This window comes from Vicia villosa, unplaced genomic scaffold (genome assembly GCF_029867415.1).
Source record: "Vicia villosa cultivar HV-30 ecotype Madison, WI unplaced genomic scaffold, Vvil1.0 ctg.000175F_1_1, whole genome shotgun sequence".
Taxonomy (NCBI): domain Eukaryota; kingdom Viridiplantae; phylum Streptophyta; class Magnoliopsida; order Fabales; family Fabaceae; genus Vicia; species Vicia villosa.
Window position 1 is genome coordinate 315,176 of NW_026705050.1, and position 72,089 is coordinate 387,264.

A 72,089-nucleotide genomic window follows, 5' to 3' on the forward strand; every position below is an offset into this window, starting at 1 on the left:
GATTATGCTAATTATTATATATAACTAATAAATATAACGACAATAAATTGTTGTTTTTATATAATGTTAACAAAATTTTAAAAGATATAGGAACAAAATATTACTTTAACTTCAAATTTGCATTTTAAAATAAAATCCAGATATTAAAAAAGATAAAGTTAACCACCCACACATCAAATCGATGAGGGTACTGGGTCACTGGTTTATTGGTCAAACCACTGTATCGCTAGTCGAATCGCATGATTAAATCGGGTTAAACTGGATAATTCGGTTAAATAGACTGGTCGTTATAACAAAATTATATAGGTATAAAATCTGTCGAATCAATGATTCAGTCTCTACAAAATATAACTAGCACTTAAATTTTTTGAAAACATCATATTATAAAAAAATTCACAAGTTCATAATTTAAATTCAAATTTTACACATAAGTATCACACACAATAAAATAGTACATAATTATAAAATATAATTGCAAACAAAAATTTAATCACAACATAATCTAATTGAATAATTTATAACAAAATAATTACATAGTCTACTAAATTTAATCTCAATAAAAGAAAAATTGTTTCAATGTTGGGACTTCCTTCTTCAATATCAAAATCATCGGTAACAAAATCAACCGCATGTCCGCATCTGCAACAATTTTTTTTTTATTTCATATTTTATATTTTAATTTATAATTAAAGTTTTAATTTTTTTAAATATAAAAAAAATGCATTTAAACTGCCGGTTCACAGAAAACCGTCGGTTTTCCGATTTTAGCGGTTTACACCAATTTTAACCAGTTCACACCGATTCAATAATATTCCCGATCCAGCTATTGAACCAGACCGGTTCCCGATTCAACCAGTCCAACCGGCCGGTCCGGTCCAGTTTTTAAAATACTGTATAAGAGATCAAACTTTCTTAATTAAAGTAACAAGATTTTGATTTGAATTGGGTAGGGTAGGGTCTCATTAACTAAAATTTAACTCAGAATTCGAACCGCTAGACCACACACGCACACATTATTATTATTATTATTATTATTATTATTATTATTATTATTATTATTATTATTATTATTATTATTATTATTATTATTATTATTATTATTATTTATTCCATTTTCTTTTAGGGTGTGTTTGTTTGAGAGATTAAAATTATAATCTAAGGAATGTTAATCCTAGAATTTTATTCCCATCAATTTGTTTGATAAATAGTTAAGGTTTCTTGGAATAATTTTGAATTTTAGTTTATTTATTATTTTAAAATTTTAAAAATAAAAAATAATGGGTTGAAATAGTATGGAAGTGGGTAGTTATAGTTAGTTATTTTTTATTTCCATGGGAATAAAAGATTCTCACCCTTTGATATGGGAATAAATATTTACAATTTCATGAGTAACTTTTATTCCTGGGTATTAATTATTCCAAGACATTTTTTTTCTTTTTCATCTACCAAACAAAGGAATAATTATTTCCAGCCTCAGATTCCCAAGAATTATTTCTCTAACACCGAAACAAACACACCCTTAATTTTATTTAAGAGTTTAAAGGTAGTGCGATGTCACTGGTCAGTGCATCACACCCCTTATAAAGAAATATCTTATTTGTGATTTAAAGAAAAAATTAAACTTCTACAAAAATTAAGGTTATGATTGTAAAAATATTATAAATTATGGATGTATTTTCATTAAATCATTTATTTATGTTAACTTAACAACAATAAGATATGTTAAACTATAGTGCTAAGTATTCCTACGTCGGTGTGTGGGTGACCCGGATTCAATAAGAGAAAATTGCAATTTTTATCATTTTATTTTACACTCATACTAGTCCGAACTTTTAAATTTATTTATATGTAAGAATTAAAGAATAAATTTAATTTAAACTGAAAAAAATTCAATATCCTATGTTCTAACCATGTGTTTATTTGTATAATGTATATGTCCTGAGACTGATTTTTTAAATTATTCATATGTAAATAATTTAAGATTAAATTTAATTTAATATATTTAAACTGGAAATAAATTCAATATTTTGCGTTCTAACCATGTGTTTGTTTTAAGATGTGTTTATTTTATTTGATGGTGAAGCATCATCATTTAAATATGTGATATGCATTTTTGTAAGTATTTGTATTTAATGATGAATTATCATCAAAATGTTTATGAATTTTTAATTTTGAGTATGTTATATAAAAATATTTATATAATTTAAAATTATTATTTTAAAAGTATTTAAACAAAAACAAATAGGACTCTTTTAGGCTTTAATAATAACAAAAATTACTTAGAAGTTATAACTAGATTATTATGTAGATATTATGCGCAAAAAGAAAGTAAACAAGGCCCTTTGTTATAATGATTTAATTTGTAACAAAACATTTTTTTAAACCATATTTGGTGAGATATTAAATTTATTTGTCAATTTTCATTTAAAACATAACATTCATTTTTTAAATAAAAAAAAAAAAACAAACCATAGAATAAATAGAAACAAAGGAATTAACGGTATAGCATGAGATGGGATGCTATTGGTTTCACCTGTTAAGGAATGGATGATGATTTTTTTAAAAATTTATAATTATGCGGGCCTGATGGGCTATCCACGACCCATATGGGCTAGCCCTAATGGGTAGCGGACTTTTCAAGGCTGGGCTAAAAAAGCCCTGAAAAATATGGGCTCTAATTTTAAGGCCCAAGCCCTATGATTTTTCGGGTCTGGCGGGCCGGCCCATATGGGCTAGCCCATTTTGACAGCTCTATTGTGAACATCGAAAGAGAATAGAAAAAGCAGTCTCATAATTTATCATTTTTATATAATAATTATTTTTTTAACCTGTATAAAAAGTTTAAAACGAATTATAATAAAAAACGGAGATAGTATGTGATAAAAAATCATTCAGAACCATATTGAGCAGAAATAGATTTTGCTAAGGAAAGAAACGTAAGTTTTTGACGACATTCTAATTGATGAATTTTAATTGGTTAAAATTTTAAGAGAATTCTATTTTTTTAAAAAGAAAAGTTCTTTAAATAAGAATTTTGAAGGTAACACTTTAAAACGAACTTAATACGCATAGAGAAAGATTAAGTACTCTAAGTTTGACATGGATCATTTTTCTAATCTCTTAGACATATAATTAAATTGTTTATATGTTCATCTAATTTTGGTTCTTACCCCTCATATTTTATATATATATATATATATATATATATATATATATATATATATATATATATATATATATATATATATATATATATATATATATATATATATATATATATATTTTGTTAATCTTTTTAATATTCTTATTTTTAAATATAAAATTCAAATTACAAACCATAACGTATAAAGTAGAAAAGTTAAATAAATTTAATGAATAAGCTTCACCATATAGATTAGATTACAAACGAAAAATACTAAAATATAACAATAAAAAAAAAAAACAATTTGTCTATCTTTAAATTATATCTCCATTTGATTTTCCATCAAGTTAACTTCAAAATTGCAATTCTTTAGTTTCAACTACCAAGAGCAGTGGGCATTGAATATCGACACAAAGGACAAGTATTGCTAGTTTGTAACCACTTGACGATACATTGTTCATGAAACACATGATTACAAGGCATGGTGCATACTTTTGATGTGTCATGAATATGATCAAATTCATCCATACATATAGTACAACATAATATGTCTCTCAATTTTGTAACATTCAAATCACATGTTGTTTTCATTGTCTTGATGGCTTCTTTTGAAGCTGGAACCATTCCAACTTCTTGTATGGATTCATCATAATATTCTTCTTCAATTTCCATCTCTAGTTCATCACCAATATCATCTTTATGAATCTCCATCTCCAAGCTCAAATTGAACACTTTTGGTTGTGAATTGTGATATAAAGGTGTTTCAATCAAGTTATTACTTTCTTCATCAACCATGTCAATATTGTATAGTTCTTGAACCTCGTGTATTATATTATTTATTAAGTCATCAAGCATATTAGAGGTTAAAAAGAAAAGTTTGGAAAAATGTGTTCGAAGGTAATCTTGACTTTCTTGACTAAATAAATTCTTGAAAACTATGGTTAGAGGGTTGAATGTTTCACATTGTATGTGACTTAAATTATCAAAGTGGTGAATATGAACCTTGATTTCTAAGAGATCTCTAAGATTTGGATGCCTGTGATTCCTATAACTTTCATGTTGGAGTTCCATGATAATTTAATTAGATTATTCCTATGTTTAGTGAAAGTGTTGTAGGTATTTATAATTCAAGTAGATGTTTATTTAATTTAGGAAGAGATTTAAAAAATCAATAAAATATTATCTTCAAAAGATTATGCTAATTATTATATATAACTAATCAAATATAACGACAATAAATTGTTGTTTTTATATAATAACAAAATTTTAAAAGATATAGGAACAAAATATTACTTTAACTTCAAATTTACATTTTAAAATAAAATCCAGATATTAAAAAAGATAAAGTTAACCAACCACACATCAAATCGATGAGGGTACTGGGTCACTGGTTTATTGGTCAAACCACTGTATCGCTAGTCGAATCGCATGATTAAATCGGGTTAAACTGGATAATTCGGTTAAATAGACTGGTCGTTATAACAAAATTATATAGGTATAAAATCTGTCGAACCAATGATTCAGTCTCTACAAAATATAACTAGCACTTAAATTTTTTGAAAACAACATATTATAAAAAAATTCACAAGTTCATAATTTAAATTCAAATTTTACACATAAGTATCACACACAATAAAATAGTACATAATTATAAAATATAATTGCAAACAAAAATTTAATCACAACATAATCTAATTGAATAATTTATAACAAAATAATTACATAGTCTACTAAATTTAATCTCAATAAAAGAAAAATTGTTTCAATGTTGGGACTTCCTTCTTCAATATCAAAATCATCGGTAACAAAATCAACCGCATGTCCGCATCTGCAACAATTTTTTTTTTATTTCATATTTTATATTTTAATTTATAATTAAAGTTTTAATTTTTTTAAATATAAAAAAAATGCATTTAAACTGCCGGTTCACAGAAAACCGTCGGTTTTCCGATTTTAGCGGTTTACACCAATTTTAACCAGTTCACACCGATTCAATAATATTCCCGATCCAGCTATTGAACCAGACCGGTTCCCGATTCAACCAGTCCAACCGGCCGGTCCGGTCCAGTTTTTAAAATACTGTATAAGAGATCAAACTTTCTTAATTAAAGTAACAAGATTTTGATTTGAATTGGGTAGGGTAGGGTCTCATTAACTAAAATTTAACTCAGAATTCGAACCGCTAGACCACACACGCACACATTATTATTATTATTATTATTATTATTATTATTATTATTATTATTATTATTATTATTATTATTATTATTATTATTATTATTATTATTATTTATTCCATTTTCTTTTAGGGTGTGTTTGTTTGAGAGATTAAAATTATAATCTAAGGAATGTTAATCCTAGAATTTTATTCCCATCAATTTGTTTGATAAATAGTTAAGGTTTCTTGGAATAATTTTGAATTTTAGTTTATTTATTATTTTAAAATTTTAAAAATAAAAAATAATGGGTTGAAATAGTATGGAAGTGGGTAGTTATAGTTAGTTATTTTTTATTTCCATGGGAATAAAAGATTCTCACCCTTTGATATGGGAATAAATATTTACAATTTCATGAGTAACTTTTATTCCTGGGTATTAATTATTCCAAGACATTTTTTTTCTTTTTCATCTACCAAACAAAGGAATAATTATTTCCAGCCTCAGATTCCCAAGAATTATTTCTCTAACACCGAAACAAACACACCCTTAATTTTATTTAAGAGTTTAAAGGTAGTGCGATGTCACTGGTCAGTGCATCACACCCCTTATAAAGAAATATCTTATTTGTGATTTAAAGAAAAAATTAAACTTCTACAAAAATTAAGGTTATGATTGTAAAAATATTATAAATTATGGATGTATTTTCATTAAATCATTTATTTATGTTAACTTAACAACAATAAGATATGTTAAACTATAGTGCTAAGTATTCCTACGTCGGTGTGTGGGTGACCCGGATTCAATAAGAGAAAATTGCAATTTTTATCATTTTATTTTACACTCATACTAGTCCGAACTTTTAAATTTATTTATATGTAAGAATTAAAGAATAAATTTAATTTAAACTGAAAAAAATTCAATATCCTATGTTCTAACCATGTGTTTATTTGTATAATGTATATGTCCTGAGACTGATTTTTTAAATTATTCATATGTAAATAATTTAAGATTAAATTTAATTTAATATATTTAAACTGGAAATAAATTCAATATTTTGCGTTCTAACCATGTGTTTGTTTTAAGATGTGTTTATTTTATTTGATGGTGAAGCATCATCATTTAAATATGTGATATGCATTTTTGTAAGTATTTGTATTTAATGATGAATTATCATCAAAATGTTTATGAATTTTTAATTTTGAGTATGTTATATAAAAATATTTATATAATTTAAAATTATTATTTTAAAAGTATTTAAACAAAAACAAATAGGACTCTTTTAGGCTTTAATAATAACAAAAATTACTTAGAAGTTATAACTAGATTATTATGTAGATATTATGCGCAAAAAGAAAGTAAACAAGGCCCTTTGTTATAATGATTTAATTTGTAACAAAACATTTTTTTAAACCATATTTGGTGAGATATTAAATTTATTTGTCAATTTTCATTTAAAACATAACATTCATTTTTTAAATAAAAAAAAAAAAACAAACCATAGAATAAATAGAAACAAAGGAATTAACGGTATAGCATGAGATGGGATGCTATTGGTTTCACCTGTTAAGGAATGGATGATGATTATAATACTACACCACAACTGCAACTACAAGAAGTCGTTGTAGTATAGTGGTAAGTATTCCCGCCTGTCACGCGGGTGACCCGGGTTCGATCCCCGGCAACGGCGCTTTTTTATTTTTTTTCCATCATTTCGTTTTACAACCATACTGGGCCGGATTTTTAATTATTCTGGACTCAATTTACTGTCTCCTTTCATTTGATACAAATAAACCACAACATTAAACAAAATTATACCCCTGCATGTTCTTTATATATTAATGATAAATATGTTTCTACCTTTTTCGTATATTTTAAATTTGTAATTATCAAATCATTTATAAATCCAACGAACTATTATAAATTTATGGGTTTTCTAATAGATTAAAAGAAACTCATTTTATCTTTATATTTTTTAAAATATGTTTTATGAAAATTTCTAAAAACTTTTACAAAAGTAAGCGTTTATCATGCATATTACGCAACTTAAACACTAGGCAGTAATAAGTATACATCAAGTGATCAAACCATAGGTTAGTTGAATCTCTATTTTAAAAAAAATTACAGATTCTTTATATTATGTGATTCAATACAAAATAATTTATTCTACTTATTCTTATTCAACACATTTTACTATTGAAGTAAAGTGCAGTCATATATTTATTTAAAATACAATTATTTATAAATAAATTTGACATAATAACTTTTATATAATATTTATATATTGACAACTTTACTTACCTCATTATTTTTACAGATAATTCAATATTAATATTACAACACGAATTGAAATATTGTTATAAGAGAGAGGGTTTGAAACAATTGATTTATTTGTGTAACCTTGTCTCCTAATTTGAAAAACTAAAATATTGAAAAAAAAATCTATGACATCTTTACTTTCTAAAAACATTTTTCATTTTTTATTTTTTAAATTTTATGTTCGTTGTTAACGATTATTAGGGTGGAAGTAGGTCAAATCAAATAACAGAAAAGCTAGCATAAATAGATTTAAGTCATATTCAAACATTTCACCGCTAGACCACACACGCACCCAAAAAAATAAAAAAAAGTTTTGTGATAAGCATATTTAGTGAAAAGGCTAAGCCACATACCAACAAAAAAAACTTTTTAGTCTATAAAGTCAGTCTATTTAAATAAATATGAATAATTTTATTATTATATGGTGTTTGTATTTTAAATTAAAATACGAAAATAAAGTTTAGTTGTCTAGAAGGACTTATGAAAATAAGCAAAAAAAACAAACTTTTTGTACAATGTCATAAGTTATTTTCATAAGTTCTCTCAAACAAATAATATCACAAAATATATGCTAATAAGTAAACTTGAATAAGTCAATGCAAATAAGTATTTAGTCTAAATAATCTTTTAATTTGTTAGTCTATTTTAACACTAGTTGAATTGCTTATTTGAAAATAGTGAAATAAAACAGGTTTTTATGTAGGCTAATAGGTCAACCATGTAGACCTTCGAAAATGCTAAGCTCAAACCTAAATACAAGCATTTGATAGTCCAAGGCCAGACTTTGAAATTTTTAATAGGTGAAACTCAGACATGACAAAGTCTAACTCGGCTCAACCTATTTCCACCTCTAACTATGATATAAGACTGTCTATAACATATAGAAGAGAAAAAGACAACATGTGACTAATGCATTTTTAAAAGTAAAAAATATATATTTTTTGTTATAATAAATAATAAAATAATTTATTGTTATTTAAAAATATTTTTCTAAAATGTCAACTTAAAATAATAATTTAAATTATCTATCAAAGTGTCAACTTAGAATAATAATGTTTTATTTACCATGTAAATTCTTGCATTCATTTAATAATTATATTTTTAATAGTATAATTACTTCATTTGTTTCATGTAAAGATACACCAATTCTCTTTGAGAAATATAAGATATCACTCTATGTTCTTGTCTCCTTATTCTCTTAGTTTGATTTAAATATTCGAGTTTTTTCAACATGTTATCAGCACGATCGTTTCTATCGAAAGTTATTACTACACTAGAAGGTTAGATATGGAACAGGTCAAAGACATTTGTATTTCGAACAGTGGAACTACCCACACGATCCTCAGAGATTACAACACGTAACATGATTAATCTTCCAACGAGCTATTGTAAAAGCAGGACCCTTTCGTCTAAAAACACATAAATATGCATCAAAACTTCTCCTAAATCAAGGTGAGTACCTCTGCTAAAAAATCCAAGACCTTCGTCACTATAGAAGCTACCACAATGAAGGATACCAAGGTTGTGAAGGAATACATTGAGCAAAGAATTGAAGATATCAAGCCCTCTGAAGCAAGCACGACTTCATTAGTTGTGAGGCCATAGAAGACTTAAGTGGCAACAAAAAGGAGGAAGTCAAGGTAAAGTAAATAGGAAGAAGAAGTTTACTTTGATTTAGACGATGAGGGTGAGCAGGATTATAATTGGGGAAACTTTCTTAAGGCCAAACGTTGGAGATTTGATCTGTAGTTTTTTTTAATCTGACTGTAATCTCCTTTTGTTGGAATGAAAGTTTAAACTTTTTTTCATTAGCATGCATACCCAAAGTTCTTCTTACTGAACTTTTAAAAAAAATGCACAAAACAACAAAACATGTATGGGAATAAAATAATTCTTTAGTATATATGATAAAAAATCGATATTAACTACTTTGGGTTAGGGATGTCAACTTGCCTCTGTTAGCGGGGATCCCCGTGGAGATTCCCCATTTGGGGCCCCAAAGACGGAGAATTTTTCCCCCACGGGGACGGGGATGGGGAACAAAGTCTCCCCGAAGACACTTCGGGGACGGGGGTGGCGTAAATATCCCCCGCCCCGTAGAGTCCCCGCCCCGCCTAAACTAGCATAATGTCCTGAATTTATGTATAATTTTAAATTATTATGCAAGTTTATTTTTCATTTCATATGATTAATCTTATACAAAAATTAAAAATATATATATTGTTTGTAAAAGAGTGAGATCTAAATGATTATTTCAATTTTTTTGTTTGAAATTTTGGTGGTCATGACACTCAATATTATAGATTAAATATGGTTAAAAACAATATATTTATCATAAAGGAATAATTTCTAAATTTTGTTTTGGTTAGTTTTTAAAGCTTTTACTATTTATTTGATTTAAAATAATATAAAAAAAATCATGTTTATGGATCTCCGCATGAACCGCGGGGATCCGCGGGGACGGGGATGGGGGAGAAAATTCCCCCGTAGCGGGGACCCGAAGCGGGGATGGGGAATAAATTTGAGGGCGGGGATTGTGATGGGAATCTATCCCCCGCCCCCGCCCCGCCCCATTGACATCCCTACTCTGGGTTCCATCAAATAATGAACAATTAGCATAGATTCAATTTCTCGTATAGTCAAACTAATTCTGATACAATAGAGCACATAGATTAAATGAGAGCTTTAATTGTAGAAACTTTAGGAGAGATATAGAAATGTAATCTTTGTCTAAAGAAGTTTGAGACATAAAATATTGTGCTTTTTTAGTGATAGACTCAATTGATGACCAATAAATTTGACTAGCTTTAGTCATAATAGATGTAATACCAAGAGAAGTTTAAACACGATTTTTAATTTACCATAATTTAAATATCTAATCGCAATAAATGTATCGGAGTTTAAAAAATGTAAAAAAAAAATCAAAGACTAAGATGTTTCGGAGGTTGCATAACATCATGAGCTATATAGGAGCTTCTTGATATGGTTATTTTTGATCATTTTCTGATACTGATTCTCCATTCAGAAATAAGCACAATCTTGGATAAACACCATGATTAGATTCTTTTTTATAAAATCAAATCTTTCAATTGTAAGAGGCTTGGTAAAGATATCAGCCCATTAATGATTAGTATCAATGAATTGAATCTATATTATACCCTTCTGAACATAGTCTATAATAAAGTGATGTTTGATTTCAATGTGCTTACTTCTAGAATGTTGAACATGATTTTTTGTTAAACATATGACAGCAGTGTTATTGTAGAAAATAGGAATACTGCTACCCAAATTTAATAATCTTCTAGCTCATATTTCATCCACAGTAGTTGTGTATAACATTTAGTAGCTGAGATGTATTTTGCCAACCGTGCCAGATAAAAAGGAGTGTGTCTTTGCCTGCGGGCAGAGTGTATTGGACCAATGCGTATTGGACCAAGAAGTGGATTGGGCCAATTGGGATGATTGGACTAGTCCAGAACATATATATTTTTGCATTGGTTGATCTGAATTCCAGGGAAAATTTTTAATTCTCCCATCATGCTCATCCTAAACTCAGCCTGCATTGTTTCAGAAAGTTGCTTGCAAATAGAGGAATTAGTATAACAAAAAATTATGTCAGAAACTCTAGAGTCTTTGTGAATAATGTAGTATCAAACTGACCTTTTTTTAAAACCATTTTCTATTAGAAAATTACTCAATCTCTTATACCAAGCTATTGGAGCTTGTTTGAGTCCATACAATGACTTCTTAAGTTTGAAGATAAAGTCTGGGTGGACAGAATCCTCAAACCCGGGAGGCTATTTGGCATACACTTCTTCAGGAATAGCTCCATTTAAGAAAGCACTCTTAACATCTATTTGATATAAAACAATATCATGATTAATAACATAAGATAGGAGAAGTGTGATTGCCTCTAACTTTGCAATTGGTGCAAAGGTTTCAGAGAAATTTATACCTTCTTGCTGATTGTAACTTTGAGCTACAAGTCTAGATTTATTCCTTACCACTTCTCCTGGCTCATTCAGTTTATTTCTAAACACTTATTTTGTTCCAATAATGTTTTTTTGATTTGGTCTATGGACCATATCCCAAACATCATTTCTCTGAAATTGATTTAACTTTTTTTTCATAGATATAATTGACTCATCATTTGACAGGACTTCATCAACAAAATTCGGCTCAATCAAGGAGATAAACCTTATCATGGAATTTTCATTTCTGAAGGCATATCTATTTTTCAAAGGATCATATTTATTTCTAATTATTAGCTCTTCTGAATGAGAAATTTTTTATTGAAAGACTTCTTAGGAGGAGTTGAAGCTTATGAACCATCTAGGGTTTCTTTTAAATTTGCATCCTCTCATGAACTTCAGGAGTTGGGTTAGTTTCTTGTTCACCAGCAGCGGAGCTAGCAACTTTTAAGCTCCTAGCTTTTGAAGGTTCAACTTCGGGATATTCTTCAGAAACTTGTATATCTGCAAAATTTTCAACAAGCTCTAGCATTTCATAGTCAGCCTCTTTGTCATCAAATTTGACATGTATAGACTCTTCGACCATTTTGGTTTCAGAGTTATACACTATGCATGCTTTATAGCGTTCAGAATACTATAAAAATATACCCTTTTGAACCTTAGCATCAAATTTCTTCAGATAAACTTTATTATTCAAAATGTTACATGTACATCCAAACTGATGAAAATAAGATATGCTTGGTTTTCTTACTTTAAATAACTCCTATGATGTTTTGTTCAGAATTGGTCTTATATATATTTTATAATGAACATAACAAGAAGTATTATTAACTTTTGCTCACAAGTACTTTGGAAGATGTTTCTCATGGATCTAGCCACTTCTTGCAAAAATATGTTCTTTCTTTCTTGAATCTCATTTTTTCGTGGAGTTTTAGGATAAGAGAACTCGTGGATAATTCCATGTTTTTCATAAAATAATTCAAATGGATCATTCTCAAATTCACCGCCATGATCCCTTCTAACTTTTAATATTTGTAATTCCTTTTCAGATTATACTAGTGTGCAAAAGATGTTGAATACTTTATATGATTCATATTTAGATCTAAGGAATTTAACCCATGTCCATATGCTATAGTCATCAATAATGGTCGATCCATATTTCTCCCTATTGATTAAAGTAGTTCCAACATGACAAAATAAATCAATGTGAAGTCATTCTAAAGGTCTAGAGGTGGAATCAATGTTTTTAGATTTGAAAGAAGTTTTATTATTCTTTCCCACTTGAGATGCTCCACGGGGAAAATCTGAATGATAATCAAGATATGGAAGCCTTTAACAAGTTTTTGCTTGTAAAGTTTAGAGATTAACCTCTAGTACATATGACCTAACCTTCTGTGCCAGACCCATTTTTCATCATTCACTGACATCAGGCAAACTACCTTTTGATCATCCAATTCTGAAAGATCAATTTTATAAACATTTTCATTCCTCTTACCTTTGAATAGAATGGATTTGTCAGATTTATTGATGATTGAACATATGTTTTTATTGAACAAGACATCATAACCACTGTCACACAATTGGCGGATGTTTAGCAAGTTATGTTTGAGTCCATATGCTAACCAAACATTATTGACAGAGATTAGGGAGTTACCAATAGTACACATACCAATGATCTCCCCTTTCCGTCCTCCTTCAAACACAAAACTTCCTTCCTATTTTTTTAGTTATGGTTTGGAACATATGCTTTTTTCCTATCATATGTCGTGAGCAGCCACTGTCCAGGTACCAAGATTGTTGCTTTGTTACTCCTTTTAAGTATATACGTAGTAGGAGTGGCAAAGCGGGCTGCCCGCTCCGTCCCGCCATATGTCCGCCAAAAAAAGAGCGGGGCGGGAAAACTTGCCAAGTTTAAACGGGCCTAAGAACCTAGCCCGCCTATTTTCTACTCTCTTTCGTCCTATTTATAACAAAAACTTTACTTTTGAGATTCATTGAAAAGTGATATATTTGATCCATATATTGTCTTGATACATTAGTTACTCAATATATCTAAAAATCAAATTTTTTCTTATTAATAAGACCAGAGGGACTATTTATTTTTTTCTTTTATTTTTTAATAGATTAATAGACTTTTTTTAACATTTTAATTAGATTTTTCACATAGTTTTTAAAACAATATTTTATAAACCATCTTTTTAACAAATTATACTTAAAAAATATTGCATATATTCACAAATAAATGTATAAAATAAAACCATCAATAATTGAAATTACTAAAATTAACTAAAATAGAGCGAATTTTGATGGAGCGGCGGGCTATGGCGGGCGACAGGATTTGGCGGACGGCGGACTCAAAATTCTAACTAAGCCGCCCTTTTTTGGCAGGTGCGCGGGCCGGCTAGGCGGGCTACAACCCATTTTGCCACCACTAATATGTAGTAAACACAATCTCCTATTTAGTTACCCATATTCATATGGGTCTTTTAATGTTGCTTTTGACAGTCTTCCTTTTATTTTGAGTTTTTGCCTAATTAAAAGGTCTAGGCTTATTCCAAACTTTTGCTTATAAATTTTTTGTCTTTGATAAGTTTTGGCTTTTGTTTTTGAACCCTTCGAACAGAACCTTTGGTTCAAAAGTCATAGGTTCTTCTTTCTTTAGAACCTTTGACTAGGAGTTTTTGGGTTTTGGTTTCTTCTGAACCCTTGACTGTTGGATCTTAGAAACTAACTTCTTCGGAACCTTTGACTTTAAGGTCCTAGGTACTGATTTTTTCAGATCCTTTGGTTCAATTATCTTAGGTTTTGATTAGGTCAGATTCCCACCCTTATCAGAAGCATGCACAAAATAAGTTTCCAATAATATTTAAGCATTGCTTGAAGAAGAGGCATTTGAGGGCTTCTTTAGAAGTTGAACTTTGGGGCATTCTCCATTATAACCAAGACCTTATCCATACCTGTTGTAATAAAGCTTTAAAGATCCATTTCATGCTTATTTAATGTTTTACCAAAAAGTTTTATTTAAAAGAGCATTATGATCTTTTTTTCAAGAGATTCAAATTTATATTGAGATATTTTTAATTCCTCTTTCAAAAGATCATGATCTATCTTTAAAATTCTCACGTGTCTCACTTTATCTTTGCAACGACTCATGAGGTCTTGAATGACATTAATAAGATTAAAACAAGATAAGTTATAAAATACATCATCTTCATCTTCTGATTCTGAACCACAATATGAATCAAATGATGTGATAGCCATTAGTGCTAGATTTATTTCGCCTTCATCTTTGCCTATATTGTTTTTATTATCAAGTTCATCCCATGTTTCCAAGAAACTCTTCTTGAATTTACTTATGAAGTTGTCCTTCTGGAAGCTTCCTTTGTTTGATTTGTCCTTCTGCAAATCAAGACATTCGACTCTAAAATGACGAAGCTTCTTGTAGTTGAAGCCGTTTTTATGATCATCATCTTTGTCTCTTGAACTATAGCCTCTGAAACCACGACTTTTACCATAGAATCTCTTGTTCCTTTTAGCCAACTGTTGAAACTTTTTTATGACAAAGGTCATTTCCTCATCATCAAAGTCACCATCAGAAAATTCTTCAATAGAAGCTTCTTATGATTTCCAAGCTTTTAAGGATCCGACAACTTTATCACCATATTTCTCAACAAGTGATTTTAAAGCCAGTGTTTAGACATCTTCACAAGCTCATCTCCATTTAGTTCCATTTCATGGCTCTGAAGGTTGCTTATCAGACTTTGAAGACTCACAGTATTCAGGTCTTTGACCACCTGAATATATGTGACTTTAAATCTGAATCTCACAGGAAGACTCCTCGAGATTTTCTTTACATGGTCAGATATAGTGTAACTTTTGTTCAGCACTTGAATGTCTGATACAAGAACTTGAAACATAGAGAGCATGCTTTCATTATCTTCATCATCCTTCATTTTGAACAATTCAGAGTGTTGTACAAAAAGGTTGGCCTTTGCCTCTTTAAATTAAAGATTCCCTTCATAAGTATAACACAAGAAATCAAAGATAGTCTTAACAGTAGACTTATCAATGATTTTAATGTACTCATAGTGAGGTAGAGATTTAATCAAAATCCCTTTAACTCTATGATGTTTCCTCTAGAGTTTCTTTTGAGCTGTTGTGAGAGTTTTTCCGTCAGCCACTATTCCAACACTATTGACCTCAATGTCAATATCATCCTCAAGGATATCCCATAACTCATCATCAAGACCAATAATGTAGGTCTACATCTTACTTTTCCACCATTCAAACTGAGTGGAATCACCATTGAATGTAGGTGGTCTAGCATAATAGTGACTCTTTTCAAGAGCATTATAATAAAATGGTATACCAGTAATATTACTATCAAACTCACTCATCTAGTATACTTTTCTCTTCAGGATCTTTTTATGTGCCACTCTTGAGTGTTTAGCACAAATTGTGCTCTGATACTAACTGAAGATAAGAAAAATATACAAGAAGGGAGGTTGAATTGTGAGTGTGTGGTGAAATCTTTTGCTTATAGTATAACAACTTCAAAAATTGATTGTTAAGATCAAAATATGATTGTAGAGCGGATAACACAAGAAAAGTGCATAAACAATAAGTAAACACACACAAAAATTATACGGATTCATGTACAACTGAGATAAATTATAGGTTTAAACAAATTCTTTAGAATTCTATTAAAAACTAATGTGATAAAAAGTTAGAGTAAAAAAAAATTATTGTAGTTATTCTCTCTTTACGATATTACAAATCGTGGACGGCAGGATTCGAACCTGCGCGGGCAAAGCCCACATGATTTCTAGTCATGCCCGATAACCACTCCGGCACGTCCACCAATTTGCTTTACATTCAGAAAATAATAAATATCACGTAGCTTATTCGAAATCTGTTCTTCAACTCACTGATAAAAAGTTGTAATCAAAACCTTTCACAAAACACTGCAGCGAAAGAAAGAAGAAGAAGCAACTAATCAACCAAATAGGTTCTCCTTTTTCTTTCCCTTTACCGTTTTATTTAATTTCCTATCCGTATATTTTTATTCTAAACAAGTTGAATGCATGTTAAACAATCCTCAAAATCCATTGTATGTTTCTATCGATTGATGAAAATTTGAAACAATTTTTGAATTTTTTACCAAACCCTAAATGCAGGTTTTTCTACTGTAACTTGGGTGTAGTTATTGTCATGTCTGATATTAACAAAGGTTCCAAGAGAAACCTTCCATCATGGATGAATTCCAAAGATAATGATGATGATGAAAATTCTGGAAAGAAACCGGTTTTGGATAGTGAAAGTGGTGAGAAATCCAGTGAAATTGAGATTTCCAAGAAGAAGGCCAAACTTCAATCTTCTGCTTCTTGTTCGGAATCTATAGGCTTTGACAAGCTTCTGGTACATTATTAAGGATTATTAGTGTTTGTTTTTTTTTTTGTGTGTATTTTTGGTTGTGATTGTGTTGTTGTTGACTGAGCTTATTTTATTAACTCGTTGAACTGGTTTATGGATGGACAGGAAGGTGTAGTTTTTGTGCTGTCGGGGTTTGTGAATCCCGAGCGTGGGATTTTGAGGTCGCGTGCTATGGAAATGGGAGCAGAGTTTAAGCCTGACTGGAACTCTAATTGCACCCTTTTGGTTTGTGCGTTTCCAAATACTCCTAAGTTTCGACAAGTTGAAGCTGATTGTGGAACTATTGTGTCAAAGGTTTTTCTTTGTTCCTTTCTTTTTACTCTTTACATGTGAATGGTCTTTCAAAATACTACTTATCTTTTGGGAAGGATAGCTGTGGAAAGAAAGAACTCCTCGAGAATGTATCACTATGTGTTATACTCTTTAGGAATCTATTTTTAATTATTTGATATTCTCGCTGCTTTTGGTACGGATAAGTACATTGTTCTATGTGTTGTTTTACTAATGTCTCATGGCCAGAATTTTTAGACAGTTTATCAACAAATAAGATCTCTGGTGTTGATCCTTTGTTAACAATCCCATAGATTTAAATTGAAACTTCTGTCTTCAATCTTGAACCTTCTAATAGCCAAGAAGGTACTAGGTCATCTCAATGTATAATGTCATTTTTCTTTGAGTATGGAATAATGCTCTGTGTGCAATTCAGCGTCAATTGCTGTAGCTCGTAGCCGTAGTGTCCATAATTTGCAATGGTATTTAGAGGTTGGTACTCGAGACATAGGATAGTGATTTATGAAGCAAATTAAGGATGTTTTACCTTGGCTGACATTTGGATGTTAAGCTTCTTACTCGAGGAAAGGATACCGCCCAATAGATTTCCTTGCTCTCTGTTGTGTCAACATGAATGTGATTCTTATATAAGGTGCTAATCCAAGCATTTCACTAAGGAGAATCCTATTTGTTGTATAATCCAGACCATGACATTTTTTTAACTAATATTGGAGTATTAATTTGTCAAAATTATTGGGTATCAAGCTTACTACTCTTTAGATTTTGATGGGGAAATTCGAGTAATGTTATGCTGATTTTGGTTGTATCATTGTCTATATATTTTATTAACAAAAATTAACTTGATGTATCCTTTATTTTGTTTTTGGGTGTGTGATAGGATTGGATACAAGAATGTTACACCCAGAGGAAACTCGTCGAAATTGATAGTTATCTTATGCATGCCGGGAAACCATGGCGTAAAGGAAGTAGATCACACGAAGTCAATGAAGGTGACATAACTGTATATTCACTAATAAATTGATAGGACCTTTAACCAAAGTTCTTTTGGTATTAAATAAATGCTTTACTGATTGCTACATGCATCTTATATATAAAATGAGATTTGAGCTCAAAATATGGTAATAAAGATTGCACGGAGCTGTGGACCTTTGTGACTTGCATCTTAGATCTCACATTTCATAGTCATCTCTCCTCTCTCTCTCTTTTTTTTTTTCTGGAAAAGTAAATCCTAAAAAGTAAAAATTACTTGCTTCTGAAGCAGAATCCCTATTTTAACAAGAGAAAACTCCATTATCTGCAAGTTATATTGATAATATACATGCTTAATTATTTCTGAAGTTTCTTAAAAAAGACATCTGTGTTTTTAAAGCTTTATTTACAACTATCTTTTCACCGAAAGACATATATTAGTGCGAAATTGTAATGGCAAATCTGTATAACCTGATGACATATGCATGTTTGCAAACCTCCTACGCAAGTCCCACACCATTGTCTCCGTCCAGCTTCACATCTGATATTTCCTTCTTGTGATTTTATGGGTGACTGCAGAACATAAACCATCTCACAGACCACCAAGGCACGTTGATAGAGAGGCTTCAAAGGCAAGTACTTCTATAAAATCGAAGGTAAAAGTGGCAAACTGTTTTATAATTTTACATACTTGGTTTGAGAATAATGGAACCAAATAATATTTATTTTATCCGTTAAAATTATATTTGCTACTTTTTTGTTTATTACATATTCCAGGGAAAAGACATTGATGGCGCTAGGAAATGCTTTGAGCCTTCTGAAGTAAAGAAGTGGGCTCTTGATGATTTGAATAAAACAATTCAGTGGTTGGAGAGTCAAGAAGAAAAGGTTATGATCTTCCATTTCCTGTATAATAACTGTTTCTGTTACTTTAAGTAAACATTCTGAACTTGCATTGAATCAAACTAAAAGATAAAAAACAGGTAGGCACTGGGCAGCGGATTCAAAGTCGTTTGTTAGAAAACATAGTATTTAAGTGCTCATTCTTACAGTGATAAATACTCAGAAGTTGGGCCTATCTGTTGTTCTAACTTAATTGTGTTCAAGGTCGTTAGTTATATCCTATGTGAAACTAAATTCTTAAGTGATCCTTTCAGCCAGATCCAAGTGAGATAACAAAAATAGCTGCAGAAGGGATTCTGACTTGCTTGCAAGATGCAATATGTTCTCTCGAGGAAAAACAGGTAATGCACATAATTAAAACTGGTTTTTAGTTTTTTTGTTTACCTTTGGGGTTGCTAATATAAGTAAAATTTCCCTTGTATAGAGACACTTTAAATTCTGTGAGAAAAATGATTAATGAGATTATTGGACTAATAATAGATAATAGATGCAGGGCACGGATTTATATTATTATTTAAATACATTCATTATTATTTGAGAATTCATTGCAATTTGCGTATCTTTGTTGGCAAGGTATGAGATGAATTACACAGGAAACATAACAAATCGTAAGCATGTCAGAGTTTCTCTTACATGAATTCCAATAGTACTTGGTATTTTCTATTTCCTAATCATGAATGGACGAACAATGTATAATGCCTACAATCTATGTACCAAATGATGCTGACTAATTATAATGCCCAAGTATCCATGTATCTAATGATACCGGATAGATTTACTTGAATTAGAATTGGTTAATCATTTGACCGAGTCATTCCACTGAATGACACTTGTTTACATTGAAAATATCCTTTCAAAGTCATTAATAATTTGCATCTAGACTTGTTGAAGTGCTTAACACAGATGTCTGAATTCTGTGCCATTTCGGTATTCTTACTTTTAGTTTCAATGTGGTGCTGTTATATCAAAGATTAAATGAAATGCAGAATTTTGGAGCTGATCGTGTTTGTTTTGTTAACTTTAACCAGGACATTGGGAGAGGAACTGAAGACTGGAAGTTCTTACCTCGAGTTGTTGAGGAGCTTGCGAAATTGGATGCCATGGGAAACATTAGGACTTCAATGTCAAAGGAAGATGTCCACAAACAAGCACTGGACTGTAAACGTATTTACGAGGAGGAACTAAATAGGTTAGATCATGAATCGACAAAGAAATCCAAGATAAATGAACAACAAAGAAGCAAAAAGGGAAAAACAAATGCCGCATCTTCTAATGCAGCTGACTATGATAGTGATGATACAATCGAGATGACAGAACAAGAAATAGACCTTGCATATAAGACTTTATCCTCTAACATGTGTCACATGTGAATGTTTGATTGAACTTGTTTCTTCTTTAGGGATGAAAAGTAGATAGTTTGGTTATTAGAATTTTTTGTTTCTTTTTCTATACCAATATACTGCAGAAAAGGCTCAAGCCTGTTACCTGCCTCTGTTTAGACTTTAGAGTTAACTTCTTCACATCTCAAGTCTGTTTTGCTGCTTCAGTATATACTATATTGTACTGCTTTTCACTACAGACTCCATCTTAGATAGAGCTTGGTCACAAGTTTCACTCATTCTTAATCTTCTCTTTAATTATTAGTTTGTTAGTTTGTCTGATACATTGTTCATATGTGATCCATTGTTTGCTGTGTGATCATGGATTGTGCTATTTGTGCATGACATATCTATGTGCATCATGATCATTGCATCAAATAATTAATTTTATCTGCACTAAACCAATTTTTCATGAGCATTACATTTTTTTGTTTGTGTTACTTAAAACCATATTTTTAATTTAAAACTTTAAGTCATCTTGCATTAAAATAATCTTGGCATTTAAATCTATTTTTAAAAAACTGAGTTTTGAGTTGTTTATTTGAATCAAAGAAAATATTGATTTGAATCAAAGATGGAAATGAGCAGATGATTCAAATCACAATATTGGTTGAATCAAATTACAGTTTGACAATTCTCAAACTCTTCACCTTTGTTAACATGATTCAAATCACCAAAAAGTGTGATTCAAATCATCGTGCATGACATGTCTATGTGCATCATGATCATTGCATCAAATAGTTTTCATCTATATTAAAATAATTTTTCATGAGCATTGATTTTTTTTCATTAAAACCATACTTTTCATTTGAAATTTTAAGTCATTTTGCATTAAAAATAATTTTGGCATTTAAATCTTTTAAAAAATATATGAGTTTTGAGTTGTTTATTTGAATCAAAGAAAATATTGATTTTAATCAAAGAAGGAAATGAGCATATGATTCAAATAAGAATATTGGTTGAATTGAATTACAATTTGACAATTCTCAAATGTTTCACATTTGTTAACATGATTCAAATTACCAAAAATTCTTATTCAAATCAAGTAGAGTTGTTGATGAATTTTGTATAACTGAGACCTGAACACCTAGGATCCACCTAATCAAACACATTCTTGAAAGCTTCGTTGACAACGTCATCAAGTCCTTTCTCCAAAACTACTAGCTTCTCCTTGCAGGCCTCTCACTCTTCAGCTCGATGAGCCATCTCTTTCTGAAGAGAACCTTCAATTGAGATAACTTGAGAGGTCAATGCCACCACAAAAGCCTTCACGTTCTCAATGGCCTTTTCCTTAGCTTCCAATGATGCTTGAGATCTGGTCACCTTGGTAGCCAAAGAATAAGGAATGCCATGAATGTCCACCTTATTTTGAAGGTTAAATAATCTTTCCATTTCTTTATTAAGACTGGATAACTGCTTTTAGAGTTGGATACGCTCATGGATGGTCACACCATATTTACCCTTTTAGGAGTCTCACTCTTTGAAAGAATTGACTAGGGCCAAAACTTTTCCTTGTTTCGCAGTCGCCAAGGACATTAGGGACGCACTACAGAATATATAGAAGGCAACCTCAGATATCAATTTCATCTTCTCCATGTCATGAAGCTTCTAGAGGTAAGCAAGATCCTGCTCAAGTATACAGGCATGCGGTACGGGGTACCGTGGACTGATGAACAGTATAAAATGTATGAAGAGTGTAACACTCTTCTAACCCACAAGGAACATTCGCCATATAATACAAATTAACATTAAAAAAATCACCAACAAGGGTGTCACATCGTCATATAAACATCACAATAATAGTCTTGCTCCGTAACACGGGTTGCATCAATTTCATTTCAAAACTATATCTCATTCATCATCATAAATCAAAGCATATTATCTCGCAGCGGAATCCACAACTTTAAACATCTTTAAAATAGTCTTCATAAAACATCAATTTAAACTTCATGATTCATGAGTTATAACTGAAAACATCAACCTCAAAATGTAAATGAAACTCAAATAATCAAAGTGAACATGATAGTTCTAAACACAGCGACTCATCTTCGATGTTACGTATCAGAGCAAGACTCTCTTCAATCTAAACAACGTTAAAAGGACGCCATGAAGTTATCCTCAACTTCAACGGACTATTCCTGATTACCTGCGTGTTACTCGCGTGGAGGCAACATTCAAACAGAAAGGGTGAGTATTTCATAATCATTATGTAAGACATAAGGAATATATATAGTAGTCGAATACATATAATCAACCAAACATATATCGATATAACATATTCATCATATACGCATACTTACCAACACCTGCACATCATCACATATTCACCATATCACCATATAATTCAATCACAATTATCAATTAGATACACCACATCACAAATAATTAATATCATCAAATCATACATCATCACAATAATGCAATGTAACAACAATGAACCCATGCATGTGGTACCAATTCCTCATCGCGACTCCGTCATCGTCCTCCAAAGATCCCCACCATAGGATCGATTTTCGCTTGAAACCGAAACTCAACACAAACACACTTAATCCACACAATGGGATTAAGGCCAACACTGGACCAAAGGCCCTACAACATCACTGGACTTTCGTCCTACAATTATGCTATGAATGCATGATGCCTAACTTCACAAAATCAACGACCACGACTAGTCAAAATAGCATCATCATTCATGTATTCATCAACGTTATGTCATCATTCAAACACACCAAATCACAAGCATCTTGTTCAACATAACACATCAATCACCAAATAATCATGTTATCCATCAACGCAACAACATTCACCAAAATCTAGTACGGAAACACAAGATTTCACAAAGTCAATTTTCACACAAAATGCCCCCTAAACCTACCCAACGTGCAAAGTAAATTCCAGAAAATTCCCAGAAATTATATTAAAATATAAGTTACCATATTCTGAAATCAATTTTCAAAAATAATAATTTTCATTTTCAAGGACCGCGCTAAGCACGACCATACCGCGCTAAGCGGGCTACCTACTGTAATCAGACACATTTTATTTCATAGAGCGCGCTAAGTGGGCTCCACCGTGCTAAGCAGGCTCTACAATTCTAAAGAAAATTCCCGCGCGACCTACATCAAACTAGACCCAATCCTTTGCCCAAAAACTGATTTTAATCAATAATTTTTTACGATTTAAGGTCTATAATCCTAGTTCTTACATGTATTAATCATATTCAACATAAAAACACAATTATTCATTATATTCCCAAACATCTTCATCAACCCTAAACCTTCTAAATCATGTTAATGGGGGATTTAACTCTACCTCATGGGATTAATTATCAATACAACCATCATCGTCATATAACATATTATTCACACAATCAAACAAACAATCATCATGGATTCATCAATTTCATCAAGATCACCACAAACCCCTAACATACAATTATCATTCCCTTAAATCAAACATAATAACCACGATAACCCCCTTACCTTAGATTATTGGCTAGTTTGACCTTCTCTTCGAATTCTACGTTGATCTTCTTTTCCTCTCTTGCCCTAGCTTTCTCTTCTTTTCACGTTTTCTCCAATTCTACGACTAATGAATTTCTCTCCTTTTTCTCTTTTTACCTAGTTAGTCTTAGGACTCTTATTATGAACTTCCTATTCTGCCCTTACTGACTACTCCTCATTACCTCTTATTTTATTTTATTCAAATAATAATGCTAATTAGAAAATATATTATTATTCTAATTAACACCTCAACTCTGCTACCACACACACATTAACAGAAGCATCACACGTCACACATATTCATCGATAAATCACTGTGACTCATTTAATCACATTCAAAAACATCAAATAATCAAATAAATAATTAAATCAAAATATCGAGGTGTTACAAAGAGCGAGAAAGTTTTAATGCCAAATAAAGTAGATATGGTAGGGACATGGTCACACAACCCAAATCATTTGTCTAGGCTTTCTTCTTGGTCGAGCTTCTAATTTGGCCTTTTTATGTTGTTGTCTTCAATAAAAGCCAAAATTCAGCCCTCACACCCCTTATCTGGCTTTTGGGATGAAGGTTGGTCCTAACAAGATAAGGCCAATGAAGATTGAGCTACAAGGTTGGCCCCAACATCCTCTATAAGCCTTTCCAAAAACACCTCTATGCATATAGGAGTATGATTAGGAGAAAAGTGATAGCTACACTGACTCCTGACCGAGCTTTCTTCTTCAGGAAAATATTCTTTATTGAAGCCATGTTATCCACAAAGATAAAAACAAATTAAATTAACACTCGTTAATTAAAGAATACAAAAGCAAGTATACTTAAAGAAGAGTTTTATCTCCTCACCAAAGTGTTATTTCCTCTCGCAAGCATCAAATGCATATACTATTACAAAGGGTGTCAATAACCTTCCTCTTTAGCATAGATGGCCATACATATGAAGGTCTAATCCTTTCTTAGATATTTTATTTATTAGCTTATTTGTGTGTTTTATTAATTATTTTTTTATTTAATTATTATGTGGTATTACTAATTAATTGAAATATCTAATTATATGCATAGTTGTGTTTTATGGTTTCATTAGGTTATTAGTAGTATACTATGTATTGGGCCTAATTAATAATTGGATGGGTGGGTAATAACATAACTAAGCCCATTAAGAGAAATATAGTAAGAAGAGGAAAACTAGGGTTTTAGAGATAACACAATTTGGGGAAAAGAAGAGAAGAGAAGAGAGGAGAAAGAACAAGAGGAGAGGAATTGTAGATTTCTTGAAGTTAGAAGGAGAAATTCAAGAGGTAAGGGTTTGAATCCAAGTTCTTATAGGTTTATATGATTGGGTAATGTTGTGTATGCTTTCTATTCTTCCATTTCATGAATTTAGAAAATGATAGGGTTTATGTGAAATCAATTGGATTTTGTGGTTTGTTCATGTTCAATGTGTTGTATGGATGACCCATGGTTAGGAACATGTTTAGGAACCTTGTATATGTGCAAAACTCGTTTTCAATTGATGTAGGGATTGTGTATGGGTTAATGGATATTGTATGAGGGGATTAGGGAAGAAAAATGGTGAAATCTGAGTTTTCACGCAGCCTGGGTCGACCTATGCAGAACCTGAGTTGACCTAAACAGTCCAGAATGCCAAAAATCTATTTTTCCTTCTGTTAGGTCGACCTAGAGGAGTTTTGAGTCGACCTAACTGAGTTGCGTCGACCTAGAGGTTCAATTTTGAGCAGATTTTGTAAAGACCATAACTTTTGATCCGTAACTCCGTTTTATGTGCCGTTCGAAGCGTCGGGAAGCTAATGAGATTTTCTACATGATAGAGTAGGGTTGATTGGCATTTGTTTAATTTAATTACGATGTTAATTGAAAATAACATGTAGTTATATGTGTATGTTATGGATGAATCTTGTATGATCAATGTTCATGGATGCCTTATGAGATGTTAATGTCATGAATTATATGATTGATTGCTAAATGCTAATTGATGTGTAATATTGGATTGAAATTCATGTTGTGTGATGTTGTGCAAAGTTGTAAAGATGTGATTGTGTAGTTTAAGAGATAGAGAGATCGTCTTAAATGCATGAGTCTTGTTTTGTTGCACACGTACACAAGCATGAGTCTTTGAAAGTGGCAATGTTGGGTAATCTCGCGAAGGTTATTTACTTGTCCCAAACCTAACGAGTATGGGGTTTGAAAGCTTAACGAGTATGGGGCTTTGAGGTGGTTATCTTGTCCGTAGAGAGTGGCAATCGGCATGACCGAAAATGATAACGGAGGGATCCACATGTATATTGCATAGAGTCACACTTGAGTCGCACGTGTCGGTGTGAAATGTTATTATGTGTGATTATGTGATATGAATGTGTGGATGTGAATTTGATTGATATGCATATATGTGGAATGATGAATCATTTGATATGAATTAGAGAATGTGATGAGAATGAGATATATGTGATTAATACATATTTGATGTGAAATGTGGAGTGTATATATATATATATATATATATATATATATATATATATATATATATATATATATATATATATATATATATATATATATATATATATATATATATATATATATGAGTGATATATGTGTATATGTAAATCATCAATGTATGAGGTTGTGAATTAATTGTGATGCTTAATTTTATTGAACATGTTAACTTTATATTGGAGATAAATGCATGTTTTGAGAGGAGTAAAGAATTGTGAAATGTATGCTTATTTTTGTTGCATTTCCCATTATTATAATTTCTATTTAGAATTTGAATTCTCACCCTTCTGTTTGAATGTTACCCTTGGTTGGTAATGTGCAGGTTCAGAAGAGTAGTTGCTTGATTCGTGGCTTAGCCGAAGAGCTCCGAGGTTTCGTTTGATTAGGTAGAGAGTCATATGCTCTGATCTTGTAACACTTAGGGGTTTTCTTAGACTTATGTTCATGTTTGAATATTTCTACTTCTTATGTTTGTTGAATATTGGATGAATGTGATAACATTTGGTTATGTTGATTTAAAGGCCGTTGTAGCCTAGAATTGTATGTTCGAGTAACAAGGATATTGTTGTTATTTGAACTTGGTAGATGGATATAGTATGGGATATATTCATTGAAATCTTTAATAGCAATTTTAATTGCTTTCCGCAAGCGTTTATGCATAATGTATGAGAACATGAAATTTCATTTGTGTTACAATATGATATTTGCGTATTATGGATGTTGTATGTATGTTATTCTGGGATTTTCATTTGATGGAAATCAACATGTGGCGCCCTTTTTCCTTTATGCATGCGTACTCTGTTTGAATGTGTGATATATTTGGGGTTAGAAAAGGGGTGTTACAGAAGCCATGTTATCCACAAAGATAAAAACAAAGTAAATTAACATTCGTTAATTAAAGAATACAAAAGCAAGTATACTTAAAGAAGAGTTTTATCTCCTCATCAAAGTGTTATTTCCTCTCGCAAGCATCAAATGCATATACTATTACAAAGGGTGTCAATAACCTTCCTCTTTAGCATAGATGGCCATACATATGAAGGTCTAATCCTTTCTTCATAGCCATGTCTCTTCTAGAAGGTCGTCAAGTCTTCTTTTATTAACACGTCCTATGGGGTCAAAAAGTCTAGAAGAATGGTATGAGTATGGGATTCCCGACTAAAGTGGTTCTAGATCCAATACCTTCAAAACCTATTTGTGCATCTAGCTGACTCAGAGTTAGGAAAGCTAGTTGTAGGAAGTTTTCCTTTAAGAACCCGACACAAACATAATGGGCCTCCAAAGTTTGAGGGCTCGCAGGGGGGAAATGATCCATAATGTTATCCTAATTCTCAGCATAAACGTCAAATTGTTTGACATCTCGTTGCACCAAGATTAATCCTTAACCTTAAAGGTAGTCATGAAAGGCACATGCCATAGAAAAATGATGAAAGGAAAGATTCAAAGACGGCTTCTGATTCCGAAATTCACACTAAGATTGGAGGGCATGATCTTCAAGTAATTCAACACCCATTCCTTAAATTCGTTGAAGGGCAATCTAAAATTTAGCTGTGTGAACATACACTATTAAAAAGGGATGAAACACATGTAAAAACAACTACATATCCTTTTGTCGAAATCAATACAAAGAACCAACCAATCAAAGGGATGACCTACTTCTATGAGAGCACCTTACACTCTGGCCATATTGTCAAAGAGAGAGATAATCCCCAATAATTCAAGATATACTCAATGATATCAATTTGCACAAGTCTGTTATATAAGGTTGCCACACTCCCGAGATAGAGTATTTCCTCGGCCTTTGAGTATTGGATAATTCCATCTTATGAGCGTTGTTTGGTTATGAGGTTTAATATGTTCTTCGATTTCAATCTCGTTGGGATCCCGACCGTGTGAATTTCTAAAAGACCTAATAAAGTATTAAGTCTCAGCTTATCTCAAACGATGATCTTTGCATCTAATAAAAGCTAGAGAGATAGGGAAAATTACCAATTATCCAATGGGAAACAGAGGCAGTGTTATTTGTTTGGTCACCATTAGCGGATTTCCTAGCACTTTCATAAGAAAAACATGATAAGACTCATATGAGGAGGTTTTATCAAAAGAGAATCCATCATAAGCATCATCACGCTTAGAACTATCATATACAACTATTATATTTGGGTTTAGGTTGATTATTCACTAAGGAAGTAATATTGGGTTATTTGGGCTTTCTACCCCGACATATGATAAAGAGTCACCGCCATTAGAGCTACTTGCCAAACTCATAGGTTGATTATCTATATTGGCCATGACTCATATAAGGAAATGAAAATAATGAAAGAAAATTTAAAGGTTAGAAATGCTACCTTGAGGGAAGGTGAGGTAAATAAACGATGTCAAGCAAAGGCAGTGAAAATTTGATGATGAATCAGAAGACACACTACTCTAAAAGAAAAAGAAAACACTGTAATCAAAGGTAACCAGAAGTTCAGGAAAGGAAAGGTTGATTTCACACAGTCAAAACATGTTTTAATTCTTTACGAGAGCAAAAATTAATCCATAAAGCCAAAACGATATATATATATATAAGCAAAAATGGGGGTAAATCAATCGACAATCTAAATTAAAAGGAAATGGAGAAAAAAAGGCAACATTCATATCTTACGTTGGAAAATGCAACGACACTTGAGTACCCTATAATGGGTCATGCCATAACCTACGAACTTAGAGCCACGTGTATGAAAGTCCTACGAAACATCTAAATGATGGGAAATGCATTTAAAACATCTGTTCCCCATTCCACTTATGAACGGCTCCTTGAACTTTTCCATTATACTAAGGCAATCAACCCGACATTCTAAGGCGACACCAATTTTGAAAGACTTTCCATTCGACACGTCACGTGAAGTCTTTGGGATAACTGTTCTGGGCCGACCATAAGCTCAATGTATAAGAGAACCATTTTCCATCTCCAATGGGCTAAGCCCAGGACATAAAATGTCCACACACCTTTTCATACTCCACTCTATCCCTTTTTCAGACTCAAATGTTTACTTGATAACTGTAGTGCTAACTTTGCAAGTCCACCCAGTATAACCGCTCTAGATACTTGCACCACCACGTATGGAGTCCACCCGCACCACCATGTCAAGAGTCCACTGCCTCAATTCATTCACAACTCTCGTTCCACGACGGAACAAATTCGACCCTAATGAATAAAATATTTTACAATTTATAGAAAAATTCTAAAAATGATAAATCACACCGCACTTATACTTAACCGTGTTGTTATTGCTTAATACCCTGTTTTGTGAAATTTCCAAAATGTTTGACTTGCCTCAACATACTGTTTAAAACACTCATTTGACTATTTGAAGCTTGATACCGTTGTGTAGGCACACCACTATTGACTATCAATTGTAACTTTCTATGATTTTCTTCAGTTTTCAAGTGCCATACCTCTCTTTGCCTAGCCATTATAGCTTTCATAGTAAAATACAACGAAATTTATTTAGTTAGAATGATTTCGACTGGATTTGATCTTTTTCACAAATCTGCATAATCTTTATATTAAAAACCTACAAAATGAAAATAAATTAACAGTACAAGTACTTAAAAACATCAAAATTAAATATTAAAAACCTAGTGTGATGATCCTCGTCACCAAACACAAACTATTTTCTCATTCACCCAATCCAATATTATAATTTCAACATATTTTAAAAAAATTAGATATTTCGCACACACATCTCTATAAAAGAATTAATGAATATTTCATGTTTTCATCATACAATCAAATATTTGTGTAACCATTGATTTATTTGTTTCACGAAATCGATTTAATTTTATACCTCACATTTTTTATAATGGAGTATCGACATAGTTGATGTAAGAAGTATCTTTGCAATACAATTTATAAGTGAAGTATTGCAATGAATGACTATTACACATAACATATATTTCAAGTCTTTTAACAAATTGGGACACATTTCTAGAACTCAAATAATATTATTATCTTTTTCAATTGAACATATAATCTTTGCATCATTAATAAAACTTACTTTTTCAAGTTGAGATAATCTATATTTGTTGGGTCTTACATGTGAATGAATTATTAATACAAGGGCTCCCATACAAATAAATCTATCAAAGTATTAACATATTAACTTTTTTTATTTTATTTACTCATTGTAGATTCCTCGCTTGGTGCTATTGAGAAGAGAAGTAGGGTTGCACGCTGCAGTGTCTCTCCCTACCTTCACTTCACAACAAAAACGAACGCCATCCAGAATCTCAATCCACTTCAAAATCACTCTCACAATCACAACAACAACAACCACAATCACAAAACCCCCTTCGTTAACTCGTTTCGCTCTCTCGCTACTCGCTCTTCCCAACTCACCCTGCGCCGCCGACCACAACAATGGGTGCTACTCTTCCTCCCAAAGAGGCCAACCTCTTCAAACTCATCGTGGTAACCTTTCTTTCTCTTCTTCGCTCGATCCAACTTTGCTTTCTTCTTCGCTCCCTTATAAACCCTAGATTTTGTTCACTTTTTTCTACTTGCTTTACTTGCTCGTAATTGCTCATAATCCACTGTAAATACTTCGTAGAAATAGAAGAAATTAAATCAATCGGTATATGCAGTGTTAATTTAATAATTCATGCTGTTTGCGTTACTTTGACTTTGTACGGTTTTCACTGAGATTATTGATGAACTTGTTTTATTTAATTAATTTTATCAATTTATGAATTTATCAATGTGTTTGTAGATTACCTGAAATAGGAATTTGCTTCTGCAATTGAATATATCAAGATAATGATTTTTTTTTTGAAATTAGAAACCTATGTAGCAGACACCTCTGAAATAAGGTGTGTCTGTCCGAAATCGACTCCGCTGTAGTGATTACGTTTAATTTATTCATTTTTTCAAATTAATATCTGTGTCGACGTGTCAGTGTTGGTGTTGTGTTTGCGGTGTCCGTGCTTCATAGTTAGAAAGGAATGAAACGAAACAAAGATACTACTTGGCTTTGAATGAGACAGGCAAAAAAAGATGCTTCTCTGTCTCATTTGAAGAATGTGTTTAGTCTCTTAAGATAAACAGATTTAACTCTAGGATTATCTCTGCTTTCTTTCTAGTAGTCATGTTAGATGTTGGGTTTTGGTTTTATTTGTATGTGAAAAGAAAGCAAATGTGTGCTTATAATTATATGTAATCAAGTTTGGTAATCCTGGTTGTTGGTAATTTATGAGTAAGTGAAATGGTTTTTTTAACTAATCTGGGAGTGGGAAATTTTACTGTTAATTGGTGCTTAAATTTCTTTGTTATGTTGCTGCAGAAATCCTATGAAACCAAACAATACAAAAAGGGTCTCAAAGCAGCCGATGCTATTTTGAAAAAATATCCAGATCATGGAGGTATACTTTATTGATAATTGCTATTGCATGCTTAGCTTTAACTTTCTCATCTTGAATAGTTTTATTTATTATATGTTTGAGAAACACAAAACACCTATGACCTATGGTTTTTTTTTCTTAACATAAGTTCTTCTCTTTCCATCTCTTAATTATTATGTTTCTTTGGGCACTTTTCTTATTATTTGTCTGTTCCCCCTTCTGGTTGATAGAAACTTTATCGATGAAGGGTTTGACATTAAATTGCATGGATCGTAAATCTGAAGCATATGAACTGGTTCGCCAAGGATTGAAGGTATGCTGCTTTTGGTTTTGTACGACCTATCAATCTTTCAACATTTTATTTATCTGATGCTCCATGCCTAATTTTTGCTCTGCTGCAGAATGACCTTAAGAGTCATGTTTGCTGGCATGTTTATGGTCTTCTCTATCGGTCGGACAGAGAATACAGGGAAGCAATCAAGTGCTATCGAAATGCACTGAGAATAGATCCTGACAATATTGAAATCTTACGTGATCTATCTCTCTTACAGGTAACACATCAAATTATTTTGCTTCTATTTACTAACAAATGTTTCGCAATGACATTTTACCATCACATTAATAATACCACACACTTCATGGATTCTTCTAAGATGTACTTATTTCTTACGAGTGATGTGATTTTATTTACTTCTCATCCACAGGCTCAAATGCGAGATTTATCTGGCTTTGTTGAGACGCGACAACAACTTCTGACTCTCAAGTCAAATCATCGCATGAACTGGATTGGCTTTGCTGTTTCACATCATTTGAACTCTAAGTATGTTACTAGTTTACATATAATTTAATGGCTTTTTTTTTTCTAGTGATGATTGCTTGAGCCACCTTTATATTAAATGGTAGCCATGAACCATATTTTGTTTGCCAAAATTTCTGTTGTTTAATTGATTCTTTTGAGATGATATATTATGAGATTATTTACAAGTTTTTTATTGATACATATTACACATTGGGTAGTAAGGGACCTAAGATAAGGGAAATATGGGATAGAAAAGATCAACCCAAAATATCAATTACACCTTCGTCACCTCTCCTTTCTTTATATTGCAATGGGACCCACAGAGATGTTATTTGAATTTTTCAGTACAAATGGCTGTTGACTGAAGAGTGTTAGATGTATAACTATTCACAGGGCTTCACTATTATGAATTCAACTTTAGGGAGAGTTGGTTCATGACATTCTCATATTTACGATTCATGGTGTCTACTATGTTTGGTATATATATCTATAATAAAATTGTTAATCAAATAGCAATTTGGCAAGCCAATTTCCTACTTTATGAATCACAAGATTCATGACATTTTTAAACATAGCATATAATGCATTTTCTACACTTCGTTAACTTGTTTAAAATGTGAAATCGTAACATTCGAAACCAAATAACTCATCATGCACCCAAAGGCTAAAATATTAGACTCTAAAGTTGATTAGGATTGTTATGCAGTCTAACTAGTGTAGTCGTTGAAAATTTAAATATATTAAAGTTTTCTAAAAAGTTATATGAAGAATTATCTACCTCAAATTATTTAAGATTTATTTTATTTTAATGATGGATCATTAAGCATAACAATTTTCAGGTAGTAATTATATCACACCAGTCTCATATTCTACCCGTTGCAAACATGTTATTATATGCAAGGTTTATTGAGATAATGATCAATATTAGAGCTTTCTTTTGTTATTTTTCATGTTTATAAGGTTAATGACAGTTAGGGCACACATTTTCCAACTGAACGGAACATTTACACAAATTTTATGTTAGTCATATTTATATAGACCAAATATGTAACTTACACATTGTTATTTGTGATTGTAATATGAACATTAGTAATTTGAAACATTTTAATTGTTATACCCTATGATCCATTATTCAAATAAAACAAATCTTAGATAATTTCTGGTAGATACCTTCTTTCAGAAATTTAGTTAACTTTATATATTAAAAATTCAAAGATTTTATAGTTTTGTTCTACAGATAACAACTGGATACTATAGTGGTCAAACTAAGGGGAAAAACTATTTTCTAATGCATTTTTTTTCGGCTTTTCTGTTCCATTTTTTATATACAGAAATGGTGAATAGAAAGGTGCAAGTGCCTCTTTTTTTTTTTCATTCTATCCTGCCAGTATCCTGGCCTTGGTATCATCGATGCTGCTGTTGAAATGGCATTTTTTGAAAATTTTATTTGGTTATTTGTGTTACTGAACTTCAATTCAAATATGAAACAGTGCGTCAAAAGCTATTGAAATTCTGGAAGCATATGAAGGGACATTAGAAGATGATTATCCTCCAGAAAATGAACGGATTGAGCATGGTGAAATGCTTTTATATAAGGTTTTTCCTCTGGCTATTGTCTTCAGTTTTTTCTTGTTGATTGCATAATGCCTATTTTACATTTTTTTTATTGTTCCATGTAACATTTGTCACAATTAGATTTTGCTATAACATTACAGAATTTTGAATTGCCTTTTATCATTTGTGAGATTTAGTAAATGCTGGTGATAGCCTTATGCACCGTGGTCACTATAAAATGAACCTTTCTCAGCTGACTCTAGTCTAGTTATTTTTGTTTTAATGTTATCATTCTGCTGTTTCTTGTGCATGTTTAGGGATTATGGATATGAAGTCTTTCACATTGTTCAAATTTCAGCATTAAATATTACCCTGATTTTCTGCATAAAACATCTTTGTCCAGGTCTCGTTGTTGGAGGAATGTGGATTTTTTGAGAGAGCTTTTGAGGAGTTGCAGAAGAAGGAGACAAAGATTGTACGAGTTTTATTTACTGAAATAATTTGAGAATGAACTTTGAAAGGCATGATTTTGTTACTTTTTTCGGATTATATCTTTTCAGATTGATAAGCTTGGATATAAAGAACAAGAGGTTTCACTGTTAGTCAAGCTTGGTCGCTTAGAAGAAGGCGAGAAATTGTACCAGACATTGCTTTCCATGAATCCAGACAATTATAGGTGAACTTTCTGGCTACTATTTATAGGTTTGCATGTCTAGATATATTTCTTCTTTATGTTCTTCCACTGTTATTGTTTCCTTTTTGCATTAGTCAAACATGTAATATGATAACTTTATCTCAAATGCATTAACTTTTTATGTTGTTCATGTATATGATTTTGTCTTTGATAATGCTCATATACATGTATATGATTTTGTCTTTGATAATGCTCATTTGTGGAAGCAAATCAACAGACAAAAGTTTCACGTTTCATTTTGCTATTCAGCTGCTTTAAACATCTCTGAAGTGTTTTGGGTTATAGTGTCATTTAAATAATATGATGCAAAATAATTGTATGATAATTCCTTTCCTGTTGGTCTGTATTTTTTCTGTCCGTTGTCTTACTGATTCATAGAATGACAAGTAATTATCTGTGCTTCATGTTGATACTCAGGTATTATGAAGGCCTTCAACAATGCGTAGGATTATATTCCGCAGATGGCCATTTTTCTCCTGATGAAATAGATCGATTAGATACCTTGTACAAAACACTTGGGCAGCAATTTAAGTGGTCATCTGCTGTTAAGGTAGTGCGGTCAATTCTTGTATTGCATTACATATACTTTTAGTTTAATAAATAGTCTGCCTTAATCATCATGCATAACAATCATCACTTTAGTAATTCAGCGCCTTTCCTAATTATTTGGAATGAAATAAATCTGTTATTATTATTTTTGTCAGAGAATACCACTAGATTTTCTTCAAGGTGATAGGTTTCGAGAAGCAGCTGATAGTTATATTAGACCTCTTCTAACTAAGGTATACACAAAGCCTCTTTGGTATTATGTTCTGCTCAGTTACCTAGCTTCAAAATTAAACTGTGATTTTGTTCCGTTTCTAGGGAGTTCCATCTCTTTTCTCGGATCTTTCTTCTTTATACAATCACCCTGGGAAGGTTAGTTTTATTATAAATTTGTATTTAAATATTTTGGCTTGTCTTATTATTGCATTGTATATTTTGGTGGTAGAAAATACTGTTTCTGATTTTGTGTATTCTGATTTTTTCCCCAGGCAGACATTTTGGAACAAATTATTCTTGAGTTAGAGAATTCTATTAGGGCAACTGGTCAATACCCTGGGAGGTAACACAATTAAGAATTATAATTACGGTGTTCATGTGTGGTTCAAGGGAAAGCTGCATGCTTTTTCTCTCTTTTTTTTCACGAGATCAAATTTAGTGCTTATGTTAATATATCATGTGAGACGTCTCTCTGAATTCATTATCCCCTCACAAATTTTAATTTCAATTTTTTATGCAAAATCAATAGTGTGTTTTACTTTGGAAGGATTAGCCGAGTTTTGCATTAATGATATTATGTTTTTTTTATACTTAAATTCCCCTAGGTTGCATTAATGATATTATGTTTTTTTATACTTAAATTCCCCTAGGTTGGCTTGCTGACTACTACAAATCAGAAATGTTAATTACTGAGCTATTAAACATCAGCGAAGAACATTGATAAGTGCATCATCTAAATTATTTTAAAGAATATTTGAAAATATTTCAAATTCTAATTATAAGATATAACGAACATATTGCGCGGATATGGGCTGAGTTAGTTCTTTAGTACTCATACCTGCGCTGCGCTCATCCATAGATTTGTGAGTAGTTCCTCAGTGCAGGTCCCTGACCCATTTAATAGGTAAAACCCGATTTATTTTGGATAAATATTTGTGGGCACCCGTTGAGTTTGGCTTCAATTCTGTCTCTATTAGCCATCCCTCCCAGGATGGGAAAAATTATGCATGAGTTATGTACATTTATATACCCATGGTCATGGGTTGGACAAACTAAGGTGCCGAAGTAGCTATTTTTGTAAATGACTATCTGAATTATGCTTGTTTAGTTACCGAAAAATGAAACTGGAAAAGTGGTTTTACATGCCATTAATATAATGTAGACTTCGTTCCCAATAAATGCACTTTCTGAAAATCTCATAGCCACACTCTTAAATGAAACAACAACAGTTCTGACCCTATAGTTTTTGGTGAAAGAAATTTTTTCAGAAAAAAGAAATAAATAATGCAAGTCTAGGGGGAGAAATAGTCAAATTGGCTAAAAAATAAAAAGTTGCTATAAGTCTACACGGAGGAATAAGAGCCCATGAAAATACTATCCGGTTGCAATACTATAGCCAAGACCTATAGTTGATAATGAAATTTAGATGCTGTTGCACTTCTATCTTGTGCTGGATCACTAACCATCAACTATCTTGTATACAGAGTAGAAAAAGAGCCCCCATCAACTTTTATGTGGACTTTGTTCTTGTTGGCTCAGGTTTTTGACTATTTTTGGGGATTTTTTAAAATACTTTTTGTTTGGGTTCCTACATTTTCTTTTTGTTTTTCTTATTCAGTAAAATTTTATTGGTGCAGCATTATGACAGGCGGGGTCAATATGAAATCGCACTTTCTAAAATCAATGAGGCTATAGAACATACACCTACTGTCATTGATCTATATTCTGCCAAGGTTTATTTATACCTAGCTTTCTAATTATTTCAGAAATATTTCCTTCCTACATATCATCCTGCTATAATTGTCTGTTTGTGTATATATATGTATATCTTTATATTCCAGTCAACAAAATATTTTAATTAAAGGACACTTTTCTCTATGGTTTTCTTAATTATCTTTGGCAAGTGTAAATAGCTTAAGTAATTTATAGAGACCTGCTACACTAGGAAGTGCAGTTACTGTGAAATATTACATTTTGATATGCATTTCTTTTATTTTCTTTTCTTTGGGCTAAACTTTTTAGACAAGTTAGCATTTACTAAAAATAGCAAACACAAATATGAAAAAAATATCATGTCTGATCCAACAAATCAATTTGCAAGTATTGAAAATGAACTTTACATTAGAAAGCTATTTGATTCTGTTTTTGTTAAATATGATATCTAATATATCATAGAAACTACTCTGATGCCATGTAATGAATGCGCCAAGAGTCTGAGCTTTTTTAAGCTTAAACAGTGGTTTTAAGGTTGAATAAAGTTGTACAGGTTTATTAAAGACTACTTTGTTGTATTTTTATGAACAAGAAAAGGGTGGCAGGTTGAATGATTACATTAGAGTATGTTTCATATCAAAGAGTGAAAATGAGTTGATGCAGTTGACATTAGTGATGATGGTAATTTGCTCTGACAGTAAAGCATACTGAAAAACTGTTGAATAATCATTGCATGTTTTTTAATACAGAGTCGGATACTGAAGCATGCTGGTGATTTGGCTGCTGCTGCTGCATTGGCAGATGAAGCTAGATGTATGGATCTTGGCGATCGTTATGTTAATAGTGATTGTGTGAAGCGCATGCTGCAGGCTGATCAGGTTTTTCTATCTATCTCATTGAATTTCATTCTAGCTTCAGTTTTATAACTCGGGTTGCTTTTTCTGTTTGCCTATTTTTGACATTTTTATTGTCTATCCCTTGATATCTAGATGGTTTTGGCCGAAAAAACTGCTGTGCTATTCACAAAAGATGGGGATCAACACAACAACCTCCATGACATGCAGTGCATGTGGTATGTCTTTAATGATGTATAGCATTCTGTATGCCTTTGTAATGTTAGGGTTTCATTATGTGTAACTCTGATTGTATCATCTATCTTTGGAAGGTATGAGCTTGCCTCTGCTGAAAGCCATTTCCGCCAAGGGGATCTTGGACTGTCTCTCAAAAAATTCTTAGCAGTGGAGAAGCATTATGCAGATATTACTGAAGACCAATTTGATTTTCATTCATACTGCTTAAGGAAAATGACGTTGCGTACGTATGTGGAAATGCTTCAATTTCAAGACAGATTGCATTCACATGCATATTTTCGTAAAGCGGCTGCAGGAGCTATCAGGTGAATGTTCGTTGTATTTAATTTGATTGGTTTACTGTATGAGTTGTTTTATATGCTAGTTAGTATTATGCAGTGTTTTATGGGTTATGTTCATTCATCTCATGGTACACATGGGTTGCAAATTGCATCTTGAACCTGAACAGCAAGTTTCCTCCCAATTGGTTTGGTCATTAACCAATTGTCTCAAAAGCTTAAGCTGTTTAATTGAAGACACAAATGTCTTTATCTTATATTTTTTAACATGTCTTCTTAAGCAAAAGGCCTTCGAATTTGAATTACAGACAATGCTTTGGTCTACTTACCATGTGTAGAAATTCAACTTCTTACTCCTTACTGGGATAAAACTTAGACCACTTGATCACTTAAAGGCTTTGATATCATTTCATGAACTAATTATTCAATAATTGGAGTTTATCAAGTGAATATATCCCTCCTCATATCAAGAGTTTTCTTATTTTTTGCATAACATTTGGTGTGTGTGCTTTCACAATTTTATGGCTTAAAACAACATCATTTTGGGACTTCCATAACAGTCCAGTTTAAATTTTTGTATAAACAAGTGTACTTTCTTTCTAATCTTGTGGATATAATATAATGCTTTCTGCTGCAGATGTTATATAAAATTGCACGATTCTCCTCCAAAGTCATCTGACGAGGAGGATAGTGAAATGTCTAAGTTGCTTCCTGCTCAGAAAAAGAAATTAAGGCAAAAACAGAGAAAGGCAGAAGCGAGAGCTAAAAAAGTATTAATAATCTATGTACCTTTTATTGAATTTCTTGCTGCCGAAGTATTCATGGTACTGATTTATTTCCTTTATAGGAGGCAGAAGAGAAAAATGAAGAATCAAGTGCTAGTGGTATATCAAAGTCTGGGAAACGTCATACAAAACCCGTAGATCCAGATCCTCGGGGCGAAAAGTTGTTGCAGGTTAAATTTCAGTATACATATTGCCATTAACGTTCTTATATTTGCATTCCATATCCAACATGGAGACCTGTTTTAAATTTCACAATCATACAAAATCAAACTTTCCACTGTAAATTCTCCTGGAAGATGAGTAAGACCTGTTAAGAACCAATTCTCCCAAAATTTTGCACTTAGTAAATCAGGCTTTCTTTTTTCGCTAACATAACATGGCTCCTTATGCAATGCTCATGCACACTCTACCTTAAGTGCATATTACGGACAATGCTCATGCACATTCTACCTTAAGTGCATATTACGGACAATGCTCATGCACACTCTACCTTAAGTGCATATTACGGACAATGCTCATGCACACTCTACCTTAAGCTGAGCTTTTTTTCCATTTAGGATTGGGGGCAATAATGACTAGGACTTGTTCATAGCATCTCTGATACCATGTTAAGCTCTTGTTAAGATCCATAATTGACTTTATATATATATGTGTGTGTATATACATACATACACACACAACATTCAGTTCAGATACTATTCTGAGAAAAATTGCTTGTACTTGGCTGTTTTGTCATAACTAAAATTTTAAGACGTAACATCAATGTAGTTGATTAAAGTATTTAGTTTTTCAAATACTAAGACTGATATTATCCCTTCTCGTGCAATTGTGTCCTACGTAGGTTGAAGATCCATTGTTGGAAGCCACAAAATACTTGAAATTGCTGCAGAAGAATTCACCTGATTCTTTGGAGACTCACTTGCTCTCCTTTGAATTATACATGAGAAAACAGAAGATTTTGCTAGCCTTCCAGGTATTAATCTGTTAATTAGAGGTGCCCATATTTTGTTCCAGCATCTTATTCCTGGCTTATAGTAATTCATTAAGGTGGCTTTCCTAGACATTAAAGCTAAAAACTTCAAGGGGCTCTTTGTTGTTATTTTATACTCATTTTGCCAGTTTAGAATGTATGCCGGTCATTCAGGTATTGTTCTTTATCTTTCTATTTGTAGGCTTTAAAGCAATTGCTGAGGTTGGATGCTGAACACCCTGATTGTCATCGCTGCTTGGTATGTTTTCTTCTGAAGAACAATTGAATATATGTTACTGGAGTTAGAAAGTATAGGTTGTTTATGTTTTACCAGCATCAAGAATCAAGATATTACAGAATATCTGCTGTCTAATGTCCTACCACTGCCACGCCATCTTTTTAAATTTTTTATATTTAGAAGGTGACAAATGGGGTACTAAAAAAATCATACTCGAATTTGGAACAATCCTCTTGTCACTTCCCATCTTTTTTGTCTTATTGTTTAGAATAAATTGTTCTCTATTTGTGACTTTGTTCCTCTCTCCACCAAGGATATGAATTATCTTTCCATGGTCATTCATTTCTAAGTCTATATGTTACAGATTAAATTCTTCCATAAAGTGGGATCCATGAATACTCCCGTGACTGATGGTGAGAAACTCGTTTGGAGTGTTTTAGAAGCTGAGCGCCAAACTATAAGGTTCTATAGTGTGCTACTGTTTACATTTGTTCATTTATATTGTCTTTCAGTGTGATCAATCATATTTACAGTTTTTTAGATTAATTCATGATTTAATGCCTGCCATAACTTCAACAATTTTAACTTTCTCCTTTATTCATTGTAAGCAGTCAGCTGCATGGAAAATCTTTACTCGAGGCAAATAATCTTTTCCTAGAAAAACATGAAGGTTTATACTCTGTCATGAACATTTTTCCGTGAATTTGGGATTCATGTTTTGATTTTGATTTTGAAGGTTTCTTGTGTTTTTTTCCCCATCTTGCAGGTTCTTTGATGCATAGAGCTGCTGTTGGAGAAATGGTGTACATTTTAGATCCCAATAGAAGATCTGAGGCTGTCAAGTTGATTGAAGGGTCAACAAATAACCTTGTGTCAAGGTACGATGTTCTTACAGCATCTTTTGCTTCATCGTGCTGTGAAAGCACCTACTTGGTATATTCCGCCTGTCTGTCTGTCTTCAAACTTGAATGACACTGGCATGTGATGCAAAACTGTTGATTTGGATCAGTAAGGTTTTATATATCATCGTTTGATTATGGATCAGCTTTCTGATCTCGTTTTGATGACTAGATGTGGTACTGAGCTGTCCTTTTCACACGAATCCCCCAACCAACAATGAGTGAAACGTAATGGGAGAGTTTCATTCTCACATAGATCCGAAATATATGCCAGATAGTTTTAGAGAATGACTGTAGGTGAGATAATTAAGTTTTTGGAGATGAAGACAAATGTGAAGAGTCAGTTTTCCACTCTTAATTGCTAAATAAGAGTCCGCCGGAAAATGGGTAATAAATACTAGATCAAATAAACTACAAACTAGTGAGAAATATCTATGTCAAGAAAATAGAAAATTGATTTAAACTGAAGCAAATGAAATATTCAAACATATTGAACATAGCTTATTCTAGAATTCTTGGGTTTTGATGTGTTTATAGATTTTTTCTCACCTTTATAACTTTTCTGGCCTGGATTCAAGTTTAGCTTTCTAATATGTCTAATGGTAATATTAAGCATGCAATATTTTCTCTAATAGAAATGGCGCACTTGGACCAATCCCGGAGTGGAAACTTAAAGATTGTATTGCAGTTCATAAACTTCTTGGATCAGTTCTTGAGGATCAGGATGCTGCATTGAGTAAGTATCATTAGGACTTATTTATGTTCCTTTAATATTGAGGGTCTACGTTACATTTTAGGATTAACAAATCAGTAATTGCTGTAAGGGAGAACTAAATTTTTTTTAGAAAAGAACAAAGAAATATTTGCTACAAGCATTATTAACGTTATTTTTCTCAAAATTAGAATTGTTGATATACTTTTACCTGTCCTGTCCTGTATGTTAACTTTGTTATGTATCACAAGAATCTCCCAATTTTTCAATAATAATTCATCTATGGAAATCTTGTGCCTTACCATTTGGAAGGGAAAAAACCTTCCATGTTTTACAAATTTAAAAATGGTAAATTTGTTTGCAGGATGGAAAGTGCGCTGTGCCGAGTTTTTCCCATACTCTACATACTTTGAGGGAAGTCAAAGCTCTGCCTCACCCAACTCTGCTCTCAGTCAAATATGCAAGGCCGCCGTAAATGGTACTTCTAGCCATTCACCGGGTGATAACGTTGTGGAACATGTTGCATCAAACGGCAAACTTGACACATTTAAAGATCTCACTATCTGACAGTAAAGTTCCGACTTCCCAGCAAGGGTCACTCTGAGTATTGGTGCAGGTTATATCAAATTTTGGGAACAAGTCGAAAGATATATTTTCCTTGCCAAGTTCTCCCTCTAAACTGATTTGTATTCCTTTTGAAAATGTGTATAATTTAATCTCTTAGGGTTGGATTTTTTATTGATCACCCTTTTTTCCCGAGGGATGTTGAAGAGCAGGGTCAATGGACATGGAGTTGCATCATAGTCCAAGGTAGCAGGGAGAGCTACTGAAATTTTAAGTTTCTGGTCCTGCATGAGGCCCAGTATACATCAGAGAGCATGTTGTACTTTTCCATCTGTTGGCTTCTTAATCATGTAAAAATATTTAACCATGTGAAAATTTTGGCTTAGAAATGGTACATTAATTTATGTGAAAACCGTTGGTTGAGTTCTAGCATGTTTGGGACATTGTAATGAGTTATGGTAAAATAAAGACTTCTTTCCATTTTTGGCACCCAAATATCACATTGTGTTTATGTGATTTTAGTTCCTTACTTTTTTTGAGTAATTTGGGTCCCCCTTGTTTTTTCTTTTTCATTTGCAAATTAGTATTACTTCTTTCCAATTTCTCTCAATTTTTGGCAGATGTGGCTAAGGTAAATACTATGGCAGTCAACCATTATTTTCATGTTGCATTTCTTTTAAATAAACCTAATAAAATGATAATATGAAGGCACAAATAATTTTCTAGAATTGAAATCTTCAGATCCTAAACTTAACATGTATTCTACGCCATTTCTTCTCATACTCGTCCATTATTTTTTCTGTTAATTTTCCACTTCAAAAATTTGAATCATGGGAGATGCTATTGAATGTGTTCTCCCGCAACTTGTACAACAGGATGCTGCAATATAAGTTTGGTGTGGGAAATTAGAAGACGAAATCTTGTAAACTCTAAATTTGAATTTAAAACAGAAGTAACGTGTAAATAAGAGTTACCAGAAGGCCATTTATTTTCTTTCAATTTTTGGCAAGGGAAAGTCAATGGTCATAACTGCTCAAAAAGTGAAACATGAAAATCACTAGGGACAATTAATTTTGGCAATCTATTATTCAAGTACGTAGTTCAATTAGCTGCTCTATTTCAAAGTAAGTTATAGTTAGTTAGATTAAATTATTATGGCAGTTAGAAATTGGTTGTAGTTAGTTTAGAGTTTGTTTAGAATTCAATAAATTTTTAACTCGGTTGTAGTTGGTTTAAAGTTTGTTTAGAATTCAATAAATTTTTAACTCTCCTAAGTTCAATTAGCTGCTCTATTTCAAAGTAAGTTATAGTTAGTTAGATTAAATAATTATGGCAGTTAGAAATTGGTTGTAGTTAGTTTAGAGTTTGTTTAGAATTCAATAAATTTTTAACTCTCCTATATATTGGATGCTAGGTGAATTGTAAATCCAAGCTTTGAATGAATGAAAAGATGAATATGAACATATCTTAGTTTCAACATCATCATCGATCCTATCTTTCGCTTGCTAATCCTTTTTTAGTCAAGCTTTGAATGAATGAAAAGATGAATATGAACATATCTTAGTTTCAACATCATCATCGATCCTATCTTTCGCTTGCTAATCCTTTTTTAGTCAAGCTTTGAATGAATGAAAAGATCAATATGAACATATCTTAGTTTCAACATCATCATCGATCCTATCTTTCGCTTGCTAATCCTTTTTTAGTCAAGCTTTGAATGAATGAAAAGATCAATATGAACATATCTTAGTTTCAACATCATCATCGATCCTATCTTTCGCTTGCTAATCCTTTTTTAGTGTCTTCTTCTATATAGTTTCTGTTGAAGCCTTCATCAACGGAAGTTGTTGATGAATCGTCGTCCCCTGCGTCAAAGAACAGGCCCACTTCGCAAGTTACAAATTCTCCATTTGGTAGCTTGCCATCTTCAACCTCTTTTGGAGCAAAGTTTTCTATAAAATTGCATGCTAACAACTACTTGCTTCATAACCAATAAGTTGAAGGTGTGATCCTAACGCATGAGCTCTATGATTATGTTGTCAATCCGAAGATCCTTATGTTTAAAACATTTGAAGATCACCTTAGCAACATCATTTTATAGGAGTATGGGACTTGGATAGTCCAAGATCATGCTCTTTTTACGTGGTTGCTTTCGACAGTTTTAGAAATTATGCTATCACATCTTCTCATGTGAAAATGATAGTATGAAGTGTGTGACAAAGTTCATAAACACTTCATTGCAATCATGAAAGCTCTGATCAAAGCTATTTTTTTGGGTCCAAACTTAGTATCGTGGAGCTCCAAAAAGCAATCTTTAGTTGTTAGGTCTAGTGATGAACTTGAGTATCAGGAACTTGCACGCACTACTTGTGAACTTATGTGGTTAAAATTTCTCTTATCTTAATTATGCATTCCTTCTTCCCTCCCACTTTACTATGTGACAACCTCAGTGTTGTTCATTTATCATACAAATGTGTTATGCATTGTGGCAAAAAGCACATTGAGATGGACATTCATTTTGTTAGAGATAACGTTTACACTCACTAGGCATTTAGGCTTTAGAGCCTTTCGAGATCTTAGAGTTAAGCTCATAGTTGGTTTGTAATCACCTTGTGCTTGAGGAAAAATATTACAAGTATTAATTTTTGCAATCTATTAGTCTAGTACTCAATTCAGTTAGTTGTTCTTATTTCAAGGTTATGGTCAGTTGTTATGATAGTTAGTCGTTAGTTTGATTAAGATATTATGATAGTTAGAAGTCAACCAACTTTTAACTCATATTGGATACTAAATCAATTGTAGAAGTCAACTAACTTTTAACTCTCTTATATATTGGATGTTAGATCGATTGTAGAAGTCAACCAACTTCTAACTCTCTTATATATTAGAAGCTGGATCAGTTGTAAATCAAAGCTTTGAATAAATACAAAATAATTATGAGATTCACATTAGCATATCTTAGCTTCTAACACGTAGAAAAAATAAGTTAATTGAAGAATTGTAGAATATTGATGAGAAACATTTTAATTTATCATTGATGAGGACTTTGAGAATGTGTGTGTTTTTTATTAGCTTCTTTTAAATACTAATCTGATCTACAAACCAATAATATCATGACTCAATGATAAGGAGAAATGTTATTTTGACATCGTATATAAATAAAGTATACATATAATTTTGTTTTTTAACTAGAATTCTCTCCTTCTATATGTCACGTCAATAATTATAAATGATGTATTTTTATAGGGTGTTAAAATATATTATCTATTTCAGTGTTAAAATAACACTACTCAAAGGATAATAAGTGTTTCATTCTTGCAAAAAGTTATCGCAAACTTATTTTCTAACAAAAACAATTTTAGCTTTGTATGACACCACTAATTACATTGTAATATTTTATAACAAATTATTATAAATTAAAACGAAAATTTAAAAATTATTTGTCCGCTAGTTAGAAATCTAGTTTATATTGAAAACTAGGGGCATACTCGTGCGTTCGCACGAGTACTGTTCTGTTACGCGCATTTGTTTCTAAAATATGATAAAAATAGAAGAAAAAAATTGCTTAATCAAAAGAATTTATTATTTTTAAATGAAATTAAAGAATATTTTTATTTATATTTGGATCATAAATAATATTTATATATTTTTTCAATATTATTTATGTTTTGACATAAAAATATTTAAATTAAAAATTTATTTTTCCCGTGTTTGAATTGATACATTATTTAAAATATATTTACTTTTTTCTTTAATTATAAAAAAAAATATAATCATCCATAGGAGTTGCACAAATTCTTGTCTGAATACTCGTGTTTGTACGGATACTAGTGTATTACGCGGATTTATTTCTAAAATATAATAAGAATGAAATAATATAAAGACAAAATTATTTAACCAAAAGAGTTTATTTTTTTTTTAAAAAAAAACAACATATTTTTTATGAAAAACGCATTACTTACGCAGTGGTACTGGTATAAAAATATTTGAGAGGGCAATTGTCAATGAACTATAATAAAACGTTCATATTACTAAAATATGGAGAAGAAAATTTAAAATTTTAAATATGCACAAGTATCAAATTTAGACATAATAATTTTAATGATCACAAAAAATAGTATAATTTGTAATGATCACAAAAAATAGGATAATATATTAATTGCGTTGATAACTCATTTTAAGCAAAAATAAAGGTTATTATTATTATTATTATTATTATTATTATTATTATTATTATTATTATTATTATTATTATTATTATTATTATTATTATATTTTAAGTATAAAGGTTAAAATATTATTATTTTTTTGAGTAATATTTCAAAATTTCTATTATATTAATTTTAGTGATTTCTATAATTACTCTTTTAATCTTTATCATTATCAGAATTTTGTTTATATCTTTGATTTTTCTACTAATAATTAGTTTTTGTATATTTATATTGTTTATTTTTACATGGTTAATTTATTTCTTTTAGGTTAAAAATTATTTATAAAAAATTTCAAATTGACATTTCTTTAAGTAAAATAATAGAAAAAAATTCAAGATAAACACAAATAAGAATTTTTTCACAAATATAACAATTAAAAAAAATATTAATGCTTTAAATAAAAAATAAATAAATAAATTTTGATTTTGTCTTTTTGTAATGATTTTTAAGATACAATCCTCATTCTAACAATGCATTAAATTAAATATCAAATCTTATATTTTATTATAGCTTAATATCTTTCAATACTTATTAAATTTTGTTTATTGTCACTTTATTAAAAAGAAGTATATAAAGGTAATATTAATAATAATAATAATAATAATAATAATAATAATAATAATAATAATAATAATAATAATTCAAAGGTATTGAATAATTTTTTATCTTGCAACTTTTGTTGGAATTAGACTCTCAAACCTTTGAGTAATTCCTTATCGTTAAAGATGACAATGAAGAAAATAAGAACAAAAGTAGGATTAGGGTTTGCGAAAATTAAAAGAGAAGAAGAAAGTATTTTCTGCAGAGTTTCTCTCTGCCCACAAACTGTGGAAATTCTGCTATTCACTTGCAACTGCAACTTCTGTGAATACACATTACTGACTTGATTACAAATAATGAGGGCTACCCCCTATTTATAGATTTAGGTTAGCTTTCTCCATAAGTCAAAGCCCAAAACTATAAAAGCCCAAAATACCTATTTTGGAGCTAAATCAAATCTAATCTATTTTAAATCTAAATCAAATCTATCTAGATTTAAAAACAAACTTATGTGCAACAAACTGTTACACACTTCGACACACCTTGTGTTCGAGCAACAACCTGCTTCGACACAAAGAATTACAAATTAACACACCACCTAATTCATTGTGTCTAAGCTATATACATTCATCATAGCTCTTAGTCTTCTGAATATTTCAACCATCACTCCCTTCGTCATGATATCTGCAGTCTGATTCTAAGTTCTGCAGTGTTCCAAATTCATCTTCCCTTTAGCTACCTGCTCTCGAAGATAATGGAACCTCATTTCGATGTGCTTGCTTCGACCGTGTGCTATCGGGTTCTTCGCCAGATTGATAGCTGACATGTTGTCGATCTTCATGGTAATTGCTCCATGATCTTTACCTGTTATCTCTTCGACCAAGTTCACCATCCATGTTGCTTGACATGCACAAAGAGAAGCACCTATGTACTCTGCTTCACATGATGATAATGCCACTACTGGTTCCTTTCTCGAACTCCAAGCAACTGGCGCACCACCTAGTATAAACACATAACCAGCTGTGGATTTTCGATCCTCAACATCACTACACCAACTGGAGTCGGTGTACCCCACTAATTTGCATTCTTTTCCCTTATCAGCTGCAGGAAACAGAATTCCATAGTCGAGAGTTCCTTTCAGATACCTCAGTATCCTCTTCTTCGCTGCTAGGTGTGATACCTTTGGCTTCTGCATGAATCTACTTATCATACCTACACTGTATGCTAAGTCAGGTCTTGTGTGACAAAGGTATCTCAATGACCCAATAAGTCTTCTGTATTGGGTTGGGTCGACATCCTCTTCATCTGGGTTCTTCGACAGTTGCAATCTTGTTTCAGCAGGTGTCGAATTCGAATTGCATTCTTCCATATCAAATCTCTTGAGAATTTCACTTGCATATCTTCTTTGGTGTATCATCAAACCTCTAATACTCTTGTAGAATTCGATGCCAAGGAAGTATGAAATTTCGCCCAAATCTGACATTTCAAATTCCTTGCTGAGATCACCTTTGAAGCCTTCGATCTCTTTCTTGCAACTACCTGTTATCAACAAGTCATCGACATAGAGACATAGTATAAGCAATTCACTCTTGCTTCTTCTTACATATACCCCATGTTCAGTTGTGCACTTCACAAATTCTTTCTCCCTTAGGAAATTGTCGATCTTCTTATTCCAAGCTCTTGGAGCTTGCTTCAGTCCATACAGGGCTTTATGTAGCCTGTACACTTTTCTCTCTTCGCCATGTTTCACAAACCCAACTGGTTGTGCAACATAGACTTCTTCTTCCAAGGGTTCATTCAGGAATGCACATTTAACGTCCATCTGACACATGTGCCAATTGTTCATGTTCGCCAGACCAACACCCAACCTGATCGTTTCGATCCTGGCAACAGGTGCAAAGACCTCATCGAAGTCAATTCCTTCCTTCTGAAGAAATCCTTTCGCCACAAGTCTTGCCTTGTGTCGAGTCACTTCACCTTTGAGATTACACTTCACCTTGTATACCCACTTCACATCAATTGCCTTCTTGCCTTGAGGTAATTCGACAAGTGACCAAGTATTGTTGTCTTCGATGGACTTCAATTCTTCATTCATAGCTTTCACCCACTTCGAATCTTTCAATGCCTCAGTTGCATTGACAGGTTCGACATCTGCGTAGAAAGCATAATGTACCAGCTCACCTTCATCATTGACTACATCATCTGATGTAATCACACATTCTTGCAACCTTGCAGGCATGTGTCTTGTTCTCTGAGGTCTGCCTGGGCCTGCATCACCTCTGACTTCTTCTTGTCGAACTTCTTCTCTTTCGACTTCAGTAGCTGGTTCGTCATAAATATTCTCACTGAATCCTTCTTGACATTTTCAGTCCAATCCCATTCTTTAAGCTCATCTATGATCACGTCCCTACTTATCACTACTTGCTTGTTCACTGGGTCGAACAACTTGTATCCTCCAGTCGAATGATATCCTATAAGAATCATTTGACTCGACTTATCATCAAGTTTTCTTCTTAACTGATCTGGCACATGTCTATGTGCTATAGATCCAAATACCTTCAGATGACTCAAGCTAGGCTTCACACCAGACCAACATTCTTCTTGAGTAATTCCTTCTAGCTTCTTTGTCGGACATCTGTTTAGAATGTATGTTGCAGTCGACACTGCTTCTCCCCAAAATTCTTTAGGTAAATGCTTGACTTTCAACATACTTATCACCATATTCATGATGGTTCGATTCTTCCTTTCTGCAGTTCCAGTCTGCTGTGGAGTGTAGGGTGGCCCCACCTCATGCACAATCCCTTCTTTCTCATATAACATGTCGAAGTCTTTCGAAACATATTCTCCACCACTATCAGTTCTCAAAACCTTGAGCTTTCGACCACTTTGTCTTTCGACCATAGATTTGAACTTGACAAATACCTCGATCACTTCACTTTTCTTCTTGATCAGGTAAGTCCATAGTTTTCGACTGAAATCATCTATGAATGTAACAAAGTATTTGTTACCTCCATTCGAATCCACCTGGATTGGTCCACATACATCAGAGTATATGACATCAAGGATTGCCTTCGACTTGCTTCCTGCATCCTTGTTGAAGTTATTCTTGTGTTGCTTTGCCTGCACACATTCTTCACACACTTCTCTTGGAATTTCGATTTCTGGTAACCCTGAAACCATATTTCTTCTTTTCAACTCTCTGATGTCATTGAAATTGAGATGGCCTAGTCGATAGTGCCATATCCATTCATCTCTGCTAGCTGCAGTTGCAAGACACTCGTGCTCCATCACATTGAGTTCGATCTTGAAGGTTCTATTCTGTGACATAGGAGCCTTCAAGATTAACCTCCCACTTGCATCGACAACTCTCATCATCTTGTCTTCGATCGAAACTTTGTAATTCTTTTCGACCAACTGCCCAATGCTGAGTAAGTTGCTCTTCATGCCTGGTATGTACAACACATTGGAAATTACTAACCTCTTTCCATCTTTCCTCGTAATCATTACATCACCAATACCTTCAGCTACTAGAGTATTGTCATTTGCAAATTTCACCATGTTCTTTATTGAGGGTTTTATGTTGACAAACCAATCTTTTCTTCCAGACATATGCGATGAGCATCCTGAATCCAAGTACCATTGATCCTTGAATTTATTTTCATCTTTTGTTGTGACCATCAGAAACATCTCTTCTTCTTCTTGTTTTGCAAGCTTTGCATCACTTTCTTGACTTTTATTCTTTTCTGGACAAGCTGTCGAATAGTGACCATACTTCTGACAGTTGAAACATTGAATGTGACTCTTGTCAGGCTTTCGACCACCACCTCTTCCTCTACCTGCAGCACCACCTCTTTGGTTGCCTTGGTAAGAGGGCTTTCTTTGATTCGACCAATTTCCTTCTTGCTGATTTCGACCAGTCGAATTGTTGTAGCCACCTCTACCTTTATTTCCTGTCCAGCTTCCTTTGTCTTTCTTTTCGTTTGCTGACTGAGCCTGCAGAGCCACATCGCTCTTCGACTTGCCCGCAGCTCTTTCAGCCATTCTTTGTTCATGAGATTCAAGCGTCCCTTGAAGCTCTTCTTTTGTCAACTTCGACAAGTCCTTCGACTCTTCTATGGCTACCACGATGTGGTCGAACTTAGGGGATAACGACCTCAAGATCTTTGAAACAACAGCTCTTGTTGTTAATACTTCTCCACATGTCTTGATTTGATTAACTAGTTTTGTATCCCTAGTGAAGAAATCAGTTACGCTTTCGCTATCTTCCATCTGAAGCAATTCATACGTTTTATTGTGTGTTTGTAACCTCACCTCTTTCACCTTTTCTGCACCTCCAAAAGATTTTTCAAGAATCTCCCAAGCTTCTTTTGAAGATTCTATATCACTAACCTTTTCAAAGTTATCTGGACTCAGACATTGATGGATTATGAAGAGAGCTTTATAATCTTTCTTCTTCAATTCTTTATGTGCAGCCTTTTCTTCCTCCTTCGCACCTTCTGCAAGCGGTTCTATCCCTTCTTTTACAAGATCCCAAAGATCTTGACAACAGAATACAACCTTCATCTGCTTGCACCAATTCTCATAGTTATCTCCTTTCAGAATTGGTAGTGTTGCTGGAAAATGCCCATTCGGATGGTTCATTGCCATCGCCATTCTTCTTGCCTTGAATCGATTAACCGGAGCTCTAGATACCAGATGTTGGAATTAGACTCTCAAACCTTTGAGTAATTCCTTATTGTTAAAGATGACAATGAAGAAAATAAGAACAAAAGTAGGATTAGGGTTTGCGGAAATTAAATGAGAAGAAGAAAGTATTTTCTGCAGAGTTTCTCTCTACCCACAAACTGTGGAAATTCTGTTATTCACTTGCAACTGCAACTTCTGTGAATACACATTATTGACTTGATTACAAATAATGAGGGTTACTCCCTATTTATAGATTTAGGTTAGTTTTCTCCCTAAGCCAAAGCCCAAAACTATAAAAGCCCAAAATACTTATTTTGGAGCTAAATCAAATCTAATCTATTTTAAATCTAAATCAAATCTATCTAGATTTAAAAACAAACTTATGTGCAACAAACTGTTACACACTTTTAATCTTTTTTTATAAATAAATATAATTCTTAAATGTATTTAAATATACAGTAAATATCTTTTAATCATTCATTTATTTCTAAAAATTTTAAATCTTTAAATTTTTTTAAATTTTAAATTTTTAAATCTTAAAATTATTTTTATATTTTAATTTTAGTACTTCTATATATTGCAAAATATTATAACAAAAGCATTCTTTGAATTCGTTGTTTTTTTTTTTTATTGTGTCATTTATGTTATTCATTTTAATTGTAAACTATCTATTTTTCAACCAAACAGCATTCCAACAAAGTACATAATCCAATGAAGTGGGAACTCAAATTTTTTTTTTTGGAAAAGCAAAAGTATATTAATGAAATTACCATGCACAAGCAGAGCCATAAAGTTTTAAAGTTACAATTCTCTTGTACTCCCACCAAAACCAATACAAATAGACAATAATATAGAGTTCCAAATACAATCAAATTCTTAATACTAAAACTACAGTCACCACTGCCAAGTGCTAAATTCTGCAGAATAAAAACCTTAACAGTCACCAATACCAGACTGAATCTGTAACAAAAACAATCTAGCAGAGCAAACCCACTTGAAATAGAATTGATCAGACGCGGAATCTCTAAAAAATCAGCGGACACAATACTGCAGTCATAGATATAATACTGCAGCGCCTTGGTTATTCAAAGAAAATCTGTCACAGCTCCACCTTTGACGATGTATCCGAGTGATAGACCCAACCGCTGCGATAATATTTGAACATCAGAGCAAGCTGCATGCAGAATGCCACAGCTTAGAAGAATGCCACAACTCAATTAAGTTTATATGTCAGTATCAGTATCCAAGTAGCAAGAATCGTCATTGTGAAACTAACTGATAAATAATCATCTATTTCAAATTTAATAAACTTGTCAACTTAGAAGATTGTTTATTTCATGAGAAATATCCTGTAAAATCCGACATGTTTATACAGCTGTTGGTCACAGAAGGAAAAAAACTACAATAAAAGGAAAAGGCACAAATTAAGGTCTTGAACTTGAACGGATTCCCAGTTTCGCGATGGTACAACCTTGTATTTAAAGGAAACATTGAAACACTGACAATAGTTACCTAAACGCCGACCAGTTTCCTCGATTCTTTCAGCTGGCCGAAAGCCAGCTTGGGGATACTCTATTCCGGTGATGTGAAGCTTGGTATGCTTTCTAGTAATCAGCAACATTAATCATCTTCTGGCTCATATATAATATCTGTGTACCAGTACCGACACAAACCATACGTGCTTCAATGCATCCACAAAGTAACGAGCCAACTTCTGAGAAGCATCACCCGAAGGAGAAGAATGCTGCCTAATCTGCTTAAACAATTCATTAGCGGTCCGATTATCATTAACAGACACAGCTTGTGCACCAATAACCAAAAGAGTCTTTAAATCCACAGTTTGTCAAATATGATTTTTACTCAAATAATTCTACTGTGAAGATCCAAACTAACAGTAATTAGTAAACCACAAAACATGGATCAAATCATAGACATAGAGATAAAAAAGAGCATTCCCGTATTTGTTTCCAGCCGATTATAGTTCAGAGAAATGTATCAAACATGACGAGACACTGATAATTACTTGAGAAAATAATACAATTGAGTGTAATTACACGTGTTTTTATCATGTTAGAGCATAAATATTGGGGGTGGTATTTGCCACATGTACCACTTGTGTCATAATGGTATGGATAATTGAATGCAAATGGTGTAGTATTACATAGCCACCGTATCCAAATAATGCTACGGTGTTTTTCAAAGTTTTAGTGTATATTGTGTGATTAGTGGGACCCATTTTAAAGTTTTAGATGGGTAGTATGGATATTTACAAATTTTAATTAGGTGAAATAATATATTATATTAAGTAGGGCCCATTTATACTACCAAATTGGGTGGTATGGATGTGGATGCTCTTAGTGCCTAATTGAGAGGAGAGAGAGATGAAACCTTGTGAACATCTTCTAATTGAACAACACATTCTCTAACAGCAATGAGGTCTATGGTCTGCAACATAAATACATAAATTTATGCCTATAATTAAGCCTATTTTCTTCCAACTTTTTCAAGAATAAGCAATTTGGGAATGTTACTAAGATTCATACCCTTCTCCATAGTTATAGATGTCATGTGACATCTTGAAGAAAAGCTCAGGTTGAAGACCTTTGTAAGGCTGAATTAATTCACAGTTCCCGTAAACCAATGACGATGAGTTAGGACAATCACCACCAGAGTTGATTTCAGGTGCTGCTGCTGATGCTGGAAAGTTGCAGAATCCATCTTCCCAAACCAATATCATGTGCATGCATAATAAACACCAATACAAACTTTTCATTTCCAAACACATGATGACAACAATATAAAAAATATCATTACGGATTCCTTCTGTTTGTAACCTTCATGTCTCGTTGCTAACTTAAGCATTAGAAATCCATGCTTCCTTCAATATAGAAATCCATGCTTCCTTCAATATAGAAATCTTTCAAATATTATTTACCGTAATGCAAGTATAGTGTGTTGTGCAGCTTAATCATAAAAGATATATCTAGTCGGTAAATCCATAGAATGTAAGCCAAGTTTGGGGAATGAACATTATCGGATATCAGACAACAATGGTTAAAGAAATTATTATTACTATTTAAATGGAGAAAGTTTAAGTATAAACCCAATTCGTTGATTGAGTCAACAATATGGAACATGATAAAATCACCCGTTCTTATATACCTTCTTTTGCTCAGCCACAACTTTGAAATGCCAAAACAAACTCTCAACTTGGTCGTCTTTAAGTTCGTATCCAAGCTGAAACAACAGAGAGTAACTCATAAAACTAAAGAAATCATTCAAAGGACCATTAGCCACAATAAAAATGTATGTATACCTCTTCAAGTCGCTTTCTCAGAGCATGGCGTCCGGTGCATCATTAGGAGCACAAGTTTTTGTTTGGAGTACAAATTGTAAGTGTGGTCGACCGTTAACATTGAATCGAATATCGGCATATATGTTGTCGACACAACGATGTGTTTATCAGTTCCCTGTGACAGAAAGAAAATTATATACCCTATCATAAACCAAGCTATTAACACCAAAATCATTGTTCCAACCAGAAAGCTAAAACATTGGAATACTATTCCACTGGTATTTTAAGCGGTTCGATATAAATGCACATCATACGCAGTCAAACAACAACAACAAAATGCACATGAAAGGCTGCCCTGAATGCTGCAGCATTGATTCAAATCAGGCTCGAAACATCGATAGAAACATTCAGCCTCAGGCTACAGATTACTTGATGCGATAGAAATCAGATGCAAAGCTACGCTATCTGATGAGCGAAGGAGCTGCGACCAACTGATAATCCCCTCAATTGATCATTCAAACAAATCCTCAATCGAATCGAACCTCCCTTGGACCCGATCAATGACACCTAACTTAGAATTAACCTGTTGATTTGAACTTGGCATATTGATGCTTTGACCCAGACTTTGGTTTCTCACAATTAATAGCCGCACACGCCAGGACATGCCCGCTGATTCAAACACCATCGATCTTAATAAAGAAAGTAATTTTTACCAGATTTTTAGTGGCTGTAATTAGTGGCCACTACAATTGTTATTGTTACAATCAAAGAAAGCCATTTACTGATTTTTAAACAATTATTACCAGATTAATATCTCCACTGAGAGTTCCCACTGACATCCATTAATCTAGATTGTCTATTCTTCATATCTAGTTCCAGCTGCAACAAATAAGTATTTTTCTACATAACCAATGAAATCATTAGAAACTAATAAAACAATTATTAAACCACCATAACAGCAAAGTAATTGGAAATAGTGAATACCTGAGCATTAGTTTCGGAAGTTAATTTAGCAGCAGAAGTATTTGAACATGCTTTCACAACCAATTTTCAAGAAAGGATAGTAGAATGAAACAATCTCAAAACAGACAGTGTCGATAAAACTAAAAGATCTAGAATGCATAGTCATACTTCATTGGTTAGTCCCTTTTCAAGATAAAGTGGTATAGGGAAATAAGGGTCATCCTCCCCAGTATAGCAATGTGTTCAAATTAATATCATCCGAAAGAGATCGAAAATTTGTCACTGCAATTTCACCTTTTTAAGAGATTGACCACCTTTGATCAGAAGATCGGACGGCAACTGTCGTATAAGCACAAAAAGTTGCAACTGGTGCTGTCGTGTCAGGCAAAAAAGCGTTGACAGAAAAATTGTAACTTTAAAACCAGTGAGAAATGGTTTAATTAACAATTGTTATTCTAGTACAACGGGTTTGATTCACATTTGAGAAAAATGGTTTTATATTATAGATTTAAATTAGACGAAGGGAAATCTATATTGTTGCAAAAGTATGTGATTGTTTTGACAAAGTCTTACCTAATGTGTTTATAGTGAAGACAGTGTTTAGTAGTTAAATAACACCAAGATAATCAACATTTTGTTCTTAGCATACTTAGTACAAATGGTCTTGAAAATGGTTTAGTTAACAATTCTTATTCTAGTACAACGGGTTTGATTCACATTTGAGGATCACTTTTATGAAATAAGCACAAACATGATCAATTGTTTCCACCTTAAACGGCACCCTTCATCAATATCTAAATAATTTGACAAATGAATGTTGAAACAGAACTCAGCATGACATACTACAGGGGAATAATCAAATACTAACAAACATTCTCATTGATGGTGGCTCATTACAACAACCATTAATGGTTAATGTCATATATAACTGAAGATACAAACATAAATACATTTTTAAGTGCATATGAAATCTCTTACTCAACATTCATTACACCACTGGCAATAAGGTTTTGCCTAAACATTTACCGACAGAAAGTGAAGAACATGTCATCTATACTTCTTCATTTGATTTCAACATCTGTTTACTCACTGTTTAAACTGCTTTATACACCAAGAATGATCCAGTGCCAGAGTAACTACAGGCTAATGCCTTCCCAACCGAGGTTGGTAGAGAAAATGCTAGCTGAGGACGTTCAAGCTCATCTGTGCAGAAACTTTTCCTGTTATAAATTTAGTGCAGAAAAAAATTGAATCAACTAGCCGGAAATTGAACAAAGAATAATAAACCAATTAACACTAATTCAAAATAGTTAGTACTATGTCTAAATGCTTAAAAGATGTGATATTACTTCATTGCTTGTGTAGTATTTGAATCCAATTGTTGTTATTGTCTCTCAAATCTATGTACTATTCAGACATTGCAGGGTACTATTTCCATGAGAAACAACTAAACCAAGTTTTGTTTACCTCACGGCATCCAGCAATTGGCTAGCAATGTGTTTTCTTCTGTTGGAGGGAGTGACCCAAATGGCTCTAATGCCACAAACAGCAGCAACAGGTTTGCTTTCACATACAATCGCCCTACCATCCATAGAATCACTCACATTCACTTTCGCAGCTCTTTTTCCAACTTCCCTTTGAAAAACGATATTCCCAAACTGGAGAGTGGTTGGAGACAGCTTCTTCTCCCTTTTCTTTGCGCTAGCTGATTGTCCGTCATCTGAGCAAGACAAAACAGGAAATGCTTCTTTGATTGGTTCTGCAATCACGCACCCAACAACCTTCTGGAGAGAAATGAACAAATAAACCTGTATATGTACAAACATGCCCATCAATAATGTATAAAACAGCCTAACATGATGTTTTTCACATATGTTAAAAACAACATAGTCATTATAAGGAAAACTTTCGGAGTTGGAATAGTAACAAATATTCATTGCTTATAAATTATAATATGCAGAACTTAACCCTTACATCTTAACTTTATTTATTTAAGAACCTCTCTCAGGTCTCATTTGATATCTATGAATATCTACACCTTTAAAAGCATCTCTCCATAAATGAATAATCATAAACTTGTTTTAATCTAGAAACTTAAATATGGGCTTGGTCTTGCATTGAACAAAACTGACCGTGGTATAAAGTGTTAGGGATATTCATATAACACTGAGTTGAACAATACATATAACAGTAAAAAAAACAATTTTGAAGGCAAAAGCTCCAAAGTCTATCTTCAGGTTAGAATCAATTCTACTCAAGCATATTCAAATATGTTAAAATCAAGAATAAATCAATTTAAGCTAATGTGATTGAGACTACCAGACACACTTATATAATTCAAAATTCAATCTAAACAGTACCAAAATCTAAATCTAAACTGCAAGTAAGTTTTTTGAGGTGAAGTAGAACATTATCCACCTTACAGTGTTGATTCGCTATCCATCCACTTCCCATCTCAATTTCCATCATCTTCACAACTTCTTGAACCTGCCATAACAACAATTTCACAAGAACCCATTCAACACTTCAAAACCCAACAATTCATCAGAAATGGGGATAAATCTTAAAATCAATAAATAAATAAATAACCTTGTTCCTGTGAGAAGACGGATCATTCTCCAACACCATAATAACTCGACCACTTTTATCAGAAGAAACAACCCTTTCATTATTCCAACCCTAAACAAAAAATAATTAAATAATCAATTGACAGAGGAATCAAATAATAGAGATGAGAAAAGGGGAATTTGAATTTAGTTATTACTCTGAATTGGATTCCTTGCGTATAACGTTTGTGAAATTGAACGTGTAATTTCTCGTCTTCGACGTCTCCGGGAGTGAACTCAATACCACAAGTGGAACACGCGCGTAACAGAAAATCGGATTGACCTAATTCCAAATGGAACTGAGCGTAGCTTCTCTTCTTGTTCTTGACTACTACTGGTTTATCGATTACAGTGGGAGGTGAAGGAGTTGGATTAGGGTTTCGACGAGTTCGGGTGTAAGTGTTGATGATAGTGTGTTGATTGGTCTCCCAGTTCCAATTGGCCAAATCATCATCGTCGTCGGTGGCGGTGGCGGCGGGAGGAGGGGGATCGGAGGGAGATTTGAAAAAATTGTTGATCTTAGATTGCATCTGCGAAACGCTGTGTTAAACAAGTTGGCTTTTCTGTTTTCACGATTCTGAAAAGTTACCCTTGCTACCTAGTTGAAGATTCGTTTTAAGCGGGAATTCTGTAGCGCCAAAAAGAAAATTCCCAAAATCAAATACCACCAAAGTACTTATTTATATTAGCCGCTTAAATTTTCACTATTTTCTTTTTTAGTTTTTTTATTTAAGATTAAATTTTAACTAGACACCCGTGCGATGCACGGATATATTCAATTGAATTATTATTAATAATTATTATATTTTTTAAAATGATTTTGAATATATTGATATACATGTTTTATTATTTTGTAGCAACTACTTAAATTAAAAGTTATATAAATTATCAAATTGATAAAATAGACCATTTATGAGAGTTATTGTGTAAAAAAAAATATTTTAAATGCTCCAAAATGTATATATTTGAAAAAGAATTAGTAACAATCAATAAAATTAGAAGAAAGTAAAATAAAATACTATTCAATAATAATATAAAAGTAAAAATAAAGAAAATAGAAATTCTTTACCCATCACAACAAATATCTCAAATCATCTTCAAATTCATTGTATTTCACAACTTGAGTTCTTTAGCAATAATTTTACTAAAAAAATTATTTTAAGATGGTTCCAAAATCACCTACAAATAAACACAACTAAAATTAGTTAACAAAAATAAAATTTTAATGATTATTTTAAAAAAAATGTATTTTTAAGATGCATGAATTAATAATAGTGGGAGATTGACCATGATTGATTTTATTTTATTTAAATTAATTATTATTTATATAAATTTCAGAAGTTATTTTTGTTAATTAGTGAAATAAATCATGGTAAATAATTAAATAAATAAATAAAATAATAGAAAATATTAATTAATATGAAGAATAAAATAGCATTTGGTGAGAAGTTTTATTGGAGAGGTGTGTGGGTCATGACAAATTAGGTGGGGAAATTAATTATGGAAGAAATTATTAATAATATTATTATTACTATTAAATTATTAGTAATTTTTTGTTTTTATTAATTGATAAAAAAAATAGCATTTGGTGAAGAATAAAATAGCATTTGGTGAGAAGTTTTATTGGAGAGGTGTGTGGGTCATGACAAATTACGTGGGGAAATTAATTATGGAAGAAATTAATTAATTATATTATTATTACTATTAAATTATTAGTAATTTTTTGTTTTTATTAATTGATAACAAAATTAGTGAAAATTTTTGGCGGGAAGAAGTTTTAAGATTATATTAATTAATTAATAATTAATTAATTATTATATATTATATTATTATTACTATTTAATTATTAGTAATTTTTTATTTTTATTAATGGATAAAAAAATTAGTGAAAAGTTTTGGCGGGAAGAAGTTTTAGGATTATAATTTAATATGATGAAATTGCCTCCTTTTCACTATTTTTTTTAGTTTTTATTTATTTATTTAAGATTAACTTTTAATGAGATTGTATAGTCAGCAGGGGTGGCCCTGAGCACGGGCTCGCGGGGCGGGAGCCCAGGGCCCCATAATTTTAGGGGCACCAAGAAAATATTTTTTAGCATCTATATATATTAAAAGAGGATATGGATTTGTAAATGTTAAGGCTAGTGTTTAAAATATTGAGAATGAAATGGAGATTGAATGTGTGTTTATTCAAAAACGTCAAATTTGTAGAAAACAACACTACATATAAAAATATTTTTGGATTCTTGTTTAATATTGAAAGACTTAGATCATTATCTGATAGGGACTTGAAAGCATGTTATAAACATCTTGAAACTTGTAAAACATGACGAATCTCTTGATTCTGATGGTGAATTATTTTTTAAAGAATTGAAAGTAATTCTAGAAGTCTTGACAACCAAATCAAAATCAAGCTATATCATACTGGGTTCTTTAAAGACTTTTGATTGTTTTTCTATTGCATGCATAGCTTATAGACTAATATTAACTATATCTATCAGTGTTACATCTGTTGAATGAATTTTTTTAAATTAAAATCTTATTTAAGATATACTACACCACAAGATAGATTTAAATAGTCTTGTGTTGATTTTAATTGAAAATAATTTTTGAAGAACCTTGATTATGAATAAATTATTAATGATTTTGCAACAAAAAATGCTAGAGGATGATATTTAAAGAATTTTAAAAGTTTGGTCAATTTTTTTATAGGAAAAAAGATCGGATCAAGAAGAAGAAAAAGAAGAATAAGTCTCTTTACCGTGGTTTATGTTTTGATGTAGTATAAACAACGATTCAAAGATCCATACTTGTATTCTTTTTGCAAAATTTCAAATAAAAATGTGTTTTCATCCAATTATTTCTTTTATCCTTATGTATTTATTGTTAAAAAAAATTATAGGGCACCACTCTTTTGATTCGTCCAAGGCACCCAAATTCAAAGGATCGGCCCTGGTATAGTACACCAAGTCTAAATTTAAGTTACTTATATTTCGTTGTTTATCAAAAAGAGCTTATAATTATTAAAAATTTAAAAGTCAAATAAAGGTATATAATGATATCTTTGATAGAGTTAAGAAGAAATTGACATTTTGAACGGCTAATTTATTAAATAAAGTTTGTAGGACTTTTTTGGTTAAATTTATTTTGGGGAATTCTAAATCGAACTAATGCAATAGAAAATTGTTAATCGAAATAAATTAAATAGAAAATTGCAAAAAATGTTTTTGGTTCATAAGTGTTTTGGCCAACTTATAATAGAACCGCACAATTAGGTTTAGTTTGTGGTTTGTAATTTGAAAATCAAATCATATTGCATTATGTTACAACTCAAACTTTATTTAACCCACATCCAACTCAAACTCGTTATGCCTTAAACCTACAATTACAAACGATTTTCTCTTCTTCACACCTAGGTGTTGTGTTTCTAAGGTCTACTATAATATTTAAGTGTTTCTCTGTTAAGTCGTGTGATGGGTTTCCTAGTTTTGATATAGGTCGTGCTTTTTTGTGGCTACTACAGTATTGTAATGTAATGCACTAATACTATTGTCTGGAACTTCAGTTTATACTTTGTAATACACATTGTTATTTTGTGTTGAAGTGGTGTTGTAACTTGTACTTGTTGACATTGTTTTTATTATTTGGTAATGTATGAATGACTAAACACAAAGTTATATTGTCCTTTATATGTATAGCTCAATCAAAATTTTCTAAAAAATGAATCAGCCGGACCAAACCAAATTGTATTACTTCGATTTGATTTTGTTAGATTTGGTTCAATTTTATTTCTAAGATTCATTTGAATCAAACTGAGCCCCACGTTTTTTCTCTTATAATCCAGATGACTTTTATCATTAAAATTGCCCAAACTGCACCGTAAACACCCTTAAATCTATTACTACGACTATCCTAGTCTATATAGTGCAACTCCACCATATCCCTACTAATGTGTGCAACTAACTTGATAGAATTGTTATAAGCTTTCTATGGTGCGGTGATGGTGTATCAAGGACTTTGAATTGTGTTAATTGGCATGATTGTTGGACTTGAGACTTCACGCACAAGAGGGGATGAATTATGTAGTTTATAAAAAAGTGGTTTTGAAAAACTTCAGGAAATAAAATCATAGTTTAAAAACATTTTTGAAAAAACTTAGCAGCAAATGAAAAGGCAGAAAATAAATTGCAAAAATTACAGAGTTAAGGGAAGAAGAAGAACACCAATAATTATACAAGTTTACTCAAAAACGACTTAGTCATGTCCCCGAAAATTGTTTTTGAGAGTTTTCAATAAACGTTGAGAATTTTTAGTAGGAAAGACTCAGAACCCTCTTATACAAGGAAATGATGGTTGATCTTCAACATCTCCAAGAGTAAACTCAATTCCACGAGTGGAACACGAGCGTAACAGGAAATCTGACTGACCTAATTCCAAATGGAACTGAGTGTAGCTTCTCTTCTTGTTATTGACTACTATTGGTTTTTGGATTACGGTGGGAGGTGGAGGAATTGGATTAGGGTCTCGATGAGTTCAGGTGTAAGTGTTGATAACACGGTGAGGTTGTTCTCCCATTTCCAATAGACCAAATCGTCGGCGGTGGCGGTTGGAGCAAGAGTGGGATCAAGGGAAGATTTGAAAAATTTGTTGATCTTTGATTGCATGTGAAATGTTGTGTTAAACGACTTGACGTTTTGGTTTCACGATTCTGAAAAGTAAATAGTTAGTAACTACTACCACTCACTCACACCCTTGTTGCTACGTGAAAATGAAGTTTGTTTTTTTTCATCGTGCTTTGAGCGGGAATTTTGTAGCGCCAAAATAAACAATTCGAAAATTCAAATACCACCAAAATATTTATACTAGCCACTTACTATTTTACCTCATTTTCATCTATATATATATATATATATATATATATATATATATATATATATATAAATCAAGAGTGTGTAACTATTTGGCCACTCCATCGTGAAATCCTCCATTATTCTCCATTTTTCTGCATATCTCAAAAAGAAAGAGAAGTTGTCGACAATTCAACAAAGTCCATTACTCTCTACTTTTTCTTCATATCTAATTTTTTTTAACTATACGTTAAAGCTAATTTTTGAAGAACAACAACTAAGAATTTTGTTCCCATATTGTGAAATTCGTTGTGCTTGCCCTGATATATATATATATATATATATATATATATATATATATATATATATATATATATATATATATATATATATATATATATATATATATATATATATATATATATATATATATATATATATATATATATTTATGAAAAATTAATATTGTTCATTGTGATTGCTCTGATATTGACATTTAAATTTTTTTATTTGTTGACACATTTTAATTTTTGTTTTCTGAGAAGAAAATAAAATAGGAACCGTGTAGATTTTGACTCAGTTTATTATATTGATTTGATTTTCGGAATTATAGTTGTGTGATACAACTACTCTCTTAACTTATCATTTTCTTATTTACATACTTTTATGGTGCAATTTGGCCATAGAGTAATAAAGTTATTACCATTCTTAAATCTTAAGACACTGCCAAAAATTGGGATTTTTTCTTTTGCAGACAATTAATATTTGAGTTAAAAATGTTGGGAATGTTAGTAGTTTCATAGTTTTATCTTTTTATTTATTTATGGCAACATACTCTTTTTGGTCCCGTATGTTAACCTCAAGGTTCATTTTGGTCCCTTAACTTTAAAAAGTTCCATATTGGTCCCTTAACTCTTGAAAATGTATCATTTTAATCCTTTTTGTCATATTAGTGACGGAAAAACTCAAAATTCGATCGCTAAATCAATCGCTTATATGATTAAAAGGACTAAAATGACACCTTTTGAAGAGTTAAGTGATCAATATGGAACTTTTTGAAGTTAAGGGACCAAAATGAACCTCGAGGATAACATACAGGACCAAAAAGGATATTTTGTCTTTATTTATTTATAAATTACATAAATTTTTCTTTATATAAAATAAAAATTATAGTGTCAATTTAATTAATAAAGAAGAGTAATAACTTCACTTTAGATGATTATTCTTATGGAACCGTGTAGATGATTAATAAAGAAAATAAAATAGGAACCGTGTAGATTTTGACTCAGTTTATTATATTGATTTGATTTTCGGAATTATAGTTGTGTGATACAACTACTCTCTTAACTTATCATTTTCTTATTTACATACTTTCATGGTGCAATTTGGCCATAGAGTAATAAAGTTATTACCATTCTTAAATCTTAAGACACTGCCAAAAATTGGGATTTTTTCTTTTGCAGGCAATTAATATTTGAGTTAAAAATGTTGGGAATGTTAGTAGTTTCATAGTTTTATCTTTTTATTTATTTATGGCAACATACTCTTTTTGGTCCCGTATGTTAACCTCAAGGTTCATTTTGGTCCCTTAACTTTAAAAAGTTCCATATTAGTCCCTAAACTCTTGAAAAGGTATCATTTTAATCCTTTTTGTCATATTAGTGACGGAAAAACTCAAATTTCGATCGCTAAATCAATCGCTTATATGATTAAAAGGACTAAAATGACACCTTTTGAAGAGTTAAGTGATCAATATGGAACTTTTTGAAGTTAAGGGACCAAAATGAACCTCGAGGATAACATACAGGACCAAAAAGGATATTTTGTCTTTATTTATTTATAAATTACATAAATTTTTCTTTATATAAAATAAAAATTATAGTGTCAATTTAATTAATAAAGAAGAGTGATAACTTCACTTTAGATGATTATTCTTATGGAAATAATTGCATCAAATTTTTATCTCCAATGGTCAATGTTTTAAACCTTGGAACTTGACAAAATAAAGTCTAAATTGAAGCTAATAGAATGTTTTTAGTTTTTGATTGTTTGTATTATCATTATTACAACTTTAAAGACGATAGATGTGTATGAAGATTCTACCACAATTAGTAATAATGTTAAGCTTGGAATTACTCGTAATAATGAAGACAATCTCAATATTATGCCACCATTAGAGTCATATGAAGGAATGAAGTTTTTATCTATCGGAGATACAAAGAATCACTATACAAGGTATGCAAAAAACAAAAGTTTTAGTTTTCGTATGGGTCGTATTACTAAATCAATAATAAATAGAATTCAAATTGGTTAAGAAATTCTCTGTTCAAAGGAGGGATTTCGGACCAAAAAAATATTCGAAAGAGAAAAATAGTAGATTTATCGCAACAAAAAGTTCATAGTTTCTTAGAGTATATCGGGAAAAAACTAGAGTGCAAAAACAACTTATTATTGTGTTAGATGAATTTGGTTTGCGCCCTAGTCAAATAAGATTTGACTGAAAGTTGCAATATTGATAATGTTTGATTTAGTCAACAAGTTGTTATTGACTACTTAAGTGATAAGAGACAAAAACAGTTGGAAAGGGGGGATGCTCAGTTGATGTTATCATATTTTAAAAGTTGTCAGTTGAAGACTCTAGGATTTTTGTATGCATTTCAAATGGATGTAAAAGGACAACTAGCAAATTGCTTTTGGGTTGATTCAAGGTCTATAATGGCTTACAAATACTTTGGTGATGTTGTGATTTTTTGTCTAACATACTTATTAAATAGTTACAAAATGCATTTTGTTCCATTCACCATAGTTAACCCATTACCGACAATCCATTTTCTTTTGTTGTGCTCTTCTGTGGAATGAAACTGAAGTGTATGTGGTTGTTAAGTACTTGGTTAGAAGTAATGTTTGGAGTTTGTCCTAAAACTATCATCACAAATCAAGAAACCGCTATTATTAATGTTGTTGCAAGGGTGTTTCCACATGTTAATCATCATTATTGTATGTGGCACGTTGAGAAAAAATTCTTGAGTAGTTGAGCAATATCTATCATGAGTATAATGAATTTAAAAATCAATTTTACAAGAGCATTCACCAATCAACCACTATTGAAAATTTTAAGTCTGACTAAGAGACAATGATAGATAAATATGGCTTGCAAGATAATCAGTGGCTTCAGAAGATATATTCTATTAGAGAAAAATGGATTCCTCCTTATGTGTGTAATAATTTTTATGTTGGAATGTCTACTACCCAAAGGAGTGAAAGTATGAATAAATTTTTCTAATATTTTTTGAATTCAAGTACTCCATTAAGTAAGTTTGAAAAACAATATGACAAGGCTCTTGATGCACGATATAATAAAGAAAGAGAGAAGACTTTTAAGACAATAAATTCAAAACCATTTTTGCGCACTTTATACCCTGTGGAAGAAGAAGCTTCAAAAAGTTATACATGGAATATATTTAGGATTTTTCAAGATGAATTGGTTGGTTCTCAAATGTTTATTGTAGAGAAAGTTGAATCTTCCATTAATGTGCCCATACACAAGGTTCATGAAATTTATAAACAAAACCTATTTATTGTGTGACTTTTCATATTCCTTCAAAAGAAGTGAATTGTAGTTGTCACTTGTTTGAATTTTTGGGCATTCTTTGTAGGCATGTGCTATTTGTATTCATAAAGAAAAAAATTGTAGCTCTTCAAAATATATTTACGACAGTGGACCATTGATGCAAATAAGGATAAGGTTAAAGGATTGATGAGTGAAGAATATCAAGAAGTGGACATTAAATCTTCTAGAACTTTGTTGTATAACAGTATTATGCATCATTCTCTACAAGTATCTGAAAGAGGTTCCCATTCAGAAAAACATCATGATGTTACAATTCCAGGATGTCAAAAGTTAATTGAAGAACTAGATTTATTGGATCTTAAAGATTCAAATAGAGATTTTAGTCATTCAATAACATCTGATGTTATTCCGAAGATCTCTAACAATAAAATAATTGTGCATGATCCCCCCGTCATAGTAACTAAAGGGAGACCACAAACTTTGCGAATAAAAGGTAGCTTGGAATCTCTTAATAAAGGTTTGTATTACAATTGTTTTACTCACAGCTAAATTAGGAGGACCCTAAGCACTTCTAAACTTTGCCAGATACTTTCTCTTTTTGTAGACACTTGCTTGAGTAGCTTGAGACGAGGCTTTAGTTACATTTCCTTTTATTGCCATAATTAGATCGCCAAGTTCATTAAACCATAATGATTAGGTTTGCATCTTTTTCTGCTTAACCGTTTATGCTTGACTTGTCATTAGTTGTCATCATCAAAAGTTGATATCCTTGTTAAAAACATATCACATGTAAAACAGGGTTCCATATTCTCATTCTACTTCCTTGGTTTGTTTGGGCCTTGGATTGTGTTGGGCTTAACTTCTTCTTTCTGTACCTTTTTCTTTTGCCTCTGCACTCGTTGCTTAAATTCTCATTTTCTCAAAACAAAACATTATTAAAAATAAAACAAAGTCACTAGGGACATAACTACTCGCTGCATAATTAATCTGAGTTTTTTCTAATTTTATTATATATCAAGTGTTTTACCTTAAATTCTCAAGAAACTTAGAGAACTCTCCCATTGAAGAGAATGACAACACACAATTGATTTTCCATCTTTCTAAATCGGTTGATACAAGAGTTGGCTCTCACGTCTTCAATGCCGATAAATTAGAATTACAAAACTTTCCAAGAGTTCGTCAACCATCAAAACTATCTTTTGGTGGAACTTTCGAGCCGATGTTTTGCACAAGCTATCTTAAATTACGATTAAGCTCTCGAAGCTGCAAAACATAAAACAAAACAAATTTTTGTTTTTGGCACCAAAATTTTTTGGGATCATTTTGAGTTAGTAGATTCAATATGTCTTGCGTTATCCTTTTAGACCATCCTAAATTTTTAAAGTTTCTAAATGTCCAAAATTATTATAATACTTGCACTTAAACACAATGCAGTTAAATTTCCTCCTATCATGACAAATGCTAATGAACAATTTCAAAACAAACTATTTCGTGTTTTTTATTTCAAAGAACTTATAAATAAATAAAATAAACTCATACACATACTTCAAATAAATAAATTCATACAATATACTCAAAATGAAGATAGTTCACCATCAATTACAAAGACATCCATCCTTAAATTGCATAAATTCATACAACATATTCCAAATGATGATACTTCACCGTCAAATACAAATAAATCCATACTACATATTCAAAATGATGGTAGTTTACCATCAAATACATATATAACCATCATGAAATTAAATTCACCATTGAATTACAAATACAACTAAAATAAAATTATAACTCATTTCGAATTTTTTACACTAATAACGTATACAAATTAAATCTAATATAATTATCATAGAGATAACAATTTTTATTGAAGAGATAACTTTCTACACTACCCTATGCATGAGCCATGTTTAATCAGAGATTAAACGTGACAAAGTATGAATGTTATATTTAATTGGAGTTTAAACATGACAAAATGTGAGTTCGCTATCCACATTCTTTTATTGTTTTATTGTTTTAGATGATTTAAATCATTTTGCATCACATGGATATATTTTTGAAAAATAAATATGAGATTCAACATGTACAAACTTTTATTTTTATGGTTGATATTCAATTTAAGACAATCAAAATTGTTTAAATTGATAATGTGCATGAATTTTTTGTCAATAAATAAAAACCATTTTATCACAAAAAAATCATTATAACAAATAATTATCTTTATAAGATACATAAAACTCAAAGAAAACATTTAAAATGAAACGGAAAGACTATATAATAATATAATATATTTTAAATTATAATTTTAGTAATATATAATTATTAATTGAAGTTTAAAAAAATCGCATCTCATGCCAAAGTTCTTTTAAGATATAAAAAAATAGCTTAAAAGGACTACTACTATATTTTTTAAGAATTTTTATAAAACATATTTTTAAAAATATAAAAATCATAAAGTGCAGTTTATAATAGTAAAGTTGAATTTATTAATGATTTATTGATCATTATAGTTTTGTTTAGTGGTATGTTCTGGTTTGTGTGTATCAAATGAAATGAAACAGTTAATTGGGCCCAGAATAAATGAAAACGAAATGATGAAAAAAAGAATAAAAAAGCGCCGTTGCCGGGGATCAAACCCGGGTCACGCGGACCCGGGTCACCCGCGTGACAGGCGGGAATACTTACCACTATACTACAACAACTTCATGTAGTTGTAGTTGTGGTAATGTGTTGATATAACTTTCCTCCATTCGTTATTAATACTGAAACAAGCAGCCATTCATAATTTCCTTTGTTTCGGTTTATTACCTGATTTGCCTGTGCTCAATTCTTTTCTTTTCTTTCTCATAATAAAGTGAACAAAAAATAATTAATTTAAATTCTTAATAAATACTGTTTTAAAATATTCATTATAAATATTAAATTTATTTACTTTTCAATAACTATTTTAAAGTTATAAGTTACGCTAGAGTATTATAATCATCATTTATTTCTTATTAACAGGTGAAACCAATAACATCCCATCTCATACCCTTATTTCCTCTATTTATGTTTATTATAACATTTTTTCTGCTCATAACTCACTCAATAATTTGAATGTTGTATTTTTTATTTTATTGACATCTACATTACTATAATATAATATTACTTATTTATTTTTATAAATACTATTTAAAATGTTTAATGTAAATTTTAAATCTATTTACATCTCAATAATCATTTTATTAAAGTATAACTTGTAAAAATAGACTACTAAATTTAATATCTCACCAAATATTATTTAGAAAATATTTTGTTACAAAATAAATTACTTTTTTTTCTTATAATTACTAGTTATATATACATTACGAATTCCAAATCCCATCGTATACCATTATTTTCTTTGTTGGTTTTTTTTGCCTGTGTTTTTTTTCTTTTTCTGTTCATAGTTCAGTGAACGAAATTTTTTAATTTAAATGTTGTATTTTTTTAATTGACATATATATTAATAAATTGTAATTTATTTATTTTATAAATACTATTAAAAATGTTTAATATAAATTGATCTTATCGAGCAGATCAGATGGCCAGCAACAATGAAGGCTTGAAGTTCGGGATGGTTGATGGAAAAAAGGGTTGTACCTGCAAGGCACTCCGATGCCAAAGTAAGTAGATATTCCACAAGGTACAACAAAGTGAGAAAATTTTGGGGTGAAAAAGATTACCTTGCCCTCTGTGTGGAGAGGGCTATTTATAGGATGTTCCTGTGCGGATTAGACTCCTCCTTATGGGGCGGATATTTAGGTGGCACGCGACATGGTTGTTCACCGGGCACGAGGGTCTCTCGTGACCGGTTACCTTGTGAGTTTGCCCGAAGCGACCAGGCGGAACTTGTCACGCGTGGCCTAAAGTGTATTGGGCCGAAGGCTGGATTGGCCCAATTATACTGATTGGGTCGGTCCAGAACAGGAGCCCCCCAAGTCGTTGCTTCTGGTCGAGGGAGTGACGACTTAAGGGAAGTTGATCCGGGGAATCTCCAGGGGACCCGAGCCTGGGCATCCGAGGAGGATAGGACTCACGTTCCCGGGGAGAGGAAGGGTCAGGCTGGGAGTAGGGAAGCGTGTCGTTTCAGAAAATAGGTAATGGGACGTGTCGCATTTAATGTGAAATGATGGCTACCATATTATCTAGGCAGTTAGGGTTAATGATGGCCACGCTTTTACACAGTGTTGCACGTGTGGCGCTTGTGACGCCTTTAGCAGCCTATAAATAGAAGGATCCATCATTTCCCCAAACTTTTCAAATTCTGTTGCTTCGTTCTTCTCCCTCCGCCGCCGATCGTGAGCTCTTGCAGTGGTGCTTTCTACCAATT

At 31.9% G+C, this 72,089-nt stretch overlaps 4 protein-coding genes, 1 long non-coding RNA gene and 2 other non-coding genes across 7 annotated transcripts; 3 read left to right on the forward strand and 4 right to left on the reverse strand.

Moving 5' to 3' along the window:
- Nucleotides 1–3,517: 3,517 nt before the first annotated feature.
- LOC131624945 (E3 ubiquitin-protein ligase RING1-like) lies at nt 3,518–3,997 on the reverse strand. The gene has a single exon (XM_058895868.1). It carries the CDS (start codon nt 3,995–3,997, stop codon nt 3,518–3,520), a length of 480 nt encoding a protein of 159 aa, XP_058751851.1.
- A 2,919-nt stretch (nt 3,998–6,916) lies between these two features.
- On the forward strand, nt 6,917–6,988 carry TRNAD-GUC (transfer RNA aspartic acid (anticodon GUC)). Its single transcript has one exon. It is a non-coding gene; the product is annotated as a tRNA-Asp (tRNA).
- A 9,378-nt stretch (nt 6,989–16,366) lies between these two features.
- TRNAS-AGA (transfer RNA serine (anticodon AGA)) lies at nt 16,367–16,448 on the reverse strand. Its single transcript has one exon. It is a non-coding gene; the product is annotated as a tRNA-Ser (tRNA).
- On the forward strand, nt 16,448–20,726 carry LOC131624923 (DNA-repair protein XRCC1-like). The gene is made up of 8 exons (XM_058895849.1): nt 16,448–16,596; nt 16,766–17,006; nt 17,127–17,315; nt 18,190–18,301; nt 18,861–18,937; nt 19,059–19,169; nt 19,439–19,525; nt 20,213–20,726. Exons 2-8 carry the CDS (start codon nt 16,800–16,802, stop codon nt 20,552–20,554), a joined length of 1,125 nt encoding a protein of 374 aa, XP_058751832.1. The 5' UTR covers nt 16,448–16,596; nt 16,766–16,799; the 3' UTR covers nt 20,555–20,726.
- A 10,002-nt stretch (nt 20,727–30,728) lies between these two features.
- On the forward strand, nt 30,729–43,499 carry LOC131624958 (N-terminal acetyltransferase A complex auxiliary subunit NAA15-like). Its single transcript, XM_058895882.1, has 26 exons — nt 30,729–31,034; nt 31,903–31,981; nt 32,191–32,273; nt 32,362–32,511; nt 32,665–32,780; nt 34,250–34,355; nt 34,717–34,788; nt 34,874–34,989; nt 35,425–35,557; nt 35,712–35,789; nt 35,872–35,925; nt 36,042–36,112; nt 37,254–37,308; nt 37,407–37,502; nt 38,232–38,360; nt 38,472–38,554; nt 38,648–38,878; nt 39,489–39,621; nt 39,699–39,806; nt 40,478–40,609; nt 40,809–40,865; nt 41,209–41,306; nt 41,456–41,514; nt 41,611–41,722; nt 42,379–42,479; nt 42,820–43,499. The coding sequence occupies exons 1-26, from the start codon at nt 30,984–30,986 to the stop codon at nt 43,020–43,022; spliced, it is 2,706 nt and encodes a 901-aa protein (XP_058751865.1). The 5' UTR covers nt 30,729–30,983; the 3' UTR covers nt 43,023–43,499.
- Nucleotides 43,500–53,279: 9,780 nt separating this feature from the next.
- LOC131624924 (uncharacterized) lies at nt 53,280–57,337 on the reverse strand. The gene is made up of 7 exons (XR_009290687.1): nt 55,773–57,337; nt 55,619–55,693; nt 55,271–55,358; nt 55,000–55,174; nt 54,845–54,901; nt 53,969–54,209; nt 53,280–53,630 (listed from the first exon to the last, which is right to left on the reverse strand). It is a non-coding gene; the product is annotated as an uncharacterized LOC131624924 (long non-coding RNA).
- A 194-nt stretch (nt 57,338–57,531) lies between these two features.
- Nucleotides 57,532–59,947, reverse strand: LOC131624925 (protein CHROMOSOME TRANSMISSION FIDELITY 7-like). The gene is made up of 5 exons (XM_058895850.1): nt 59,479–59,947; nt 59,304–59,393; nt 59,133–59,201; nt 58,182–58,522; nt 57,532–57,934 (listed from the first exon to the last, which is right to left on the reverse strand). Exons 1-5 carry the CDS (start codon nt 59,848–59,850, stop codon nt 57,808–57,810), a joined length of 999 nt encoding a protein of 332 aa, XP_058751833.1. The 5' UTR covers nt 59,851–59,947; the 3' UTR covers nt 57,532–57,807.
- Nucleotides 59,948–72,089: the final 12,142 nt, after the last annotated feature.

Excerpts from the sequence above, each read along its gene's own strand:
- LOC131624945 (XM_058895868.1), bottom strand. The coding sequence starts at position 3,997 with ATGCTTGATGACTTAATAAATAATATAATACACGAGGTTCAAGAACTA.
- LOC131624923 (XM_058895849.1), top strand. The coding sequence starts at position 16,800 with ATGTCTGATATTAACAAAGGTTCCAAGAGAAACCTTCCATCATGGATG. Across the intron at positions 18,302-18,860 it reads ATCACACGAAGTCAATGAAG|AACATAAACCATCTCACAGA; the intron begins GTGACATAACTG and ends GGGTGACTGCAG. Across the intron at positions 18,938-19,058 it reads GTACTTCTATAAAATCGAAG|GGAAAAGACATTGATGGCGC; the intron begins GTAAAAGTGGCA and ends TACATATTCCAG.
- LOC131624958 (XM_058895882.1), top strand. The coding sequence starts at position 30,984 with ATGGGTGCTACTCTTCCTCCCAAAGAGGCCAACCTCTTCAAACTCATC. Across the intron at positions 35,790-35,871 it reads TTAGACCTCTTCTAACTAAG|GGAGTTCCATCTCTTTTCTC; the intron begins GTATACACAAAG and ends TTCCGTTTCTAG. Across the intron at positions 38,879-39,488 it reads GCGGCTGCAGGAGCTATCAG|ATGTTATATAAAATTGCACG; the intron begins GTGAATGTTCGT and ends TTTCTGCTGCAG.
- LOC131624925 (XM_058895850.1), bottom strand. The coding sequence starts at position 59,850 with ATGCAATCTAAGATCAACAATTTTTTCAAATCTCCCTCCGATCCCCCT. Across the intron at positions 59,394-59,478 it reads CGCAAGGAATCCAATTCAGA|GGTTGGAATAATGAAAGGGT; the intron begins GTAATAACTAAA and ends TTTTTTGTTTAG. Across the intron at positions 57,935-58,181 it reads CAATTGCTGGATGCCGTGAG|GAAAAGTTTCTGCACAGATG; the intron begins GTAAACAAAACT and ends AATTTATAACAG.